Source organism: Saccostrea cucullata, unplaced genomic scaffold, assembly GCF_032062105.1.
Source record: "Saccostrea cucullata isolate Sc308-1 unplaced genomic scaffold, CSIRO_AGI_Scuc_v1 ctg26, whole genome shotgun sequence".
NCBI lineage: Eukaryota > Metazoa > Mollusca > Bivalvia > Ostreida > Ostreidae > Saccostrea > Saccostrea cuccullata.
Window position 1 is genome coordinate 101,597 of NW_026935606.1, and position 58,821 is coordinate 160,417.

The 58,821-nt window shown below is 32.9% G+C and overlaps 6 protein-coding genes across 7 annotated transcripts in view; 3 read left to right on the forward strand and 3 right to left on the reverse strand.

Annotated features, from left to right (window-relative positions):
• Positions 1–9,287: 9,287 nt before the first annotated feature.
• Positions 9,288–10,849, forward strand: LOC134243390 (uncharacterized). Its single transcript, XM_062725643.1, has 2 exons — positions 9,288–9,925; positions 10,319–10,849. The coding sequence occupies exons 1-2, from the start codon at positions 9,295–9,297 to the stop codon at positions 10,717–10,719; spliced, it is 1,032 nt and encodes a 343-aa protein (XP_062581627.1). The 5' UTR covers positions 9,288–9,294; the 3' UTR covers positions 10,720–10,849.
• Positions 10,850–19,576: 8,727 nt separating this feature from the next.
• On the forward strand, positions 19,577–20,998 carry LOC134243392 (heavy metal-binding protein HIP-like). Its single transcript, XM_062725644.1, has 2 exons — positions 19,577–20,036; positions 20,405–20,998. Exons 1-2 carry the CDS (start codon positions 19,601–19,603, stop codon positions 20,809–20,811), a joined length of 843 nt encoding a protein of 280 aa, XP_062581628.1. The 5' UTR covers positions 19,577–19,600; the 3' UTR covers positions 20,812–20,998.
• A 1,638-nt stretch (positions 20,999–22,636) lies between these two features.
• On the reverse strand, positions 22,637–29,554 carry LOC134243393 (uncharacterized). Its single transcript, XM_062725645.1, has 4 exons — positions 29,399–29,554; positions 27,032–27,164; positions 25,602–25,738; positions 22,637–24,253 (listed from the first exon to the last, which is right to left on the reverse strand). Exons 1-4 carry the CDS (start codon positions 29,454–29,456, stop codon positions 23,976–23,978), a joined length of 606 nt encoding a protein of 201 aa, XP_062581629.1. The 5' UTR covers positions 29,457–29,554; the 3' UTR covers positions 22,637–23,975.
• A 2,752-nt stretch (positions 29,555–32,306) lies between these two features.
• Positions 32,307–39,296, forward strand: LOC134243394 (small ribosomal subunit protein uS9m-like). Of its 2 annotated transcripts, XM_062725646.1 has the most exons (14): positions 32,307–32,437; positions 32,590–32,728; positions 33,283–33,386; positions 33,867–33,929; positions 34,094–34,124; positions 34,560–34,639; positions 34,978–35,069; positions 35,684–35,765; positions 36,131–36,262; positions 37,313–37,358; positions 37,625–37,730; positions 38,053–38,222; positions 38,657–38,735; positions 39,224–39,296. In XM_062725646.1, the coding sequence occupies exons 1-14, from the start codon at positions 32,315–32,317 to the stop codon at positions 39,234–39,236; spliced, it is 1,260 nt and encodes a 419-aa protein (XP_062581630.1). In that variant the 5' UTR covers positions 32,307–32,314; the 3' UTR covers positions 39,237–39,296. The 2 variants fall into 2 exon arrangements, with proteins under 2 accessions (XP_062581630.1, XP_062581632.1); XM_062725648.1 differs by lacking the exon at positions 39,224–39,296 and having other exon boundaries at positions 38,657–38,739.
• A 4,818-nt stretch (positions 39,297–44,114) lies between these two features.
• On the reverse strand, positions 44,115–50,802 carry LOC134243395 (probable U3 small nucleolar RNA-associated protein 11). Its single transcript, XM_062725649.1, has 8 exons — positions 50,656–50,802; positions 50,431–50,492; positions 49,756–49,858; positions 47,413–47,529; positions 46,928–47,021; positions 46,377–46,507; positions 45,553–45,663; positions 44,115–44,425 (listed from the first exon to the last, which is right to left on the reverse strand). Exons 1-8 carry the CDS (start codon positions 50,713–50,715, stop codon positions 44,339–44,341), a joined length of 765 nt encoding a protein of 254 aa, XP_062581633.1. The 5' UTR covers positions 50,716–50,802; the 3' UTR covers positions 44,115–44,338.
• A 4,105-nt stretch (positions 50,803–54,907) lies between these two features.
• The window catches only part of LOC134243408 (E3 ubiquitin-protein ligase TRIM56-like), a 5,375-nt gene continuing 1,461 nt past the window's right edge, over positions 54,908–58,821 (reverse strand). Inside the window, exon 2 of the mRNA XM_062725658.1 lies at positions 54,908–57,083. Within this exon, the coding sequence (XP_062581642.1) occupies positions 55,091–57,070 (1,980 nt within the window). The 5' untranslated portion in view covers positions 57,071–57,083 and the 3' untranslated portion in view covers positions 54,908–55,090. The remainder of the gene's footprint in view (positions 57,084–58,821) is intronic.

Here is a 58,821-nt window from a genome sequence, read left to right on the forward strand (position 1 = left end):
TCAGGAATACCACCAATGTAACAGAAGAAACCCTGTCGCTAAATGTCGACACACCCTTAACTCAACAGCTACGTCTTATACAGGATATCAGAAATACAAGCAACAATACAGAGGATTCAACGTCTCTTAAAAATGACACTGATTCTACACAGACGCTTTCTCTGAATAAAGAGACATCAAATATTAGCAACACAACACATGATTTGAATGCTCTAGAATTAGATAACTCATCTGCCCAGAATCTTCTCCAAAATCAAAAAACTAGAAATACAAGCAACGCTACAGAGGAAACAAGATCTCTCTATGGAGACAAATTTTCTATTCAGCAGTTTCTCCTAAATGAAACTACTGAGAACACAAGCAACGTTACGGAGCAGCCAAAGTATGAAGACACGGCTTCTACTCAGCTGCTGCCTCTGAACCAAGAGATGAGGAATATTAATAACACTACTGAGAAATTAAAGATTGTGAGAGAAGACATGTCAACAATTCAGAGGCTGCCTATGTATGAAGAAACGGGAGAAACAAGCAACACTACAGAAGATTCAAAATCATTGAATGTTAAAATGGCTACTCCCCAAGAGCTTATCATGAATCAAGAGACCAATGTTACACGTAACGCTACAGAGGATTCAAACACTTTAATTGCAGACACCCCCTCTATGGCCAAACCTGTAATGACAAAAGACACTAGGAATACCTTCAATGCCACAGGGGAATCCATTTCGCTTAAGATAGACACGCCCTTAAATCAGCAGGATGTTATACAGGATATTAGAAATACAAGCAACACAACTGACGATCCAAAGACTCCAAAAAATGGAACTGCAGCTATAAAGCAGTCTCTTCTTAATCAAGAGATGAAAAATACCAACAAAACTACAGATGATTTAAAGATTGTACAAGTCGATAACCGTTTAGTTCTGAATCTTAATCTGGATCAGGAAACAAAGAATTCCAGCAACGCAACAGATAAATCAGCATCTCAAAAAGTAGACACATTGTCTATCCAGCAGTTTCTTCTTGGTCAAATTGCAGGAAATACAAGCAATACAATGGAAGATTTAAATTCTCTTACTAATGACACTGCCTCTGTCCAGCAGCTGCCTGTGAATCAGGAGAAAAGAAATATTAATAACACTACCGAAAAATTAAAGTTTGTGAAAGTAGACATGCCATCCATTCAGAAGCAGCTGTCTCTGTATGGGGAAACGGGGAATAACAGCAGCACTACAGAAGATACTCCGTTGAAGCCCAAACCGATAATGAAAAATGAGATTGGGAATACCACAAACGTTACAGGAGCTATGCTTTCGTTTGAGGTCGACACACCCTTAACTGAACAGCTACCTTTTATACAGGATATCAGAAATACCAGCAAAAATACAGAGGATTCAACGTCTCTTAAAAATGACACTGCCTCTACACAGACGCTTTCTCTGAATAAGGAAACATCAAATATTAGCAACAAAACAGATTATTTGAATATTGTAGAACTAGATAACTCATCTGCCCAGAATCTTCTCAAAAATCAGAAAAATAGGAATACAAGCAACGCTACAGAGGAATCGAGATCTCCCTACGGAGAGAAATTTTCTATGCAGCAGTTTCTCCTAAATGAAACTACTGAAAACACAAGCAACGCTACGGAGCAGCCAAAGTCTCTTAATGAAGACACGGCTTCTATTCAGCACCTGCCTCTGAACCAAGAGATAAGGAATATTAATAACACTACAGAGAAATTAATTTTTGTGAGAGAAGACATGTCCTCGATTCAAAAGCTGCCTCTGTATGAAGAAACGGGCAAAACAAGCAACACTACAGAAGATTTAAAATCATTCCATGTTAACATGGCTACTACCCAGGAGCTTATTATGAATCAAGAGACCAGTGTTACACGTAACGCTACAGAGGTTTCAAACACGTTAATTGCAGACGACCCCTCTATGGCCGAACTTGTAATGACAAAAGACACTAGAAATACCTTCAATGCCACAGGGGAATCTATTTCGCTTCAGATAGACACGCCCTTAAATCAGCAGCATGTTATACAGGAGATTAGAAATACAAGCAACACAACTGACGATCCAAAGACTGCAGAAAATGGAACTGCAGTTATAAAGCAGTCTCTCCTTAATCAAGAGATGAAAAATACCAGCAAAACTACAGATGATTTAAAGATTGTACAAGTCGATAACCGTTTAGTTCTGAATCTTAATCTGGATCAGGAAACAAAGAATTCCAGCAACGCAACAGATGAATCAACATCTCAAAAAGTAGACACTTTGTCTACCCAGCAGTTTCTGCTTGGTCAAATTGCAGGAAATACAAGGAACACAACGGAAGATTTAAATTCTCTTACTAATGACACTGCCTCTGTCCAGCAACTCCCCCTGAATCAGGAGATAAGAAATATTAATAACACTACCGAAAAATTAAGTTTTATGAAAGTAGACCTGCCATCCATTCAGAAACAACTGTCTCTGTATAAGGAAACGGGGAATAACAGCAACACTACAGAAGATACTCCCTTTAATCTTTCTTTAATAAGGAAAAATGAGGTTGGGAATTCCACAAACGTTACAGGGGCTATGCTTTCGCTAAAGGTCGACACGCACTTAACTGAACAGCTACCTTTTATACAGGATATCAGAAATACAAGCAACAATACAGAGGATTCAATGACTCTTAAAAATGACACTGCTTCTGCACAGACGCTTTCTCAGAATAAAGAGACATCAAATATTAGCAACACAGCACATGATTTGAATGCTCTAGAACGAGATAACTCATCTGCCCAGAATCTTCTCAAAAATCAGAAAACTAGGAATACAAGCAACGCTACAGAGGAATCAAGGTCTCTCAACGGAGACAAATTTTCTATGCAGCAGTTTCTCCTAAATGAAACTACTGAGAACACAAGCAACGCTACGGAGCAGCCAAAGTCTCTTAATGAATACACGGCTTCTATTCAGCACCTGCCTCTGAACCAAGAGATAAGGAATATTGCTAACACTACTGAGAAATTAAAGTTTGTGAGAGAAGACATGTCCTCGATTCAAAAGCTGCCTCTGTATGAAGAAACGGGGGAAACAAGCAACACTACGGAAGATTTAAAATCATTGAATGTTAACATGGCTACTCCCCAGGAGCTTATTATGAATCAAGAGACCAATGTTTCTCGTAACGCTTCAGAGGTTTCAAATACGTTAATTGCAAATGACCCCTCTAAGGCCAAACCTGTAATGACAAAAGACACTATTAATACCTTCAATGCCACAGGGGAATCAATTTCGCTTAAAATAGACACGCCCTTAAATCAGCAGCTTGTTATACAGGATATTAGAAATACAAGCAACACAACTGATGATCCAAAGACTCCAAGAAATGGAACTGCCGCTAAAAAGCAGTCTCTCCTTAATCAAGAGATGAAAAATACCAACAAAACTACAGATGATTTAAAGATTGTACAAGTCGATAACCGTTTAGTTCTGAATCTTAATCTGGATCAGGAAACAAAGAATTCCAGCAACGCAACAGATGAATCAAAATCTCAAAATGTAGACACTTTGTCTACCCAGCAGTTTCTTCTGAATCAAATTGCTGGAAATACAAGCAACACAACAGAAGATTTAAATTCTCCTACTAGTGACACCGCCTCTGTCCAGCAACTCCCCCTGAATCAGGAGATAAGAAATATTAATAACACTACCGAAAAATTAAGTTTTGTGAAAGTAGACCTGCCATCCATTCAGAAACAGCTGTCTCTGTATGGGGAAACGGGGAATAACAGCAACACTACAGAAGATACTCCCTTTAATACCAAACCGATAAGGAAAAATGAGATTGGGAATTCCACAAACGTTACAGGAGCTATGCTTTCGCCAAAAGTCGACACGCCCTTAACTAAACAGCTACTTTTTATACAGGATATCAGAAATACAAGCAACAATACAGAGGATTCAATGTCTCTTAAAAATGACAGTGCTTCTACACAGACGCTTTCTCTGAATAAAGAGACATCAAATATTAGCAACACAACAGTTGATTTGAATGCTCTGGAATTAGATAACTCATCTGCCCATAATCTTCTCCAAAATCAGAAAACTAGGGATACAAGCAACGCTACAGAGGAATCAAGATCTCTATATGGAGACAAATTTTCTATGCAGCAGTTTCTCCTAAATGAAACTATTGAGAACACAAGCAACTCTACGGAGCAGCCAAAGTCTCTTAATGAAGACACGGCTTTTATTCAGCAGCTGCCTTTGAACCAAGAGATATGGAATATTAATAACACTACTGAGAAATTAAAGTTTGTGAGAGAAGACATGTCCTCGATTCAGAAGCTGCCTTTGTATGAAGAAACGGGGGAAACAAGCAACACTACAGAAGATCCAAAAGTATTGAATGTTAGCATGGCTACTCCCCAGGAGCTTATTATGAATCAAGAGACCAATGTTACCGGTAACGCTACAGAGGGTTCAAACACTTTAATTGCAGACACCCCCTCTATGGCCAAACCTGTAATGAAAAAAGACACTAGGAATGCCTTCAGTGCCACAGGGGAATCAATTTCGCTTAAGAAAGACAGGCCCTTAAATCAGCAGCATGTTATACAGAATATTAGAAATACAAGCAACACAACTGACGATCCAAAGACTTCAAAAAATGGAACTGCAGCTATAAAGCAGTCTCTCCTTAAACAAGAGATTAAAAATACCAGCAAAACTACAGATGATTTAAAGATTGTACAAGTCGATAACCGTTTGGTTCTGAATCTTACTCTGGATCAGGAAACAAAGAATTCCAGCAACGCAACAGATGAATCAACATCTCAAAAAGTAGACACTTTGTCTACCCAGCAGTTTCTTCTGGATCAAATTGCTGGAAATACAAGCAACACAACGGAAGATTTAAATTCTCTTACTAATGACACCGCCTCTGTCCAGCAACTCCCCCTGAATCAGGAGATAAGAAATATTAATAACACTACCGAAAAATTAAAGTTTGTGAAAGTAGACATGCCATCCATTCAGAAGCAGCTGTCTCTCTATGAGAAAATGGAGAATAACAGCAACATTACAGAAGATATTCCCTTTAAGCCCAAACCGATAAGGAAAAATGAGATTGGGAATACCACAAACGTTACAGGAGCTATGCTTTCGCCAAAAGTCGACACGCCCTTCACTAAACAACTACCTTTTATACAGGATATCAGAAATACAAGCAACAATACAGAGGATTCTATGTCTCTTAAAAATGACAGTGCTTCTTCACAGACGCTTTCTCCGAATAAAGAGACATCAAATATTAGCAACACAACAGATGATTTGAATGCTCTAGAATTAGATAACTCATCTGCCCATGATAAAATGCACATCCAACGGTCTCTTCTGAATCTTGAAACCAATAATGATACCAACATTACTGACAATTTAGAATCTTCTAAACTTAACATACCACCTATCCAACAGCTTCTAAATCAAGAGACTAAGAATTTTAGCAACGCCACAGAGGATTCGATGCTTTTAAATGTAGACACACATCTGGTCCAGCAGTTTATTCTTATTCCAGAGATTAGGAATTCAAGCAACCTTACAGTCGATTCAGCCTCTCTAAATGATAAGGCATCTTCTGTTTTGCAGCTTCTTTTAAATCAAGAGATAAGGAATACTAGCAATATTACAGAAGATTCTATCTTTACAAAGTTAGACACGCCATCCGAAGCGAGTCTTCCTCTTAATTCAAATACTTCGAATATCAGAAACGACACAGTAGATTCGACATATCCCATAATGGACACCCCTGCTATCCAGCAAAGTCTTCTAAATGAAGAGTCCGACAATAGTAGCAACACTAGAGAATATTCAACGTTTTCTAAAGTTGACATGCCTTTTACCCAACCGCTTCTTTTGAATCAAGAGATAAGAAATACAAGCACTGCCGCAAATAATTCGAATTCCCTACATATAAACACATCCTATATTGAGAAGTCTCCTCTTAAACAAAAGACAAGAAATATTAGCAACACTACCGAGGATTCAAATTCGCAAAATATTGACAAGCCCTCAATGCATCGTCTTCTTTTGAATATGGAGAATAATAATGCCAGCAATATTGAAAAGGCGTCAATGTCCCCTGTTCAGCAGACTTTTCTGAATCAAGAGATGAAAAATAGCAGTCTGAATGTAGATAATTTGAAGCCTTTAAATGAGGACGATGAATTTATTCAACGGCGTCCTCTGAATCCAGAGACCAGGTATACCAGCAATGTTGAAGAGCCTTTGGAGCCTTTGGATGTGGTCTCACCTTTTATTATGCATCTTCTTCTAAAACAAGAGAATTTAATTAGAATTGAACTTGAGAAGAAATCAAAGAATCTACAAGACGAATTGGCAGTGATGAAGAGAGAAACTGAAGATATGAAAAAAGAATTTTTAAACAATATGCGGGTCCAAACTGAAAAGCTATCTGACTTTAAATCTATTTTGAACAAGACCATTGCATCAATATATTCAAAAGATGGATCAAACCAAAGAAAAAGTGAAAGGACATGGCTTACAGGTAAGAATTACATTATCAATAATTTATTTTCAATTTCCTTCCTCAATAGAAATTCAATAGCTCTTAGGGTATGGCATTTTTAAGAGCCTTAGATGGATACTTGTATATTCTTAAACTGAAGTTTTAATTTAATATTTTGGTTCAGTATTTTAACTATGCATTGAAATTGCTTAAACAATATCTTCTTCAATGTCTTTTTTAGCATTTAGTTCGTACATATGTATTTGTCTGAAGAATGTACATAAAAATTGAAAAAAAAAATCTAATGAAGGACATGCTCAAATATATGAACTGTTTGTTCTATTCAGATTTGATTCAAGTCAGATGTTTTTACTGATAAGAGATGCTTTCAGAATATTCGTATTATTTGAATATAGGTAACTCTGAACGGATAGCATTTGAAGCACGGATTGCCTCTGTATTGGAATTCAAAGGCGGTCAGGGTTCTGTAGTACTTTTTGATCAAGTTCTCCTCAATCATGGCGCAGGTTATAACAGTACAACAGGCAAATTCACAGCACCAAAAAATGGGACATACATTTTTGAATGGCACATTTTTCCTGGTTACAATACGATAACGCATACAGCTTTAATTGTAAATTACAATGAAATATCAGGGAATTATTGCAATACAGAAAAGAATGCTGGTCAACAATTGTGCAGTAAAATGTCTGTTGTTCGGTTAACAGCCGGAGATATGGTATGGATAGGCTATCCTCGCCCTGGTGATAACCAATCAAAAGCTTATTTCTCCAGTTTTGGTGGTTTTAAAATTTAGTGAAGGCATTTATAATGAAAAACTTTATTAAAATTTCTTAAAAAATTTTATCGTGGAATTTGTCTGAAAGACACGAATCATTGATTCTAAAGAAATAAAAGAGTCTTTTCATCGAATGCTTTGCATAAATTTATTTGCAAGTATTAAAAATATTGATTAATCATTACAACATGTTGTATGCAAATTATTTTCATATTTCTTCATTCATAAATGAAAATTATCGCAACCTTTTAATAGAAGTGTTTTATCATTATTTTTTTCAATACTTTTGTTCCTCTTCTAAGCTACATCTCTAGTCTCAACATCAGTATCTGAACTGGACTATATGACAATAGCCATTTACACATAACCTTAAATAAATACACAACCCTTTTAAAACTACTTTATATAACTATATAGCTAGCTATAGTCTAAATGTACTATGTTAAAGTAATAACTTTAAAATGAAAAGAATAGTTACATGTTAATAAAGTGTTAACTTTGATACTTCGATTTTCTACAGTGATAAAATGAAAACTTTGATTTTCTGAAGTAATCACTATGAAAACTTTGATTATTTACTAGTATAGTAATAACTTTAACTGTATGAAAACCTTCATTTAATTTATTGATAATCTTGACGTTATGAAATAAAAAACATGAAAATTTTGATTTGCTAAAGTTATAAACCTCTGTTGAACAGCTGATATTCTATAATACAAGTAACAAGTAACAAACTATCATTGTTTTCAATCATTTTTGAAACAAATGTCCCTAACATATCCACAAATCATCAATTGCAAGAGTAGAGTAGACACATAAGGTACATGCACACTTTAATGAAAAAAATATAGAACAAAATTAAGTTCGTCTTCAAAATGCACAGGGACTTAAAACTATTTAGCCTACATATCTTTACATTATATTGGCGTCAGAAGCAGATTGAAAGTGTGTGTGTGTGTGTGTGGGGGGGGGGGGGGCTAGGCGAAAGAGAAAAACATTCAAACCTACAAAAAAACTTGACAAGCTAAAAAGGGAAATGTTACTATCCAAACACGAAAATTCTATTTCGTGCGGGTTGAAAGTGGTGTGAGGGGGGATAAACCTACTCCCCCATGTTCAATGCGTATATTATGTCTATCCAAACGTACGCATATGCATTATAAAGCATGTATAAAACATAAATAAATTAACTGTAAGTATGTAAATATCCCATTTCAATGAAAATTTCAGTGCAATATTCACTGAACCATCCATAAAAGTCCACTGTAAGAGTTAGTATAATAACTTGTTTCAAATAAAATAGCATTTATAAATGTCCGTTCGACATTAATGTATTTGTAGACTAGTATATGATCGGAAAAAATATGTTCAAAACCATTAAATATTGCCTTTGTGATTACATGTAAAACATATGAAATAAATTCTCTATGAACTCACAACTCCCAACAAATACAAATGATTTTAAAAGAAATTGCTCTTGATTAAAGGATTGTAAAAATTAATTTTAGTGCAATTATAGAGTCTTGATTTTCATAAAAACCCTGGCACCTGATCCCACCTATGATGTTTCATCTTATCTAATGATGTTTTTCATTTAAAAAATATGAGTCATTTTAAATTTGTAATTCGAAAATTTAGAGGAATTTAGAAGAAAATAAAAGTCACCGAAAATTTACAGATATGATCAATCACATGTTTAAAACGACGCAAAAAAGATTAATGAAAACAAATCTTTTAAAATTTAAATTAAAGAGCCCATTCCTTGCTAAAAACTTTTGTATCATTCACAAGCGCTTAAATATATTACAAAAACAAAAAGCAGATGCGTTGTAGAAAATCAAATACAAAAAAAAAATAAATTACGTAAAATAAACATTTGGTACATAGACTATGAAATAGCTTAAATTATGCAGATTAATCTCCTTTATATAGAGAAGTCACAGTTATAAATCAAATTTCCTGTTAATATGTCCCCTTCAAACGCTCTCATTCCTATAGCAATAGTGATATTTGTCCAGCATAATTATGCGCAATTTACAAAGAACTCAGCCCAGGATTCGATGTCTCCAAACGTGGACACGTCCTCCATACAACAGCTTGTTCTCAGTAACGTGACCAGGAGTATCAAAAATGATACAAGGGACTCGAAGTCTTCAACAATAGAAAGGCCCTTTGTCAAAAAAATTCTCTCGAATCAAGGAACCAGGATGACAAACAATGCTATAGAGGATTTAAATTATCTTCGAAGAGACACGCCCACAATCCAGTCACTTCTAAAGAATCAAGAGACCAGGAACAGGAACAATGCTACAGAGAATTCGAAGTCTGTAAATGAGAGTCCGTCTTCTATCCTCTATCTTCTGAATCAAGAGACTTTAAAAAGAATACAGCTAGAGAACAACCTACAGAGTGTTCAAAAGGATTTATCAGTTCTAAAGAAAGAGAACATTCGTATAAGACAGGAATTACTTAAAAGCATGAGGGACCACACAGAAAAGCTAACCGACTTTAAATTATATGTTAACGAAAGCATTGCATCAATTAAATCAAATGAACTACTGGACAAAAATTTTGCGAATGCAAGAGCAAACTTTACAGGTAAGAAGTACAAATTTTATAGCAACTTTAAATTAAAAAAAGAAATCATTTTTCATTGTTTGGTGCTGTGAACATTTTTTTTCAAAAAAGTTATTGACATTTTAAAAATCGTAGTATCAATTTAATTGACACATATTGTGAACATGCTTTGTTTGCAGCACAGTATGTTTAACAATAAAATAAGATCTTTGAGACGGACGTGCTTGCATATAATATATTAAAAAATGGGTTTTTATAAAGAATTACCTTAGAAAATAAAAAAAAGATATTGGGGCTCAAATATTTTTTTCACATTAACTGAGAAAGAGCATTCACATATCCTGTTTTGTTATGCCAAACAAAATAATAATAATTATAAAATGCTTTAAAATTATTTATTACATGTATTTACAGATGTCTCAGATCAGATAGCATTCGAGGCGCGGATCACATCTGTTTTAGAATTCAAAGGTAATCAGGGATCCGTGGTACTTTTTGATCAAGTCCTCCTTAATGACGGCAATGGATATAATAGTTCAACAGGCATATTCATAGCCCCGAGGGATGGGTTATATGTCTTTGGATGGCACATTTTACCTGGTTACCAGAGCATTTCACATACGGGTTTGATAGTAAATAATAATGAGATATCAGGAAATTATTGTAACACAAGGAGGAATACAGGTCAACAACTTTGCAGTAAAATGTCTGTGGTGAAGTTAGCTGTCGGAGATAAGGTGTGGATAGGCTATCCTCGCCCTGGAGATAATCGAGCAAAATCTTATTTCTCCAGTTTCTGTGGTTTTAAATTATGAAGAGTATGACAGATGTAGGCCCTCTGAAAATTTCATTGAAATTTCTTTTCATTTAATCTTGTTGTTAGGATGAATCAGGAACAAACATTTTTTTGATTGTCGGAAGTTTAACTTCCATTTAATTTTATCACTAATATATATATATATATATATATATATATATATATATATATATATATATGTTTATAATTTGACGAGTGTGCAAATTTGTAGTACAGGCTATTAATTAAACTAACTAATGCAATACATATTTATAAGGAAAGTTCTATGGAGGAATAACATTTTTAAAATAATTCAAACAAATATTCAAATATCTGGATGGTTAGTGAAGGTTTGATTTTTATTTACTAAACATACATTGTATCCAAATTTTGTAGCAATATTTCAACAATAAACTCATATAAAATGAATTTCGAATTTTTAAATATCATGATTTATTTTAAATTTATTTCGATTTTAAAATGACTAGAATCGGATCGCATTTCACTTCATAAATCAGTCATAGGTGGGTTCATGTGCTATTTGGAAGTACGCATTCCTGTCGACTGGCCTTATCCACCTAGTGCTTCTTGTCATGGTTGGGTAAATGGAAAAATCTGTAGGCAATTCATTGTGGAAATAATAATTTAATAGTTTGTATAAAAATGTCAATTACTTTTCGATATAATTAAATAAATGCTTTTATTTGCTGACGTGTTTATTGTATCAAGCATAGACTTTTCAAAATGTTAACTCAAATCTAGACTGTTGTTATCACAAGAATATCAATAATCTCGTTTAAAGTAATGATTTCGTAAGTTCAATGATCGTTACAATAACCTTGCCAGCAAATACAATCTATCATTAAGCCAAATACTGACTGACGATTTTCATACCAATTGTTAGACCATCATTTACACACTGAATTACTGACGTCTTTTTTCGATGTTTCCCGAACATGACTAGGAACACGGTGGTTGTGACCTTTCGGCAAAAGATGGTCACTCCTCCATGGCACCTGATCCCACCTCTGTTGATTTGAAGGCCCTGTTTGCTCTGCTCCTGATTACATGTATTTTGTTAAATAGACATTTTAGCTTGAAAAATGTTAATTTTCTCAATATATCGTGAAAATAAGGGTATTTTAAAGCTTATAATTATTATATCCATATCATATATAAAAGGGATTTTAAATTTATAATGTTTTTGTTACTAAATATACAAGTGTCAGCAATTCAAAAAAAAAAAAAACAGTAAAGAGAACAGAAAAAAAATGTTTGGAATGTTTTGCAAGAATGTTGAAATGTTTGTTGAATGTTTGTAAGAAATTGAATAAGCTAAAGTACATTTTCAAATTGCATTTTTAAAAAACTATTTCACATAGTTTAAGGTTAATAGGCTGTATACATTTACTTGGAATTAGGTAGGAAAATGAAACAGAGAAGCAGAAGTGAACGTTTTAGTTTCACTTTCGTAAATTACAAAAATTATACATGTACATATATTACCTTAGCCAGTAAAAAAGATAATTGATGTTAATGGATTGTTAAACTTTTAAAATAAGATTATTTGTTAAACCATTACTCGTAATGGTTATCATTGTTTCACGTGCTAAAATTGGACACACTTTTGTTCATTTTGTAGGTTCCTTTCATCCATTGTCTTTACACGAAATACAGACTTTAAGTTTTATCATTTTATTTTCCAACATTGAATTTTTCCAAAGTATTGAAAATAAAGTTCTACAAAATCGAATGTTTTTTTTTTAAAGAAGGAAGTCAGATTGTTCCTGTTTTGACTGAGTTGACATGGAGGAAAGTCGAGATTTTTTTTTTTTACAGATATTTCATCCTTTGATTTATTTGGCTTGGTATTTATTAGGGATGTCAACGAATAGTCGACTATTCGACTGTCAGTCGAATGTACCGACGATCGAATAATGAAACAACATTCGAATATTAAATAAATGCAAGAAAAGGGTGGTGATAATGAAATTTTCATCTCAAAATTGAAAAAGGGTCCTTCCCAAAACTATACAGCTGTATAGTGGATGTCCTCAGACGAATAAGAGCTCAAACACAGTCAAAGTATATAAATGATTTTTCTACATTGTACATATGGAAAATACAGTAATTACATACCGCGATAATTATTTCTCAATCACTGACTTTTTTGTTATTGTACCTAGTAAATTATGCGAGGCTATATACTGGACTATGAAAATTATTTAATTGACTTCTACCATTTATATTTATAAACTCTAGGAATTTCAAATGCTTGGGAACACACAATATTTGCATAGCCGTGAAGTTTTAAAGTACGATGATTATTAACACAATAATCTTACATAAAAGACATTTTGATATATAGCTTGGGCAATCATTAATGAACAAAGAGTATCTATCATTTTCATCGGAGGTGTGGATAGTCTGTATTACAATTCCCCATTTCCAATTTGTTTCAATTTTCCAATTTATTTTAATCAATAAGCTTTCTAAAACACTGTGCTATAAAAAAATGCTCCGAATAGTCGACTATTGTTCGAATAATGCAATCGAATGTTCGACTAAGGAAAATTAATATTTTGACATCCCTAGTATTTATTAATTAATTTATTCATAGATATCTATACTCTTATGGCGAAGATATATAAGTAACATATCTGCGTTATTTGTTTTTTTTTTCATTTGATCAATGGCTTGTGAACATTGGGAAATCGGTTATAAATGTAGAACATCACACATATATATCTCTCTACTGATTAATTACAGTTGCAATTCTCAAAATATTCACATTATTTTCAATAGTTCTTTGTTTTGTTTGAGTAATTTTAACAAATTGCATATAACAAACTAATCAATAGTATCTTCAATTCCATTTGATTTTGTGCATTGAATTTACAGATTAAATTGCTCCCTCTAATCTTATAAAGTATGATACACTATAAAATCACATATCTTCGTGCGGTCAGATTTTCGTGGTTTTAGGGGAAAAAATAGTTCGTAGGGATTTGATTTCTTGGATGTAGGATTCTTTAGTAGTTATGCCTATGAAAATTTACATTTCGTGGTGGGTATGAATTCGTGGGTCTCTTCATACCTCGAAAAACAACGAAAATTCAACCCCTACGAGTCATAGTGATTTCACAGTATTTAGTTTGACTTTCAAACGATATTGTCTTATTCAACTGAAGGATTTTTTTTCTTTTCAGTAAACTCAGGTGACCTATTGTTATCTGTTTTCTTCCGTGCAAGCCGTGCGGCTTGCATTAACATTTGTATATTTTCAGCTTATTCTCCGCAACCGCTCAACCAATTTCAACCAATTTTAGCATATAGCATGTATGGATAAAGGGAAACAAAAACTATGAATTCCATGGTCCCTGCCCCCCCCCCCGGAGGGGGGGCCTGAGGGATGAGGCCAAAATAACTAAAATTAATGCAATCTTTAAAAAAGATCTTCTTATGTACTCCTGGACATCTAGCAGTCAAACTGTTGGCATGATTGGAATCAGCATTGAGTCCTCCACCAAAACTGTGAAATTTATGGCCCCAAGTTTAGGGGTTCTTGTGCTAGGGTGGGAATTTAGATTATATAATGAAAATACATTATTTCTTTGAAAATCTTCTTCTCTGCTCCTGGATATGTCATAAACTAACCAAGTATCTAGTTATGTTGAATAAGGCTGCCTCTTCCAGAATTGTGAATTTCATGGCCCCAGGGTCAGGGGTTCTAGTATAAGGGTTGGGCCTATTGATTATATAGTAAAAATGCATAAATTATTTTAAAAACTTCTCCTCTGCTCCTGGGTATTAGACCAATGAACTATGGACATAGTTATGATGAACAAGAATGTCTCTTCCAAAACTGTGAATTTCATGGCCCCAAGGTCAGGGATCTTGTTTTAGGGCGGGGCTTAATTGATTATATAGTGAAAATACATTATTTATTTAAAATCTTCTCTTCCGCTCCTGGGTATAAAATAAACTAACCAAGTACATAGTTTTGTTAACCTTTACCAATCTTTCTTGATTATCAATGACATTTTAAAAATGTTTATGGTACGTGTTATCACTAAATAGAGTATTTTAATTTGTGAAATTTCTTAAAAGCTGGGTATTAAGTTTCCATTTACTTTGACCTCCTTTTTTTATATTCATTGAATACTAGTAGATTATTCTAATCGAAAGACGATACTAAATGCCTTGCCTGTTTAAACCCTTTCTGAGAATATCAAGCTCAAAATGATTTTTTAAAAAATCAAACCTTATTCTGGTTTTAAGTAAATTTCTACTATTCTAACCACACCAGTGAATTCTTTTTGCTTTGTATTCTCCTCCGTTTCTGAGCAGATCTTCTATTTTGATTTGTATTACATTTGATTTTTATTACCTGTTGAATTTGAACTGTCCTTTTTATATTTTTATAAATCATTTTCAAATATTCTGCAAGGTTAATATTATTTTCATGAATTCATAATTTAAAAATCCACGTTTTAATTTTCTTTTTTACACATTATACTTTTTATTCATTTTGTTCATTTAATTTTAAGAAGCTTGAGAACTTTGTCATTTATCCGATATAATTCAAAACCTATCGACCATTTAAAAGATACATGCACATTACTTTTTTGTTTGAAAAAAAAACATCTCTTGAAAAAAAAATGATGTTTAATTATTATCATTAAACTACAGTTATGTTTTCCCCTTATGTCTTTCTTTTTATTAAGCATTCAAGCCCGTTACATTTAATGAAGATGTACTTAATCTTTGATAAAAAATTTTAGAGAGATTTTATCGTTAAACAAATTTTTAGAAGATCTCTTTTGATTTTGCGATGCTGGGTGAGGTTTATTCCTGTTTTGGTGCCAATTTAGCGTTTCATTCTGTGGCTATCCGAGAACATTTTTTGCAGGATAGGCTGAGGTTCTAGTGACAATGTATGGGCTGAACTGGTTCAGGTCAAGGTCTATTACTCAAGCTTAAAAATCGTCTAAGTGGATTCAGCGAAAAAAATATTTCCCGGGGTATTTTCATGATTTTTGCAAAATAACTTGATTTTTCTCAAAATTAATTCTTTTGTGGCTTAAACAAGATTTTTTTAGATGTTTTAACGAGGTAGCAGCGAGGTCTCAGTTATATTCAAGTTACATCTGATTTCTTTTCATTAATATCATTCATCCCTCTGTAATATTTACATGATGTTAAAGATGGATATGGAAATAACGAACAGTATTCAATCTCAACGTCCATTAAACAAATATACAAAATAAGAGCAGAGCAAACACGGACCTCCGAAACATCAGAGGTGGGATCAGGTGCCATGGAGGAGTGAGCATCCCCTGCCGACCGGTCACACCCGCCGTGTGCTCGTTGTCATAATCAGGAAATAACGGAAAAAAATCCGTGGTCAATTCAGTGTATAAATAATGGACTAACAATTGGTATGAAAAACGTCAGTCAGCATTTCATTCAATGATAAATTGTATTTGCTGACAAGGTCATTGTATCGACCATAGAATTTACGAAATGATGACTTTAAACGAGACTGTTGATATTCTTGTTTCATCAACTTGCTTGTCAATAATTTACCTCGTTTAAGAAATTGTTCATACGTAGAGCATGCTCTAGCGTATCGAATCAACTGAGATATAAATACTCCGTATGCAGGTGATGACGGTATATTGCTGCATAAGTACGGGAAGTTGACGATAGAAAAGTTAAAGTCATCACGTTTATCATATAGCTTGGTTGTTAGATTACCATTTGTGTCTTTTTCAAGTAAAATATCCAAGTATGAAGCAGAAGTGTCGGACTCTGTGGTATCTTTTATCTCAAGCTCACCAGGATAAATCGTGTCGACGTAGGAATGGAAATTATCATTATTAATTGACAATACGTCGTCGATATATCTAAATGTCGAGTTGAAGGCCACAGCAAGTGTTTTTTTCTTTTCACGCAAAAGATTTTGCATAAATTCTGCTTCATATGAATATAAAAATAAGTCTGCTAATAACGGAGCGCAATTTGTACCCATGGGAATTCCAATAGATTGTTGGAATACCTGGTCTCCAAAAACCACATAGATATTGTCAATCAGAAACTCAAGCATCTTCTTGATGTCAACTTCAGAGTACTTATGTGTGCAATCAGAATCTGTTTTAACAAAATAATTTTTCAAATGACCAATGACGAGGTAAGTAAACTTACGAGTTCCATTTTTGTTGAAGAAGCAGCCGTCAATGATATCAAAAAGCCTGGATTTTAATTTGTCGTGCGGAATTGTTGTGTATAAAGTTGAAAAGTCGTAAGTTTTTATGCTGTTGATTTTTGTAAAGTCTTGTGATTTCAAATTGTCCAAAAGTTCTTTAGAATTTTTAAGTATCCACATCTGATTTACACCACTTCTTGAATATATAGTTGTACAGTACTCTTGAAGTTTTTCCTTCACTACTGTCAATATTTTAGTGAGAAGTAACGAAAGAGGCTTGGTTGAACATTTACTGGAACCTGCAATGTATCTTTGTTTGTAAGGATTCTTATGAAGTTTCGGAATCCAATATATATAAGGTAGTTCAAATTCATTTTGGCTCTGTGGAATATTAAAAGTATTCAAAACTGACAGGTGATTTTGAAGAATTTCTTCCTTAGAAAGAGTAGTATATGTATAAGTAGGATTACCACTTGTAGAATTAAATCCGAGTTCTTCTAAAATGCAATTTATATAATGAGCCTTACAAACGAAGACAATGTCGTTACCTGCTTTGTCGGCAGGAACCAGTACGTACTGATCGTGTAATCTATCTAATTCTTTTTTCACTTCTGGTTTATTGAACACAGAAGGATAGATGGTTTTCATTTTGCCCCTCAATCTTTTAATACGTGACTTTAACATGGATCTGATACATTTAATCCATTCTGACAAGGTGTCAATGTCTTCTTTTTCATATCTAGCCCATCGTCTGGCGTAATTTTCAACAGAATCCATAATATTTATGAAATTCCGACGCCAGTTGAAGGTTCGGGGTTTCCTATATTTAGGACCTTTTAAAATAAGTGATCTAAGGTCCTCATTACGAACTATATTTACGTCACCTGTAATAACGTGTCCAGCAGGATTATAGTTATAGGGCGAAGAAGAACATGAACACGAAAGGGGATTATTTTTCAGATAGTCGATATCCAGGCCATGTAAAGTATTTTTGTAATTAAAAACTTTGGAAGCAATGGTCGATGTATATTTGTAGGAAATACAAGGCGTAGTCTTTAACTTGAAATATGGTGGAATACAAGACTGGACCCTTTTGTGATTAAGAATATTACTAATATTTACCGCGTCAATTCCTTTATTGGCATATTGAAGTTTAAGGAAAAGACGGATTGTTTTAGCTGCATTTTCTTCCGTGAAACGTGCGGGTTTAAAAAGCCTATGATGTGCAATATCCATGATCACAGAACCGAGCCTATATTCAGGTGTCGAGGAATCTAAATTTGGATGTTCCTTGGTCTTTTCAAGAAGACTATTTAAAAGTTTCAAAGGGACAGAGTAAAGTTTGGTTCGAATATGATGTAGACCTAACTGTTGATTTACATAAGGTAGTAATGACTCAAAAGAGACGTCGTGTATTGCAGGTTTATTGTACGAACGATGTCCATGACTACGCTTACGTCTCTGAGTATTGTTAAAAAGTCCCATCACATTTACATTATTACACTGTGGGCTTGTAAGATTACCAACACTATCGACATTGTCATTACATCCATAGGGAAAGGCTGTCCCTAGTTTCCTAATCCAAACTTCTTCACGTTGTCTACGGAAAGGTGTACTCAAAGATGGACTATTTGTGTGGTGATAAATCTTTTCCAGAATTCTAACTTTCATTGATAAAATAGAATGATCAGGTGAATTAAAATGTTTATATAAAAGCTGCTGACCACCATGATTTATTTGAAATCGATGACCTGATATTCTTTTGTTAAGCGATCCCTTGGTTTCACCGACATAAATAAGTCCACACAGATTACATTCTATTCCATAGACAACATTAGAAGATTTGCAGTTCAGATTTTCCCAAGTTTTGGTATAGAAGCTCTGTCCAGTAAGATTACTGGTGAAAGAAGTGTCAGTTATCAAAATGTCACAGGTTTTACAGTTTCGCACAGAACATTTTGAAACCGTAGACATTGGATCGCAAAAGGAATCATCCAATATATTTGTAATAGAAACTTTACACTCTTTCAGTTTGGTATATGACGTATTGGTTTTATACCAAAACTGGGAATCTGAAGACTGCACATATGACATATGTTTAATATCCCTGAGGATAATCCGAGGGGCACCAAATGAACTCCTTGAGTCTGTGTCCCTTATAGACTCAAAGGAGTGACGCCTTTTTATACTGGGCGACGCGCCTGCCAGTATCATTTCGTTATTATTTGTACTCATGCATGAATAAGTACCGAATGATGTTAAAGATTTAACGTATGTTTAAAGTATAAAACAATATACTGTTATCAATATATTTTTCAAATTCAAATTTATCAACAATAACAATTCTAATGAAATATACCGGGTATATAAACTAAAAACAATATTGTCCTATAATTTTTAACTCAGATTTGACCACATTTTAGATTACTTAATTAATAAAACAACAGAAACATTTTTAGGGATACGAAAAAATGAAACCGGAAAAATAGAACAGTAAGAAAAGGGGAACAGAGAGAATTCATGTGTATTGGGCAATAATACTAGTAGTATTTATTTTTTAGGTCTTAGACATATTTAAGATTTCGACATTGTTTACTTGGAATTAGAGACGAAAACGAAACAGTGTTTAACGTTTGAGTTTCACTTTCGTATATTTCATAAAGGGTCACTTTCCATAAAAAGGGGTTAATGAATGCAGAATATTCTTATTTATAAAGAGAAGCAACGGCCGATGAAATCTCAAACTCGACACATAGTCGTTTCGAATATGTCCTCTTTAAAAGCACTTACTGTAATGTCATTGATGGTCTTTGTTTCCTGCAATAATGGGCAAAATAACAACAGAACCGTAACAGGGGTTTCTCCACCCTCTATCCAACAACTTCTTCTGAATCAAGAGACACTGATAAGAATTGAACTAGAGAAGAAACTAAGAAGTGTAGAAGAGGATATGGCAGTTTTAAAGAAAGACAATGAGGACATACGAAAGGAAATAGCTGAAACCATAAGGATCGGAGCTAAAGAGATCGCCGACCTTAAATTGAGTGTGAGCGAAAACACTGCATCAATGAACTCAATAAACGAATTAGTTGATACAAAATTTGCAAGTCTAATGGCAAATCAAACGGGTAAGAATACTAGTTTTCTGAGCATATTTAAGACAAAGTACAAAATGAAAATCAAATAATTATGAAATAAAGTTTTGATTTAAAATGATTAACAACAAATTGTTTTTTTTTTTCAAATTAAATGTTGAACGGAAAATATTTTCAGCGGTATGTTGAAAAATTAAAGTGCTTTTATAGTGTATCCTGTTGTCAGCAACTAGATGAATTAACTAAAAATTGCATAGGAAGAGTTTACATAAGCTTTGAAAATAAAAACCTTGGAAATTATAAACTATAAATCAAATGAATATTTGGTTTCAAAAAGGATAAGTAACCTAAATTGTACAATGTATACTAGTATATAAAAAACAACAATTTTATTCTTACAGACAATTCAAACCAAATTGCTTTCGAGGCACAAATTTCATCTGCACCGGGCATGGAATTCACAGGTTCTAGTGGTTCTGTAATAAGATTTGATCGCGTCAACCTTAATGTCGGTAATGCCTATGACAGTACTACGGGCAAGTTCACAGTGCCCACAGATGGACTCTACTTCTTCGGTTGGCATATACTACCTAGCTACCAGACGATCACTACCACGAGTTTAACGGTAAACAGAGTTCCAAAATCACTAAATCATTGCGATACAAAGAGAAGTCTTGGACAACAACCGTGCAGTAAAATGTCTGTTATCCGGTTGGCTATGGGGGATCAAGTTTGGATAAGCTATCCTAGTAGAGGAGACAACAAATCAAAAGCACCTTACTCCATCTTCTGTGGTTTCAAAATTTGAGAAGGATGGTTTTTGTAACTTTGTCTTCCAAATAACTTTCCTAGACTGCAAGAATGTAAGAATTTCGTATAATTGATTCTTTGGACTTTTTCATGTAACCTATATTATATGCTATAATTTCTAACAAAGTCGAGACATAAATGTTTATCTATATACCTGCCATTTATAATTAACAATTAGTGAAAAATATTAAGGATAATATTTCGGGGGTGGGGGTGATTAAATAAAAACTTGTCAAAATTTTGCCAATAGAAAAAAATATTTGGACAAAGAGTAACCGAAAAAAATGAAACCTCAGCTCTGTATGGCTTTCAGAATTGCCTATTCTAACAGAATAGTCTGATGCGTTAGGATCATGTGAAAAATGTAGATCAATTGACCAAGTGTCAGACTTGCAATATTGGTAGACTTTACTGTGGGCAGTCTTTTTAAAAATTCTGGTTCTTCTTCTAAAAATAAGTTGGTTGCGATAAGTAAATATAAATGCTTGATACTGACATTCATTTCTCTATATATTATTTACATTGTTAAGGAACAGTGTACAGCATCTTTACCTAAATTCCATCACACTACATTAATTTGGTTTAAAACCTATCAAATGTTTGTTTATTAATATCTGTTGATTGAATTATAATAGCTTCTATAGTGGCTTCTGTATTATGAGTAATGCATTATTAATGTTTTGTACTTACAAAAGATGCTCTTAATTAAATGTACTCAAAATAAAAACTACCACAAGGTGCAATTTAATGTGTTTCCCTTATTTATAGTAGCTCAGTAGGTAGAGTGGTTGCTCTCTGATCGAATAGTCATGTGTTGAATCATGACCGTAACTGACCTTAGTCGAAAAAATAAGTATTACTTGTTTCTTCGCCAATCGCTCGGCACTCTGAAGTTAAACTTATGGGTCCTTCGGATGAGACCTTAAAAAACGAGACCCAACAACACGGTAGACGTTGGTACATTAGAATCATGACTGCTCCATGGGGGAGGGTGATGGTGTGCCGAATAAAGAACTAAATTTGAGGCCCTTCACCTGTTTATGGTGACGTCTTTTTATATGGTTGGAAAAGCCACAAACGGGAAGTCTCTTATATGTATCGAGTCGGCATATGAATGGAAATAACTATCGGTATTTTCAATTGATAATACGTCGACCATACATCTATGTCGAGTTGATGCCACAGCAAGCGTTTTTACCTTCTCATGTGTAAGATTTTAAATGAATTTTGTTCATATGAAAAAAAAAATTAATACCCGTAAGAATTCCCACAGATTTTTGAAATACCTGGTCTCCAAAGACGCCATAAGTATTATCAACCAGAAACTCAAGCATCTATTTAAATTAGTATCAACTTTAGAGTACAGTCGGAAATGTTTTTAACAAAATGATTTTGCAAATAACCATTTTTATCGAAAAACGCAGTCAATGGTGTCAAAAACCTTGGACTTCAGCTAAAAAGTCCTAAGTTTTCATGTTATTGCTTTTGTTTAAAATTTTGATTGCGAAATTTCCAAAAGTACTTGGAATTTCTTAGCATCCACATCTGATTTACACCACTTTTTAAATACTAGTATATTGTTGCAGAGTACTCCCGAAGTTTCTCCTTCATTGCTATTAATATTTTAGTGAGGAGTAGAGAAAGAAGCTTTGAAGACTATTGACTGGAACTTTAATGCCACATGATTTTACCATTCTGATTTTTATATTGTACTCGTCTTTTGTTTTATATTGTACTTGTTGTAAAGCGCTGTAGGATAATTACATAATTAGATAAGGCGCTATATAAAAGTTGAATAATAATAAATAATAATAACTAAAGGAAATATTTATTAGTTTAATTTAAACAATATTTAATTACGAATATTAATAAAAGGATTGGACAGCAGGCACTGCTTAAACATGTATATAAGTCCTCTCCATACATATCATCTTATACTTAATCCATCTCGAAATGTAGGAATAAATGTGCATCTATCAAAATAAAAGATTTGTCTTAACAAAATAAATATTCTGACTTACAATGATATGCACGTATAAATGCTAATTTTCGATTGCTTACATAGAAGACTTACAAAACTAATAAATGAAATACATGTGCATTGAATCCGTGCCCTTCATATACATATATTGATAACGTCGTTGAGAATGCAAAAAGTGTCAGCATGGCATGACATAAGATTTGAACACAGTAATCACATGATAGAAGTGGTAAATATCATATCATTTTTATAATAAGGAACATTTGTGCTTTAACGGCACCCGTGTATCAGAGGGCAAGTCTTATCTACTCCTTGTACAATTGTAAGAGATCTAAGATGTTCCCCGAGTTGATCTAAATTAAATCAATTCAAATTTAAACTAAGGCCACACCAATTTAAATTCTTGTTCGTCGGACATTTGATGAAAAAAGGACGATCGGGCTAGCGGTTAAATAATAATATTATTACTTTATTGTAGGCAAAATTTTTAGGCGGGGCGTGAAAAAATCTGAGCGGAGAATTATATTTTTTTCTGATTTGCAGAGTAAGTAGATTTAAAGTACGATAAATAGAGCGGAAATGGGACAGAAACAGCATAGAATTCCCATTGTGCGGGGATCTTAAATTAATATTATTTGTATAGTTTTGTTTAAATACGAGCGCGCGGGTCCGACGAACAAAAATTTTTATTGGTGTGGCCTAAATTGGATAATTTTATTGATTTGACAACTTGAAAAGCCTTTTTTCTTCTCAAAAAATTTCTTTAACTCTGAGTATAATGTTATGTATCACTATGGTTATTATTTACTTCCTCAACCTATAATAATTCTAAGTTAACAGCCCAAGGGAGACGGATGAAAATGGATAGCATTTGCTTCACTGTCTGAAGCAAAAAATAAGAGACAAAATGTTTGTGAATATTATTGAAGTATGTATAAATTGATTGATATGAATGAATTTAAATAAAACAATATGATTGTCAGATGAAATGTATCATACATAATAAAGTATAGTGTTCTTAATAATTGTTTCAAGCATACATAAAAACATATTTACTATACCGGGTAGTTTTGAAATAACAATTTATTCACAATTAATATGTGTGTATTAATTAAAACATATGCAATATCCTTAAACTCAGTCTTAATATTTAAATCTTTATTTTAAAGATTAAATTAAATCTAAGCATCCACAACAGAATTAGCCGAAAATTCAATAGCATTTTCTATTGTCCTATTTTCCACTTCTGAATGCACACTACAGATACATGTACCAGATATAGTTTCCTGATACTGAGGGGGGTCTTTTACGTAGGAGGGGCACCTTGGTATTTCAAGTTCCACAACTGCACCATCGCTTCTTGTCCTATGATACTGGTCTTGGAGAGCGTAAGGGGGAGGTATATCTACTGCATTGGTCTGTACACCGGCCGAAACAGTTCTTACAGCTGAATTTTGTCCTAAAGAAAAACAAATGAAAAAAAATCAGGATTTCTAAATAATATGGTGCAAAGTATTAAGATGTGTTTAAGGACTGATGATGCAAACAAACTTGTGTCAAAAAATTTGAAAATAACAACTTGGGTCATGTTTAAACGAGTGAAATGAATAAGTTTCATCGCGTAGTTTTTAATTTTTTATTCTTAATTTCACAAAAATGAGATTTAAAGTGAAAAATATTTGTATAGATTTATAAGGATGGTTTTAGAAAGGCAGCCTTTTGAACATCACAGTAGGTTTACAATTTCTTTATATTCTAGAAATTTGTTATTTGCATCATTTGCAATGAAATTAAGGTTGTCCGATCCTCAGGTATATAAAATTAGCAGTTAAGTAGTCAAAGATACTCATGAAAGTATCTCTGAATCCACAAAGTTATGTAAATTTATCCACAGTATTTCTTTAAAGTTAAAGATTAAAGTTAATCATATTACATAGGAAAAATTGTCAAATCTCAGATATTTTTGCAGGAAAAGCGAATTGGAATATTAGCAATGCATTTTCTAGTTGCAAATTGATCAACAAATACAGTTTAGGTTAAAATACGATAGGTATCCAGGCATTCAGAGAAATTGTCATGATTTTTATACTTATTTGGTATTTTTTGTCTTCTATTTCCGCCATATATTCTCTAATACTTATTGTAAAAGGCTTTTGTATCATTGCAAGACACCACCAATCACTTCTTATTTAATATATTCCTAATAAGCATTGGTATCAAAGTCTGGATTTAAGAAAATCTTATTTCTCTAAAATTGTATTAACTTTTTCCTTTTATAGGGTACAAATGTCAACTTTATAAGACTTTTTCTAAGACTTTCAAAAACCATGAATCTTATAAAGATGAATAAAATGGAAATTGTTGCATGAAAAAATTTCATTTTCAAGCTTCATTTTGATGTATTTCAAATTAAATATTAATTTTTGGAGTTATCCTTCCTGGCTGAGGATCGGATATCCTTAAGCCAAAAAATATATACCGATCTAGGCATCCATTTTTTTTTTTTTTTTTTTGTATCATCTGTCCTTAAAATTTAACTTTCTCTTGATTTCAATACAACTGAGCTTTCTATACACAAAGGAGCTCTTTTTGGCAACATCTATTATCTAATCACGTATATGTGTATGTAATTCTTTTTGTGGTTAGAATTTCTTGCTTGAAGAGGTTATACATTATCGTATAAACTTTTGAAAGAATTTTTTTATTACTGAAAACAAAATATGAATAAATTAAGATTACATGTATTTAATACTATATAAAATCTATAATACAGTTAATAATTATAATTAAGAAACATATAAATATACCTGAGTTTGATTGGTTATTTTTATTTGAGAGTCGACTGCACATTTTCCCACAATTATTACAGAAAAACATAAGAAATACAATAGTTATAAGTGATCCTATCACAGCAACAAAGAAAACAGCGGCTGTTGTGGAGTGTCTGAAAAAAGAATAAATATAATAACAGATTTTTAATAACATTAATTAAATAAAAAAAAAGTGTCTCATTAATTATAGCAAAAAAAAAATTAATTTAAAAAAAACCAAGAGATTCCTCTTGAGACGTGTATTCCATATCATATTTATTACAGTATTTGTTTCACATTATAGCTTAATTATCTTAAATTGCTTAAATTCCTTTTCTACTTTGGTTTCAGGTATATTTGCCAATTAGAATTCAAGATCTTTTACGATAATAAATGTGAATTTTAAAATGGAAAAAGTTTTTTTTCCATGATTTTTTTCTTTCTGTATTTACTTTCTTCTACATGAATTAGGCAATTATAACTCTGTTTTAGTACAACACCTTTGATCTAAAACGAAAAAAAAAATAAGAAAGGGAACATTTTCCATAGATTCTGATAAATGAGATATCATTATCGTAATATAAGCGGTATATCCCATATTTACAATGTATGGGGGATAATGTCTCATTGTCAAAATCCGTGGGATTTATCCCATTTGAACACATTTGTTGGGAAAAAAGTCCTAATAGGAGAAAATATCCCATCTGACACTTTTTTCTCTCATTGTAGATAGGTGGGATAGTTGATAGGACTAAAAATCCCACCATTCTCTGATAGGGGTCTGACTTTTAAAATTTCATATTTTCTAAAATACTAGTAGACATGTTTGTGAGTTAAAGATGACACCATGTAATGATGCTAAGAAATCCCACCAACTGTTATAAACTTATTTGTACATCAAAATTAGAAATGGTAGCAAAAAGTCTGGACATTGTCGTGTCCAGAGTTAAATGTCACAATGTTATCTATTTTTTGTTTAGAAAGCTCAAATTGAAGACCACAGCCAGATTTTTCCTCGATTAAATTAAATTCTGTTTAATAAAAATGAGGGGGAACCACAGTTAATAAAGGGTATAGTATATCATACTGTTTAAAGACCAAAAACTGCATATATATTGACAGTGAGGACATACAGCATAATATAACATCAACTTCAAAGAACCTGTTTGAAAAATCAGATTGATTAAAACACTGAAGTAATTTCGTGGGTGAAAATTCACAAGAATGAAATATTTTTGTGTTCCATTATTGAAGAAGCCGTTTTCTGTCAAAAAAGCATAATCTTTACTTTCTTATGTGAGGTGTGATAATTTGTATAATGTGCATAAAATTTGTACAAACTGATACCATTCGTTTTGGAAAAGTAGTGTGTTTTTCTATAATTCCCCCAATTTAAATCTTTTGAACTTATTGAGAAGATAACTTACATGAACGATGTGTCAGATCCGCCTGACCCCGGGGACTGATTAGAGCAGCACTCGTGGTTTGTATTATTGGCTTTGCAGAACACATTGGCGCAGTCATTCTGAGTAGGAAATAAATCAGGATCGCCCAAAGTAACTATAAAGAAAAACAGAGACATTGCATGATGGAATATATACATGCAAATACAGCATGTATATATATCTACCTTATCAGCAGATTTTAAAGCAAGGAACCAAATTTGGTAGAATTATCGAGGGTACTAAGACCGCTTACATTTTTAAAAGTTTTGATTTTGTGAAAATTTTTATTTTAATCATTCTGTGGTCGTTTTCACAAAGAATCTTACGCTTAAGAAATTTCTTCCCCATTCCTCAAGGATATGTTTATTTTAGTGCAGGTGGAATATTCCATGTACGAGTGAATTGGTCTCTAGTGATGACGTATTACGCATCTTATGAACGATAACTCATTATATGAACGATAACTCATGGTCGACTTCTTTTACGCCATATCTTCTAGTCATATCCATTCCTCAACAGGTATTTTAAACAAAAAATTATTTTTCCATAATTACATTAGGTTACTGAGTAAACATTTTCAAGAAAAAAGTTAATATTTTTATACAATAAAAAATTACATATATATCAAATTTTCTTCTTAGTTATAAGATTCTTTATGAAAAGGACTACATTGCTCTTCAGTTTGTTTATCTATAATTTATACTAAAATTCATGTATAACCCAGTTCTTCTTGGACTATTAAAGTTGTTTAGATTTATCCACATATGCTCACTAGTAATTAAAAAATAAGAACATGAATATAAGAACGAAATCTGAAATATAAAACCTACAATGTAGCTCATCAAAACAAAAATCACTTATTGGAGGTCAAATCCCTGACAAGATTTAAACTTCAAATGCTAAAGTGCTTGTTATGGGCTACTTGACATGCGTTTGAAGTGTCAACCTGACAAAAATATAGAACTCAGGAATGGTTTATTGCTGCGGGCTATTTTGATATGATTTGAAAGTTGGGACAAACCATGAATATAATAAATATCTACTTCGCAAATCAATTGCGACTTCGAAAATACAGATTTAGTTTTCTCTATCTTTCCCTCCTTGTTCATGGTATTTCTGATGTATTGAAATACAAACAATTGGAGTCACCATCCAATAAGTTCGACTGATGTGAAAATTAATCTTATTTGAGGGTGCGTTTAGAAACCTATATGCTGTGTTATATATACATGTTATCTTTCAAAATATGTTTAAATAAGTTCAAATCTCAAATAATGGAGAACGGAATCTTTACTCTGAGAGAGAAAATGAGAATAGGATCAATGATTAATTTGACAGAGGGTCAAAAATTTTATATAAATGTATTTACATGTGTATTACTTTAGATTGTAAAATGAAAAGGTGTGTTTTCAACATTTTTGCAACACGTTACTGGGGAATGCATCGTGTTCAGTTGACTCTTGAAATACCCCCGGTATTGCAAGAATATGGTGTTCGAAGTAAAACTTTTGAATTTCATTCGGGTTGTTTATTTAGTATTTGTGTGTAAATTTAAAAAAATGGTTGAGAATCTAAGGAATTTTCTTCATATTATTGAATAAACTGACTATAATAGAAAATCTTGAGATTTAAGGCTGGACAAAGGTTTTAATTGTTAATCAAACCTCCTGAGAGTAAATATCACTACTACATGTAAATGTTTACTTCTGGAACATAGAAAATATTAATTCAGAGTTGCAAAAAATTAAAATTAATCCTCTTTCTGTTCCTTGGCGGTATCGGCTACTGCTTCATGAAGGAATGAAAACATCTTGCTGAATCATGTGAATTATAAAAAGAAATTCTACAACTCAACCAAAATGTGTTGTTAACTAACTTCCTCCATGCCATACTGAAACATTAAAAAATGAGACAGTCAACATGGTAAAAATTCTTCGAGGTTCGATAATGTGAATGTTTTGTGGGTTCAAAATTTTATATACATGTTTACACATTTCCAGTTTATGGTCACATTTACAAATATGGACATTACCATTAAAAATCCATTGATTATAGTATCCTTCGCAGTTTTATTTTCACTACACAATTTCTTTTTCTTTAGGCACATATCCTCCTAATCAAAACTGATTAATATTCCAAGAAAATATTAATTATTTTTTCCTCAAGACCTTCAAATGGCCAAAAGGTATAGTACCCGTGACTTCAGGAAATACCACCTTTAGAAGTCGATCAGTTTGATAAGAGATAATCAATTCCCATATACATCTTTCCTTGACCAAGACGTTTACTTTATTACTACATGTACATACTATGTATACATACATGTACCTAGCATTTCAATTAACTTACCATGAATAAGAAGAAAGTTGAGAATAAGAACTCCATATTTGTACATTGTTCTCCTCATTTTTGACACTGTTCCGGGTGGTTATTTTTAAGTTATGTTTGAAAACGTGAGAATTGTTATTGTGTTAACCGAATTTAAAAGTCTTAAAGCTTGCGACCTTCTATATCAATGAATATACGTGATAAAATTTTACCTGTGCCTGTTATTTAGGTACCCCCAACACAATAAATGAATGCATGACCTTAATTTGGGGTAAAGGAGAAGATATTCTTGTAAATACTTTTTATTTTATTATCATTATGACGAAGACGGTCGGGGTCAATGCACGGCTCGGTTTAAATTTGCGCAAGGGTTTGAGAATTCTCAGAGTGATGTGCATGTATTTTTAAAAGAAAAGTTTCTAGGTAAGTAAGCAAGTAAGTAAGTAAATTCTATTTAAAGTCGGCCTTTTATATAGTATAACAATAAACACGAGCTCTGTAGAGCTCTTAAGCCTACTATCACAGTTAAAAATATCACATAGAAAACATTTACAACATAAATTAACATGCAGAAACACATGTACATATATACACACACTAATGGAAAATAAAACAATTTAGTTTAGAGAAAAAAAAACAGAAACTTGAAAAGCAGAATGATTGCATTAAGAAGAACAAAAATAAAAGAAAAAGAATAAAGAAAAAATTAATAAATAAATAAACATCATAATAAAATCAAATTAGATTAAGCACATTTAATTTTAACACATATAATCACATTAAAAAGCACTAATTGTATTAATATTAGAAAAATAAACCGAATAAAATAGCTTAGAAACTTAAAAATTCAGAAAGATAAAGCTTAACCAAAATGAAAACAAAAATAAATTTAAGATCCTCATCAATACATATCCTACCTAGTGACTGAGTCAGTCCCTTCCAACATAGGCAAGATATATGCATTTTTTGTGAGGTTAGAAAAAAAAAGCAAGATATCATCAAGACGGAAAAAAAAAAAACTTGTCATATGAATATCATATCTGGAAAAAAAAACGATATATATAAACCTACAAATAATACTTATTTGTGAACATGGCATTAAACATGTTAAGAACAGAGCCCTGGAAATTCCAGAGATGGAATCAGGTGCATATAAGGAGTAATCATCTCCTGTCAGTCAAAGTACGACCAAATGAGGGGTTAAATGGGACATAAATGAAAACAGCATGGGGTTCGCCGAAATGTGTGCTCTTAATAACTTAGTCATCTGCGGAACTCTCTTTAAGCACCTTGAAATACACACGCTTACATGGGAGTCACCCAATGGAAGAGCTAGGAACCAAATTTACCATGAAATGGTGAATGGCAGATACAAGAAGTCTGCATATGATGTAAAGGTACTGGCTAAAGTAAAGATGGAGCAGCTCTGCAGAAACTTTAAGCAAAAGAAAAGTAAAAAGATGTATATTTATATCAACAAGCTGAAAGATCCAATAATAAGCAAAGGATTCCAACTTGAATTAAGAAATAAGTCTCAGCATCTCAGCAACTGGCTGATGACGAAAACACAATCAATGAAAATGGAAAGAAGCATATAATGAAACAGCAGAAAGGATCCTGCTGGGTCAAAAGAAAAGGAAACACAAATACTGGCTTCCTGCAGAAACATACAGAGCCATAGATGAAAGAAGAAAACTAAAGGAAGAAATAGGATGATCAAACTCGGAGAGAATAAAGGAAATTAAGAGAGAAGATTATAAGACCAAAGACAAAGAAGTGAAAAGAAGAGTAAGAGCTGATTAAAGGAAAAATCTGGAAGATATAGGTAACCAAGCAGAGAATGCAGAAAATACAAACCGTCTGAGCAAAGTTAACCAACTTACCAAGCAGTTTTGCGGGAAAAAAAAGAAACAGGACAAGTGGCATAAGGTCCAAGAATCATGTGAGCCAATCAATGAGGATGGAAAAATGTTGGAGAGATGGAAAGAGCATTTTGAAAAAGTCTTTAATGTCCCAACAGAAAAAAACCAGAATTACCCGAAGGATGCACCATTCAATAGAACAAAATTAATGAAATTAACACATCATCAATAAGAGAGGAGGAGTTTAAAAAGACAATCCAAACACTGAAGAATGGAAAGAAGGAGTCCTGACATAGATAACATCAATGCGGAGCTACTAAAGGAGAGCGTAGCATATTCAACATCAGAGCTAACAAATTTATTCAACAGAATCATCAGTGAGCAAGAAATACCAACAGACTGGAAGAGATCGCTCATTGTCAAAATACCTAAGAAAGGAGATCTGACAATATGTGACAGCTATAGAGGAATATCACAAAAATCAGTCCCATCTAAAGTATTTTGCAGAATAATCATGATAATGGACCGGAGGAACTGAAGCAGATATTGGGAGATGGCTAGGCTTAGCCCACAGACCTGTACATGTGGACAGGAACACCCCCCTCCCCCGATATTAAACCCCGGGGCTTATTGAACATTTATTTCACAAATTATATTTATTATACTTATTCATCATGTATACAATATGAAAACAATCGTCAAAACCCCAAAATAATCTCTCCACAAAAAAAAAAAAAAAAAAAAAAAAAATTGTGGAGCGATTATTTTGGGGTTTTGATGATTTTTTCATATTGTACACATGAAGAATATGTGTAATAAATATCTATAGTATCAATAAGGAACTCCATCGTCCTATATTAATAGTGATGTCTGGGTACGTGCTACTTATGCGATTTTTAGTTTTGTAAATAACATTCAGAAAAAAATATTTTTTAAAAAGTAAATTTTTAATCTTGTAATTAAAAGAGCCTACACATGTATGCTCAACTTTTTCTGAATAATCTAATTAATTGAAATACTGTTTTGGCTTTTCTACTAGATACCAAGATTGGATATATATATTAAGACTAAGTCTATGTACGAGCTGACAAGTACCTGTACGCCGAAGAAAATGGCCGCGTCCATGCAACCACTGTCAATCGCAGCTAGGTTTGCAGGGAGAAAATTAAGACACATGAATGGCCACAGAGTATCGACAGTAAGAGCATGATTTCCGTTTTATATGAATCTAGAATTATTTCGTCTTATTAAAAGAAAAAGTAACAATAACAAGACATGACCTTATTTCGAATTTCCTCATTCGTATAGGTGCATATATTTTTTTTTTAATGAGACTGTTTGATTTTACAGCCTACCGCACATAAATATTTCACAAGAACATTAAGCAATGACTCTGTCAGTGTTGACAGTTCAAGTACAAAGGTACAGAGACGTTCTGAGCAGATAAGTACAGCAATGAAAGCATTTCTCAGGAAGGCCAAAGAACATGGTGAGATTTTACACAAGCTTACATGCTGATTGATTTGTATATGATCAGTACAAAAAAATTGATAAATTGGAAATGCTGCTTTATAGCTGTTAATCAGCAATTTTACTGGAAAAAAAATAATGTAGTGAACAGTTGTCCAAAATACACGTATCTGACGTTTTTCGAAGCTTTTCTTACGATTTATAATGTTAAGTGCCATGAAAACATCAGAACCGGTGCCATCATGAAAACTGGAAATTCACTGCCTTCAATTGGAGGCAGCGTTCTTGAATTGATTTTAGATACTTGCAAACCAAATTATAAAATAGTGCAGAATATTTGTTGTACATATTTCTGAATAAATAGGTTAACTAAGGCTATTTTGTCTGAACATTTTTAAACATTCTGAAGCTACATGATTTATCAGTATTCATGCATAGGCCTGGGATGGCCAGTCTTAAAAGAATTATTATTATATTGAAAAAAACATGAACTAATATTACGATTGACAATTCGCAATGCAGCAGGTGCCTAGAATAAGATTCAAATGCATACATAGAACTTTTTTCTTATAGAGGTGAAGGTCAGTCAGTATACAGAGGAGTATGAACTTGGACGTAAACATTTAGCCAATATGATGGGGATACACCCAGATGAAATGACAAAAGAACACATAAATGTAAGTAACGTCTAAACATTAATTTTCATTTTTTCTATGGAAATTTTATATAATTATTTGGATTTTCTTAAGCATCTTACATGTACATGCATTGAGCTAGAAAGAACATGATATTGTTAAAATGATATCATCCTACGGAACTGTTTTAACTGTGGTGAGTGCTTGTCCCAATCCACAGCTAGATTATTCTAACTAGTGTTGAGCAATTCAGAAAAAAAATGCAATTTACGCATATAAACTAACTGTCTTGAAAAAAGTCTGACATATAAAACAAGCAAGAAATTTGTTGAAGTAAATAGTATATACATGTACATTAAATGCTAAAAGGTTATACATGTATTTTCTTCTAACTATGCAGTTTTCAATTGTATGTCTAGCCCCATTTATTAAATGACATTTTTAGGAAAAAAAACAAAAGTTTAAAACTATAGCATACCATTCATATTAAGTATTTTGAATGGATTTTCTCCAAATTTACAGGAGGCCATACAATACCTTCTCCCATCAGGGCTGTTTGATAAAGGATCTAGGCCCCAGTTTAAGGTAAGTCCATTTATAATGTGCCATTGTGGTACACTTAAAATTACAAGAGAACGTCTGTTTGGAAATCAATGGAATATATTTAAGAAAAACATCATTTTTGGAATTACCTTAAACATTTTTTTATATATATATTATTATGATTTCTTTTCTTTTCTTTTTGACAGCACCCACATGATTTTCTGCCAGTAAACCTAGGTTAGTAAGATTTAATTGGGAAGAGGAGAGATTCCCTTCTTTTTGAGACCCCTGGCCCCGGGATCATGAAACAGACTTAGACTTAAGTCAAAATTTCAATTATCTATAAAATCTTTAAAACTTGTTAAAGGAAACTCATGATTTGCATACAACAGCAGACTGATGATACAAAATCGGAAAGCATTTTCATTTTGGGCTGCTTGACCTCTAAAAAATATCAGCATCTAAGGCATTTTTCGACTTAAGCTTAAGATGCTTCATGATCCCGGGACCTGAAGTTTCAGACTTTTGCATATCATTTTATATTTAGATTGAGATTTTGCTCTGCAGTCAAAAGTTTTTGAAACAGTTTTCTAATTTCATATATGAAAGATTCACAATCAAACCATCAATGCCTTGAAATTGTTTTATTCTTGAAGTTTTTCTATCTTTCAGAATTCCCTTTTGAAGAATCAGGTCGCCCAAAGCATTACCAGTACTATACTCTAAAGCCCCACTATTATGAAATGATGTCTGTGAGTAGTCAGAAAAATGGTGTAAATTTTTTTTATGAAATTATACATGTATGTTTTTCAATGCAATGTGATTGTAAATTCAAATAAAATGAAAATGCTGGTAGATGTTTAACTAACTTTCAAATACATTTGATGAAAAAAATCATGATGCTGAATTTGGAAGTATTTCACTTATTGAAAAAAAAAAAATGAAAAATATGATGATTGCATGCGTAAATTTCTAATAAATAGTCCCAAGGCTAATGTAGAAATATTAAAAACAGGATATGTTTAATTTACAAATAGATTTATAATTGTATTGCTTTTGGATGAAACAGATTTGTTTTCTTTAACATCAGGAAGCTGCCTGGAGAACTGAGTGTTTGAAGGAAGAGGAAGTAAGGGTCGGCTTCACTGGTCAGCAGCCAGTAGAAGTAATGACACATTTAACGTAAGTCTCATACTATCAAATTGATAGATATATATATATAAAGTAGACATGCAATGCATACCAAGAGGTCTGTAAAAATGTCACTGCATAGAGACCTCGAGGTGATAAATTTCTTAAAATTATTATTATAATTTAAAAGAGATGTGGATATTGATTTTGAAGTCAACAGATCAAAAATTAGAAATATGTATATTGTACAATTATGTACAGAGAAAATTTCGCCCCTATTTCATTTTCACTCCATTCACCGTACTCTCAGTGAATTTAAGACAGGGCAAATTCAACGAACACATGCAGTATAACTGTAACTATTTAAACAGAACTGTGACTGGTCAAATTAAAAACGGGGCAAAGTTGTTTGCAGTTGTGAAGGTACTGTAATAAGGCCATGGTAAAACCTTTTTTTTCTTTTTCCATCAGCATTTCCTTTCAGATCTTCCTCCCTTTTCTTTTCTCTTTAAGCTGAGGCACAAGTTATCTAAATTAGCTTGTAATGCTACAAAGCACATCTTTCTCTTATTGTATGTGTAAATTCTGATATTTTATGATAGGAGTAACTTATTCTAAATTTTTAAAAATTAATTTTGTTGTTTTTTCCTTGTTTTCTTTTATAGCGAGGAATTTGAGTGGATGGATACCCAAGCTTTTATTGACATGTTCAAGTCGCAGTTCTCAGAAACTGTCACAGAGGCAGATGTGAGTCATATTTGATGCTGGACAACTGAAAATGTTATGATACAAAAGACAGTGTAATAATACAGTATACAATGTAATACTTCAGTACATGTATTACAATAGCAATGTAATGGTATACAATATTGTAAAGATCGATGCTCATTAAGTAGGAGTACAGAAAATCTTGAGACTGGCATATTTAAGTAGTTGATTTTATCAGATTAAAACATCTAGGTGGTAGATATATTTCTGTTTGAGAATGAAGAATTTTAATGAAAAAAAAACACCAAAACCAATTTTGAAGTACATGTAATTCTATTTTATAATGAAAAAATATTTTCAACTTTATTTAAATGTGAAAAATTTCAGATTTTTTTTTTATTTAGCACAAAAGATTCTTGGAAGTTATGAAAAAGCTGTCTTTAATGAGACTGAGAGAACAAGATGTGGAGTTCCTGAGGAATTATGGGAGACAGAAGATGACGGAATCCAAATCCTCAGATTCAGGACCAGACAAAGTAAGTAACATGAATAACATTGACAATCATCAACAATAAGGGGATTTACATGTCGATGAAAATATTAATGAAATACATGTACATTGTAGCACATGAGTTCGCGTACCTATCAATTTTTGCCGAAATTTTCGATAAATAAAAAAGATACGTAATACCTATAATAATAACACAAGGACTGCAACATTGTCCGCGACGTCATGATGTGACGTCACAGGCGGTCCACTTACCCAAAAGGAACAAAAGAAACAATCATACACAATTAACTAGAGATAACGATATTACATTTAGATACAAGTACAAGTACTTGTACTTCCCTGTTTTAAATTTTCTTGAATGTCTACTAGCTTGTCTCTGGTTTCTTTTCGCATATGACCTCGATCATCTAGATTCGCATTTCAGGCAGTTTTGTTCCTTTTTAAAATTCCTTTTTTTAAAATGGATAATTTATTTGCTTGACGTCTTTTCATGTCATGGCGTTGCGGACAACGGATATTTGAGCGAAGTTGTGGAGAAATGTCACCGCTGCTGCTGTAAAACATGCGTTTGAAATTATATGCATTAAGAGCCATAAAGTATGGTCCCTTCCAAAAACATTGGTTTGTGTTTTATAATTTTCGATTGAAGATTAATTGTGCGACAGCCTTGATATTAAGCGAGGGGTTCCCAGGTGACCTAAAATGCGTTGCACTCCTTGTGTTATTATTATACATATTACGTATTTATTTATTTAATGAAAATTTCGGTATAATTGATAGGTACGCGAACTCCTGTGATTGTAGTTAGATTGTACTGATTTATAATGGGATTGCCATTTGATATTTCAGTGTTTTATTTTAGTATAATAAATATTGCATAAAACAGCTGGCACAAGGATATAATATACATGTACATGCACTTATTATACCGGTAATTATATTTTAATTAAGGTTGGAGAAAAATTTTAAATTTTACACAGCCTTTAAGCATTCAAATTAAAATGCTCTAGCATACATTTAATTTTTAAATAAGACATTTAATTAAGTTGATTTAGCAATTTGTATTGTATTTCAGAAATACCTTACTGATGATAAGGGCAGAAAATACAAAACTATGCATGGTAAGTGATAAAAGAGCTCAGGGATAAAAACTCAAGTTTGTTATTAAAAACATGTACAACGCATGTATTTAACATTTAAAGTATCTTGATTCAATTTGAATTCTCTCAATTTCCTGATATCAAATGGTAGATTCGTAATGTGTTATGTGAGGAAACCAATATCTATTTTTAAAATGTAGTGGTTTTTGTTTTGAATTTAAAGCGAATCAGACATTGTTGACATCTGATTTTTGGTTTGAATGTTTCCTTTGATCTTCATTTTACAGGTTTTAGGAAAACTGCTAGGGCTAGAGTCACAGTGTATGGAGAAGGAACTGGAGTTATAGAAATAAATGGGAAGGGTTTAGATTATTTCGAGAGTTTATATGCAAGGTAAGAACTTTATAGGTTTTATCATATGCACATAAAATGGCCTGGGTTTAAATAGTGAACATTTTACATTATGAAAAGAAAGGATTTAAATTTACAAATCATGTTCAGCTTAAATCACAAATAAGTATTATTGTTTTCAATTTTTAACAATGATTTATAGACACATTTTAAAAAATCTGCAATATACCATGTATTATGTTTGCTTGATTCATTTTTAAAATGCTTTTCTGTCATTTTCTCTGAAGATAATGACAGAAAATTCCTATTTCTAGTATTTAAAACAGAGGACCAGTCTTTCATAAATATGCATTTCTGTTTTTAGGGAGCAGATTTTATTCCCTCTGGTGCTGACGGAGAGTCTAGACACGGTGGACGTAGAAGTAACAGTGGAGGGCGGGGGAGAGATGGGGCAGTCAGGGGCCATCAGACATGGCCTGTCTAATGCTCTCCTCCCCTTTGTCTCACAACAGATGGCCAACAAATTATCTTTAGGTATGTACCTTCAAATATGAAGCATGCAGAGCTGTTTACATCAGAGTTATTTATATTCTTTAGCATCAGAAATTATCATCTTATTGGCACCTACCACTTTATAGCCAAAAGACTATAATTTCCTAAAAAATTCAAGAAGTAACATCTCAATTTATATACTACACTGTATTGACTGTAAGTATTACAATGAAAATTTTTTAGATTATAAATTAATGAGAAATATTGAAAGCAGAATGTTTCAATTAAGTTCACTCTGCAAAAATAGTATGACTGTGTACAATTCACTGTTAAAGCAAGTCAGTCTGTATTTAATTATTATCCCTTAAATTTCTTGTATGTTATTCATTTTATTCTGGTTAGAAAATTAATTAGAAGGTAAACATGATAAAGTTTTAACATGCATATAAATGTAAGATGTCTTTTTTCCCTTACAGCTGGTCTCCTTGATAGAGACAGTCGTGTGAAAGAGAGGATGAAGCCAGGACAGAAGAAGGCCAGAAAGAAGTTCCAATGGTAGGGACAACCTTAATTATTAATCAATTAGCGGGGGAGGGGGTGGGGTTCTAATTGTAAGGAGAATGTTAGTGATTAATCACTTAATTAGCGGGGGAAGGGGGAAGTTCAAATGGTAGGGAGAACCATGATAATTACTTAATAATAAGTACATTGTACATACTTTTTTAAAGCCATCAATTCAAATAATACTATTGCTGTGAAATCACTTATTTTCGTTGGAAATCTATTTTTGTTGTTTTCAAAGTTCATGACCACCACAAAATGTAAAATTTAATATAGTATTACTTTTCAACACTTCTCCAACCAAGAAATCAATTCCCCACAATTTATCAATATTTTTTCTCAAACCTCAAAAATCTCCCCCCCCCCAACCATGAAAATATGTGATTTTACAATATTTTGCTATTTTTTAAACAGTTGTATAATCTGCCAACATACACACGTTTATGTCTTAATAATGAACATATTTTTTTTCTCTCTTTTAGGAATGCTCGGTAGTGATGAAAGGTCAAAGATAAGACTGTGTTACCATTTCCTTAATTAAAATGTCAAAATATTTTTCTTGTTGTTCTTTTTGACATTTTGGACTAAACATGCTAAACTAGAAATGAAGTTTTCTTTTTTATTTCACAACTTTCAATTGTTTAACAACCTGTATCACTTTACATCAAAACTTGTACAAGGAGATTTGATGAGTTTTTCATTTTGCTTTCTGTAAAACAAAATCAATCTGAAATCTATATGAAACCTGCATGTCATATGACAAAATTGAAACAGTTGCAAGTCAAACTTATTACTGTCTTCTAATGCATAGGGTACATTTAGTTTTGCATTCAGAATACTGTACATTTATATGCAGTGTATCATATAACACAAAATGAACAATTAGTCTACACGTTTTTCTACCTGGTGAATATACTTCAGAATGAACCTTTCTTCAGCTGTGTGTGTATGATTCCGCGACATATTGGCATCCACCTCTCCTACACATGGACCTTCGGTCATAAAACTATGGAACATTATGTAGTCCATGGATATTTTTACATGTCCAGTCACTGTGAACTTTCCTAAAACTTTCTCGGCATGTTTTAAAACCCAAAGCTTTTCGTTTTCTAATGTATAGTACTTGTTTTCATATTCCATTACACTGACTTCATGACTGTGCTTCCCGGAAGTGAATAATTCGACTAGTTTTCCCGCGATTGACTTCCCTTGGTAAGTGTCCTGTATGGTACTTGTCGTGTACATTGTCTCAGAAAGATCAAGTTTTATGCTTCTCTTTGTTGGTAAGCCATTCAGGGTAACAAAACTTTTCCACTTTCCTCCACTAATTTTATCAGTGGATATCAGGAAACTGTGAAGTCCATAAATGGGATAGTTAAGAAATGGTTTTGGAACAACTTTTCCAGAGATGATCACATTGCCAGAGAATCTTTCCAGTGTTTGTAATTTCCACAATTTCTCATTTTCTACTGAATAATATTTTCCTCTGTGCATAAACACATCCAAAGATACGTGCCAAGATTTGGTCAAATTTTCACACCATTTATCCATCATTTTTCCGTACAAACTTCCATCAAATGCTAGAAACAGACCAGTGTCGCCTGCAAAGCCTACATCCAAAGGCTTGAGACGAACGACTTTGTCTCGTCTCTCTATAGTTAGACTTTGTGTGTTTACTTTTTCTAAAGCACGTCTTGAATGGGATGATTTATACCCGTATTTGGTGTATACAGAATGTAGTAGAGAAGTTGGCGTATGTTCCTGAGATCGATAACTTCTATAGGGGATTCTTTGTTTTGAACTGTCGAAATTTTTAGATGAGAAACTATAATCCGGTACACAAGGTTCCGACTCCTTCTGCGACAAACTTGAGCATTTTGAAGCACTAGAAACATGAGAAATGCCAGGTTTATTAAATCTTGGATCTGTCTTTGGGTTGCTATAAGCTGTCGCCACTGAATGTTTAGAGTTTCTGTCCTTGCCGTGCTGGCCACGATCACTGCTTTCTTTCAAAGCAAACGAACAAAGTGATTCTGCAGATGAAATATCAGACAAAGATCGAACGTCAGGACGATCTGTTAATGATAATGAGCGCAATGAAAATGGAATCGAAAAGTGACTTGAATGTTTGTGCCATGTGCTGGTCACTTCGCGCCTTTTTGATGCCTCGTGCTTGACCCATAAAGTTCCACCAGCGGGTCCCCTTACTGTTATCGTTGGCAAAACACGGTCCTTTTTGGGATTTAAAGCAGACGTAATCGTGACAATAATTTCATCACACTCTCCAAATTGCTGCAGTTTCTTGAAGACCCAAAGTCTACGATTGTCTGCTGTTACCCAAACACCTTCCTTATTTACCACAGAAATGGACGGGATATCATATACTTCACATTTCCCTTGCAAGATGTCGTCAAGTGTTTCTCCAATGAATTTAAAGCGGTGGGGAGTACATTTTCCAAATCGGTTCGAAATCGAGTCCTGGCTAAAATATATATCAGATGGAGGCAATTTTACCTCTGCCATACTGCATAATCAAGCCTAATGTATGCGAGGCTAAATAAAATTAAGATCACTCCATGTGCAGTTATATTTTTAACGACAATAAGCAGACGACACACAAGGTTTTCAGAATGAGAGAATTATAATAATGATTACAGTTTAAACGTGCCTAACATTCACCGGAAGTCCGTGCTCAGTTATGTTTTATAAGAAAGCGCATTGAAGTGGTAATTTTTTTTCCGTTTTGGTATGCAAAGTGTGGTGTTTCTTAGCGCATGTCAATGTTACGTAATGACACACCCATTTCTTTACTATTAGAAACGAGAAAAAATATTAAGGTCGTAATGCTTTAGGACACGCCAATCTCTGCGACTTGCAACATTCTTTGATATTACCGGTATACATGTATATATATTTTCAGATATTGGAGGAAATTCAACCAGCTATTCTCAAGAAAATGTTGTTTTAAATTTTCTTTTGTCTATTTTTGTAAATTTAAATAAAAATTATGTAGATTTTATTTATAACTTTGTTGGTTGTTATCTCAATATTTTATAACATTAAATTTTAAATAGAAATTTAAATCACTAGGCTTTTAAAAATATAGAATGGAGGGTTTTAAAAAAATAAAATATTTTAAATATTTCAAAAAATAAAGTGAAATACTTTGAACCCTTATTTATCGGATATTGAGCCTATTATTAGAAACAAATGCATGCAACAAAAATCAATTATACTTCATAGGTGTAGAGATCCTCCTTAAACTGAAATGTGAGATTTCATAAGTGAGAAGAAAGAAAGAGAGCCCCAGTTTCTGTAAAACACGCACTGAAACGAATGTGTACCTAATTTTTGAACTGATCAATATCATATTTATTGGAGTTGCCACATAACGTATATCGATCGATCGAACACGTGCTTACTCGGTTGTTTATGGAACGGTCATAGAAATGGAAAATAGGAATATAGGAAAATGCCCTGAAAATTATAATAACAAATAATAAATACATAGCATAAAAGATATATTTTTCAAAATTATATAGTTTATACCATCTTTTACACATTGAATTCTGTATTTCATTGTTTTAATATTTTATTAATAATTCATATTTCACTCATATTTTTAAGATATGTGAAAACAAAAAAGAAAAAGCTTCACGTATGATTCGAACTTTCTCCATATCGCAGGGTTTGGTCCAAGACCGACCGCTTTTTTTTTTCTCTCTCTCTCTCTTTTTTTTTTTTTTTAAATGAACGGGTTTGTTGAAGCGTAATTTTTTTAAAAGAAATTTTCGCCCCCTTGCTATAGACAGCTTACCCAGATTCCATTTTTTGGACAATATAAATAGATATCACATTTAAATCTCACTTTTAAGCGTTATTTAAAATTGGCGCTCTTAGACACATACTTTTATATTCAAAATTCGTTTTTTATATTAAACCCATTTTCACTAAATATGCTTAACTGTCAACTTTGAAATAAAGATTATCAAATGATAAGTCGTTCAGTAAAATAAAATAATAAAAATGTTCTGAAGATGACATTACTGAGAACATGATTTTAGAAAAATATATCTTTTCTGTGAATTTTGAAAATTGAGAAACATTTTGTTTCAGACACGTGTACCACACAGATATACGCTTTTTCCAATTATAGATTGGCTATCATATTTATGGAATACGTGTTCGACAGCTGCATCATGTGCATGTAAGCGAATAAACAATGTGACTGTTAATTGCCTTTACTTTCTAAAGAAATAGGCGTGTCATTATATTGACAAAGATCTAAAGAGAGACCAAAATACCCTATTTAGACGGAGGATTTTACCACTTTGATGCGCGTCGTGGTAACTTCATAAACATGATAACTTCATAATTTTGTACATATTCGAATTTGTTGCAATACGTGTTTTACAGAAGCGTGGTCTCTAACATCACTCTTCTAACTTTTTAAAATCTGCAATTTATTCCTTACTCGTTTCTTGAAAAATTGGCATGTCATTATTTAACAATTGCCCTTTGATAAGAAACACCCAAACTTTCCATGAATGAAATAGTCAATGTGCTTTAATGTATACAACTTATTCTCAACCAACATGTACACCACATATCTTGAATTTAAATCACACTGACATAAGTTAGTAGGTGTGTTTAGTGTATACCGAAAAGTAAAAGGTTCAGAACACATTAGTAGGGATGGATAGGGGCTGTATGCACTTCTCAGGCAATTTATAATATTAATCAAGGTACTGAAAACACTTAGAAGCAGTTTAATTGAAATATAATGGTGTGTATTTATATTAAATGTACATGAAATAAGACAAGAAGCAATGAACTGAAATTTACAATATTTTTATTAAATGGCATAATAGCCAAAAGAACACAATAGCAATAAATAAATTAAGGAATAACTGTCTTGTTTTTCTTTTGCATGATAAAATCGATTGGTTGTGTTAAAATATTTAAATAAACTATTATTCAGTACAGTGTACTTTTTTACCGTTTTAAAAATTAAATTAGTACCCTTTTTTTTCTTTTACAAAATCAAATGGGCTTAGCAAAACCCTCTAGTTTTGAAAGATTCTTCAGTTTGTGTATTTTTTATTCAGTTTGAAATATCATTAATAATAAATGTATGTTTATATTACAATCATTGTAATTTTATCTCGGACAAAAATTGGAAATGTAAAAATAAATTAATAAATCCTTTTGAATTAACAATTATATGAAAAAGTACTAAAGAGAGTGCAAAATTGGTTTCGCACATGTACATGTATCTACCTGTTATGCTTTATGATAAGATATATAAAATTTTTGAATTTCCATTAAATTTGTTGTGGTAACTCCATTACTGCAACTTCATAATTATGACAACTGAATATTTCATTCATGACAATGTACAGAGACTTCTTTCTGCAAACTGAGATCACTAAAAAAATGTCTTTCTGTATCCCTTTAGTAGCAATTACATCGGGATCTCTTTCAATAGTTATCATAATTCAATTATGCCAGTTATCTACTTGGCTATCAACACTGATTGTTATAACAATTTCAGCAATAGTCAATCATAAACAATGTCACAATCTATTTTTAGCCAATTATCGTTTTCTTTTGTGGCGCCATCTGTAGACAGGAGCTGAGGTTTTTGTCTCCCCTTGTAATTTTGTACGCTTTTCTTTCTTATCCTAAAAAAACAAACAAACAAATATAAACTTTTATACAATTGCTATGGGTTTTACAATGAATGTATTCTTGTTAGTTCATTAAAAGTTTAGTGGACTAAAAGACATTTACTCAATTCACACAGAGAAATATAAACCATTTCATTTAATATATGTCTCTGATTCATACCATTTCAACTTTTCAGATTTTAAGATTTTTCTAATCAATTCATTGTAAAATTTTGACCCCCAGGCCTCTATTGTAGCTCCACCCTAACCAATGCATGGTACTATGTCTTAAACATTCAGCTTCTACATTATGCCAGCTAGCTTTCATATGTCTAAGCTTTTCTAGTGGTGCATGAGAAGATGGATGTATTTCATCCTAAAAGTTTTATCCCCCTACTACGGGCCCATATGATACACCAGGGTATTATCTGAGCTATTTACATGTACTATCTACACAATCTCAGAAAGTTTCAATTTAAGTTTTATCTTTTCTGGTCCAGCTGTTCCTGAGAAAGAAGGTTTTTAAATAACCCCAGCTTTTTTTTTTTTTGACTTTTCTTCAATACCTCCCATTGGAAGGGGGCTTTGCTATTCATTTGAGGAATTTAGGATCTCATTTACCCAAGGATAATTTGTGCCAACTTGATAAGGCCAAGTGGTTCTTGAGAAGAAGACAAAAAAAGAAAAAAGTTCTTAAACAGGTTAAAATAAAAGCCAGCTTAATTAAGGGCATCTCCCCAAGTCAAGAGTTTCTGATCAGCTCCGCGTTTATGTGGAGCAGAGTGGATCAGAAACTCTTGACTTGGGAAGATGGCTTAAGGGAAGAGAAGACAACAGACATTTAATGAATCTGTGTTTCAGGACAACCGAATATCAAAAAATACACTTCATAATTTATGGAAAACTCTGGACTTGCAATTTTTTCAGTGGACTGGTTGAATTTATATCCCATCAATATGGCTTGTGAAACAAAAAGTAAGTTTTAAAGCACTGTTGCAAGAATTTGTTTGAAAATAATTCTTTATAAATAAAAGTAAGCTAATGTTTGCAGTAAAAGACGTGGTACATTTAATTACAATGATATAAATTAATTATTAAATTGCAAGTAAGGAAATTAATTAAAAAATATTTTGTAGGTTCACCATTAAATGTTTCTTCATTTCCATCTTCTGTTGTATTACATGGAGTTCCTTTTCCCTCTCTATTCGTTTGACCAGCTCTTGATATCTCTGTTGTTTTTGCTTTGATACTGCCTAAAACAGCAACAAGTAAAAAACAAACAATATCAATACAGCACGTAAATAAATAGGACTTGTAAACAAACAATACAAGTAAATAAACTTACACATCTCATATCCATTCACTTTATGACTATTGATATTAAATTTCTTTAGATGTACCTAGATATATATGAACTTAATATTAAAGCTCCAACTGAATTTTCAGTAATCATAATTTTCCTTTATACCTTTTTTTGTTCTTCTGACTTGTTATTTGATTATATAATTTTTTTTATAAATTTTATAAATAAGTCTGATACAGTGTGACCCCCATCCTCTTCATCCAGCTATTCCCTGACCTTAAGATTCTCCCCATTTAAGCATTCCCCCAGCCCTCCTCCCCCTTCCCCCACACCTCATCATCCAGCCAGTCACTGACCTTTACATCCTCCTCATTTAAGTTCCCCCGGCTCTCTCCCCACCCCCTTCCCCACCCCTTATCCTCCAGCCATGCAGTCACTGACTTTCAAATCCTCCTCATTTAAGTTCCTCCGCCCTCCTCCCCTTCCCCCACCCCTTATCATCCAGCCAGATACTGACCTTTACATCCTCCTCATTTAAGTTCCCCCAGCCCCTGGCCCCCTTCCCCCATTGTTTTTATCCTCCAGCCATTCACTAAACCTTCAAATCCTCCTCATTTAATTTCCCCCTCCCCTCCTCTCCCTCTCATCCAGCCAGTCACTAACCTTTAGATCCTCCTCATTTAAGTTCCCCCGTATTTCCATGTTCTTTAGACTGTCCAGTGTTGGTCGGTTATGCCTCCTGTTGACCAGAGAAGGGTGAGTACCAAAGTAATTGGCTGCATCAAATTCTTTGACTGGACAAATGGAAATAAAAAGTGAAGAAGTCATTTCAAATGCTTTTAAGTTTCAGAAAAAAATAAAGTGTTTTACATTTACATACCAAAATGTACATTCCTAATTTTATCTTGAAATTGCTTATTCATCTGAACATGGATATTTATTTATAAGTACATTTACATTAGTCTTTTTATTTTTTCAAGGGTAAATGTGTTATTGATTATATAGTTGATCTTGTCAAGTTAATTCAGAAACTGTAAATGGGGCATAATGCATTTATAACTTGATGTTATTACTTTACAAGATATGATATCTTGCTGATTCATTATCCTGCAATTTAAATTTGAACAACTTTTAGTTATTAGTAAGTTCCCGGAAGAATGTTAACCCTATAATTAATTTTCAATCAGATATGTTAAATATTATATCAGTAATACCTTCTTTGTCTGTATCCACAAAAACCGTGTGTTTATTTTTAGGTGCTGTGTCATTGTCCATCAGATGAAGATTGGACTTCAAGCGTTCAATTTTCTGGCAACAGGAAATATCATAAAATATAAAATTTTCTTGCATGGTCCCAATTTATAGCAAATGCAAATGCTAATCTAATAATCTGCAAAATGTTGAAATGTACAGTAACTTTACTATAAGTATTTAAAACAGCACACTTGTGTAACAGAGACTATTCTTGTACATAGTGAGGCCACATTCCTACAGGTATTAACACAAGCTACTGGGTTAACCCTTTAATTCAGTTGGTAGAGAGTTGGATTTTAAATCTGAGGGTTGTAGATTCGAGCCACATTGTGGACATTCCCCCTCCCGCTAATCGGTCATACTCGTAACAAGCCTTGAAGACCAGTTTTGAGAGGTTACTTTAAATCTATGTACATGTACAGCTGTAGCATTAAGACAGATTTACATTCAGTTCTGATGTCCTCTTCATGGTAACATATCTCTGATCCTGTGAGAACATTAACTTCAGTTCAGCCTCTGTGTGGACTGGTTCTGTCTCCCCTTTCTCCTGGTGTACACCATCCTTGTATAAAAGATAACGAAATGATTATTTTACACTTACTGGTTAACAGATAAATATTTACATCCACTGAATATTTTCTCCTTTATTTCTTAAGAAAACCCATTGCGTTAATCACTGCATGAACTACATTAGGCATGTCGCCTGTACAGATTTCTTGATCAGTGGCTGTTCCATCAATGAAACGTATAAAGACATTCGCATCATTAATACAATAATTAATCTTTTTAACCCTACGTTAAATGGACAAGAGATATAAATATAAACAAATAAAATGCTTTCTTTGTTTGTTATTACTGGAATTAACGGTCGCAGCTATTGCAGAAAAAAATTACATAACCCGCTTACGCGGGTTATGTGCGGGTTATGTTTTTTTTCTGCAACAGCTGCTTCCATTAATTCCAGTAATAACAAACAAAGAAAGCATTTTATTGTTTAAAAAAAGGAGTATGTAAAGCAATCATGAATGGAATTTGTTAACAATCACTACACATGTTGGTGCTTTTGAAAAAATTCTACAAGATATTCAGGGATGTAGAATTTAGGAATGTTCAGAAATGTTTAGTTTAATTGCTGATAAGGTATACAATAAACATAATTAATTCAAAATATATGTATGACATTAATTATATTCAGAAGCAACAAGATCATATGTTCCTATATTGCAGTGATTGGGATAAGCATGCGCCCTGCACCATAGTCGCATAAAATTTTAAAATGTCACATTAATATTAAAAACCCTGAGCCATTGTGGTGCATATGTAATCATGCACTACATATTTTTTAACTTTGAGCTTTCCCCTACACACTTGTAATCTTTTCCACAACAATCGCTGTCATTTTACGCTTGAAAAAATAGTATTTAATGTCGTTCAGTCGAAGCGTTATTATGACTTTGTTTTCTCCAGTATAGTTACGTGTTTTCTGATTGGCTAATATGGTTAGGTCAACTGGTGTCAGGAATGCAGCATGCCGCGTAAGAAAATACCTTGTCCCAATAAAAGACAGACTTTGCTTCATTTAAAACAATCTAACAAACAGAATCCTAATAAATCGGTGGAAAATGACTCGAAAGAAGTAAAAAATGCTGACAGAACCGATGTAGATGGACCTGACGGTAGGACTGATAATGTAGTCTCAATGGAAAAACCAAAACGAAAATTTAACATGAATTGGAGGGAAGCAGTATAGATCTAAACCAGGCTTTAAATCATTTTATGGATGTCAAACATAAAGAATTGAAATGGTACTAGTAAATTGTAAGTTTGTAACCATTATAACAAGGAAATGTCCCATTAAAAAATCGGTTTGGCGCATTGAAAATGAAAATTTTTAATGTCACATTGACACTGACTAGGAGTGTGCCATTGTCACATTTACTCCCTAGCTTATCCCAATCACTGATATTGACCCTTTTATTTACAATATCTTTATTTATATCATTTGATTATTCATGTTTGCTTTAGCTGCTCCTGATTTGTATTGCTTAATGGACTTTCAGGCTTAAATATTGTTTGTTAGGCCATCCTTAAAAAATTGTTTTTTTGCGGTAACGCGACCGACTCACCAAAATTCACCCGACTGGATTTTTTTTATCAGTTCAAAAAAATCTTTTTTTTTTTTTTGACGTATCCATTTTCCATTTTTATCCGATTGATATTTCTCTACGTCTCCATTGCACCTACGCCGTTTTTATCCGATTGATATTTTTTTACGCCTCGGTTACACAGACGCTTTATCTTTCCCCCATGTACTATTAAAACGTCTTCGTGATCTACAAATTTAGAGATGGCGTCCGAGAAGGTTGCGGTAAATATTGACTCTATAGTTCTGTCAGTTACAGTAAATTTTAAAGGAAAATCATCTTAATTCCTAGGCAAAAAAAATATTTTGTGTCAGTTCCACCTTACAGATACATGGTACGATGTGTATGAGATCGCCACAGAACCGGTGGCGGATGAAATTCCACGTGGGATAGACGTGAGCAAATAAAAGATTGAATTCATTTAGAATGCTTTAATTTTCTTGTTTGATTACTAAGGTGAAATCTAAGACATAGTTAATACCTCTAAATAATCGAAATTTATTTCTGACATTTTGTCTCCAAAAAAAAAAATAAAGCCTACCTACCTACTCACACCTAAAATGATGAGGCGCGTTACCGCAAAAAATAAATTTTTTAAGGATGGCCTTATCTCCATATGTTTCATGCCTATAGTATTAACTTACCACTTTTTGTGTTTTGACCATGTTAAAATAAAATTCATCTGGATTACGATTTAATGCCTTTCTTTTCAGAACTTTTAGAGTATTCTGTTTTCTTTGAAAGTCCCTGAAAACAAAACAAACAAAAATAATCACTTAATCAGCATGATTGTCAATTAGAGCAAACACTTTTACAACATTCAAAGAATACAATAAAACCACCCTTATTCAATAATTTTGGAAACCCATCAATCAATAAGATGAAAACAGGTGAAAATATTTACATTTTCAATGTTATAATTTGTCCAAGATAAAATTGAAAATAGAAAAAAAATTATTTCTGCATGTACATAAATCTACTGATTCATCAATATACGCACAGCTAAATAAATTATGTGCAGAGCAGGACAAATTTAGACAGAAGTGGGGCTTGTAGCACGTGAATTTGCAGAATCAAGAACATGTGAATATAACGAATAATTGTAAGATTTTTTTGTTTCTTGAAGATGATCAATCAGTTGACTTGTGTGAGAATTTTTTGCATACACCCCTTTGGTGTTTATGCAAATTCCCACATGCCACCCTATTGATCATCAAATATTGAAACCCCAAAAATAGACAGTTATTCCTTAAACAGCTGTTAAATGACAAATTTATACTTGATGATAAATATACATTACAAATGGAGAAAGAATTTACTCTGCTCTTTCTTTGTAATCTTTTTTCTTCTCCAGAAATCCAAGATGGGCTCTGCTGGAAGGCTGCATTAAAAAAATGAATAATTTTAAAAATGTCTGATTAACCAACCAAATTATTTTCTTTATTTCATTTTACAGCGCAAAACATGATAATTTGATTTTAAAAAATTAAAATACTCTATCACTTAAATGCGATGAGTTATATTTCAAACTTTAATTCTCTTACCTGACTCCTCTCCTTGTATGATCGGGCACCTGATTTACCTGCTTTTCGTAACGATGCCATGATCGGAATTTCTTTTGTCCAAACAGTCTCTGTGTTGACTTCACGTGTATTTCACGAGGAAATTCGAACTGGAGACAGGAAGTCAATAGTGATCTTCAATCGTACGTAGAATAATTCGCGTTTTCGATATGGTGGTGGCAAAAACAGCATTTCAGTGTACATATGTAATGTATTAACTATACTATGGTAGGCACAGTAATTTCTCAATGGGTAAAAATTTAGGTCTACATCAAGGTGTAGCGTTTTTAATGATTATATACCTCAGAAGAAGTAATAAGAAAAAAAGTTACTAAAACGTTAATTTTAATATTGCATATGAACACTAGTACATGTAACTTCAAACAAATAAAAATATTTAAATTTCCTCTTTAACAAACCAAACTTATTTTCCTTTATCAAATTTTGAAGAAAGTTGCGCGTCTCAAAGAAAAACATGCAAAATGGTCCAGTACTTCTGCTTCTGTCATGTGATGCCCACAATCAACTATAGCTGATTATTATGGGTGTGGTGCGCATGGAGTTACCAAAAATAAAAATTTAAAAAGTCAAAAGGTTAAAACAGTAGTTATAATTCATGGCATATAGGTGGTCACCTGAGACCTAAAGGTCTCTGAAAGTGTTTTGTGCCGTGACTATCTCTAGTGGTACACCGTAGGTGGTTCCACTCTTTGATGGTACGAGGGAAATGAATTTTCTATGGTCACTTTTACAAGATGGTAATTGATAGGCTTCTTGGTGAGTATGTCGTGTGATAGACGTAGTGGTGGAATAAGTCGATCACGCTAAGGTAACAGCAACTTCATCATGAACAATTTTATAAAATACACTGTAGGATGAATCTGGAGATTCGCCTAGTAGACGTTCTTCTAGTGTCTGCCATTGTAGATGTTGAATCATGCTGTCCTCACTTGATCTGTGACCATGTCTGTTGCGTAACGTGCAGTACGTCGTTGGACCATTTCCAGGTTATGTTTGGATGTTTGGATGGAGGGGTACCAGACAGTTGCTGCAGTACTCCAACTAGGGTCTACATGTAACTTGTGACTTGTATGCACTCTCCTTTATGGATGTTGAGCTGATGTTTAAGTTTCGGCGGAGAAGATTCCCCTTTAAATTTTGCAAGCCAAATCTATTATGCATGGATGGAAATCAGACAATTTTTTGTAGTGTTAATCATACCGGAACAAGTTGTATGACCAGTTACTAAAAAGCTCTTATGCAACTAAATTTCAAGTAATATTTTACATTTTTTAGTCATAGTTGGAGAAGAAATAAATATAACTCTCATCATTATAAATATTTCATTTTGAAATAAAAGAACATCGGTTAGTGCTTCCTAAATGAAGACATCCATGTTGTTTTAGTGCAAAAGTGTAATAAAAGTGGCATTGTTCCATATTTTTGAAAAAATGTCAATTTTCTGCAGCATTGAAATTACACTTACAACCAAAATGGAGATAATTTTACATCTTGAAACAACTTAGAGAACTTAAAAATATATGATATTATAAAATGAAAAGGTATACAGCATACAAACAAGATGTGTTTGTGAAACACTGATGCCCCCGTATGGCAACATAGCGAAGGTTAAGCTTCTCAAATGCAGATCAAATATGTAAATATGTGTTGGTACCAAAAGTAAGGCCTGATTTCACAAGAAATGCGAAATATAAAACGCTAGCTACACCTGTTCCAGGGTTATGACCAACGTTAACATTTTATAAGATAGAACAAACTTCAAGAAAGCTAATGGCAACATAGCAAAGGTTAAGCTTTCTCAAATGCAGATCAAATATGTAAATATGTGTTGGCACCAAAAGTAAGGCCTTTTCACAAGAAATGCGAAATATAAAACTCGAGCTACACCTTTTCCAGGGTTATGACCAACGTTAACATTTTATAAGATAGAACAAACTCCGGGTCAAGGTCAAAGGGTCAAGGTTGTTGGTTTCTAAAGAAAGGCCTTGTCTCAAAGATTACGTTTTGGAAGAATGAAAGCGCTGGCCCTTACCGTTCAAAAGTTATGGCCAAGGTTAAAGTTTGTAAAAAGTAGGTCAAACTCTAAGGTCAAGGTCAAAGAGTCAAGATTCTTGATATCCAAAGAAAGGTCTTGTCAAAAGGATTACACATGTGAAACACGAACGCTCTAGCCCTACTGTTCAAAAGTTATGGTCAAGGTTAAATTTTGTAAAAAGTAGATCAAACTCCAAGGTCAAGGTCAAATGGTCAAGATTTTTGATATCAAATGAAAGGTCTTGTCACAAGGATTAAATTTGTGAAGTATGAATTCCCTAGTTTTAACCCTTCAAAAATCATGGTCAAGGTTGTATTTTTAAAGTAGGTCAAACTCCAAGGTCAAAGGGTCAAGTTTCTTGGTATCCAAGAAGGTCTTTTCACAAGGATTACATATTTGAAGTATGAAAGCCCTAGTACTTATTGTTCAAAAGTTATAGCCAAGGTTAAAGTTTTTTCATGGGTACGGAAATCTCCAAGGTCAAGGTCAAAAGGTTGAAATTGTTGGTATCCAATGACAGGTTTTTCCACAAAAATACATACGTCAAGTATAAATGTCCTGGTATCTATTGTTCAAAAGATATGGCCAAAGTAAAAGTTCAAAATTTTTGTGTTAAAGAAGGTCAAACTCCAAGGTCAAGGTCAAAAGGTCTAATTTGGCGGTACTCAAAGAAAGGTCTTGTCACAAGGAATACACATGTGAAATATGAATGTCATAGATCCATAAAATCAAAAGTTGTAGGCAAGGTTAAAGTTTTTGCGGACAAACAGACAAACGTGTCATAGCTCCACTAAATCAAAAGTTATAGGCAAGGTTAAAGTTTTTGTGGACAAACAGACAGACAGACAGACAGACGGATGGACACGACAAAAACTATATATCCCGAAACTTCGTTTACGGGGGCATACTAATGCATAAAAAGCATGTTTTTTCATTACCCATTACAAATTAAACAGAGTATGGTTTAGATATAATAATATATTCATTCGCTGTGTTTTTCTACTAAGCCAACTGTGAAATTGATTTGAAAATCATTTTCATGTATACTCACGCATAGAAATATACAAGGAGAAACGTGCATTAACGTGATGTCACAATAAGGCTACAGCGACGTTAGTAAAAGTATAACAATATAGGGCAGCGAAAAATTAAAATATTGAGTATATTTTCGGTGCTTCCAAATATGTAAAAAGTAAATATAAGGAATGTTTTTAAGTTTAGTGTGAATTATTGGTGTGAGAATCACACAGACTTGCACGTAGGCATATTTTTCATGAAGCGCTAACGCGCTTCATGAAATATGCCTACATGACAAGTCTGTGTGATTCACACACCAATAACTCACACAAAACTTAAAAAACATTCCTTAAATGAAAATGCTCTGCTTTGGATGCAAATTCAACATTTCAAGGTTTGGCGAGTCTTTAGTTTCAAATTTCTGAATTTTGTAGAGGTATGGGAACCAGTTTGTCTGTTTAAGAGGAAATTACTTTTATCATAGCATCGATATATAGAACTTTACAAAGGCATTTAGATGAAAACCGAAAGGAACTCTCTCCCATTTTCAAAATTGTTTTAACTGTTAAACAAAACTGTTGACATTTTAGAAAATATATACAGTGTACAAAGCAATATTCAAAAAATCTCAAATACAGTATCAATGGAAATTGTTTCATATAACGATTTACTTTCCAATGGAATTCAAAAACTTAGTATGCAAAGACGCACATTATACCATTACATTTAACACAATACAAAAATATACAACACACACATCTTACTCAATACATGTATGTGGTATCAGTACATCAGTTTATATCAAATGTATCAGTGTGGATCTTTTATCTATAAGTAAAGTCCATTATCAAATGATACATAATCTAAGTATGAATTGAATAAACAAGATGACTAGACTGAATTTAAATTTTGAAAGAACTCTCAAAATAAAAATCAAATGAACTTTACAGCCAAATAAAACAGGAAATCAACGATTCACGACTACATGTAACTAATCAAACCCTAACATAAATTCTATTTATTGTGAGGCCAAACAAAAAAAAAGTTTCATATTTGCCTTCTCCCGACCAACTTTCTTAAAAATATGGTTTGACTTATTTTTTTATTCCAGGACGCAATTATTATATAATTTTCTTCCCCCCCCCATAAATCTGATTTTCTGAAAAGAAGATTTTTATCCCCAGTTGAAAGAAGGCAAAATAACATTAAAGATGGCCTGATATACAGTGTCAAATTATAAAACAGAATGTGATTAAAAAATATGCAAATCTCTTACTTTAATTAAGTAATGTCTAATGTGTTCTTAATTTTATAATCTGTTTGAAAGAAATAACTCACACACTACTACATAAATACTATATCATACAATAAAACCTTTTTCTCAGTTGCAATGAGTAATTTATCGTTCAAAACAGAGATGCTTCTAGGCCTGTCCTCTACAAGCAACTTTTCCTTATAATTTCCCTTGGTGTCGAAAACGACAATAGAAGCGTTTTCATAATCAGCGATAAATATATTGTAGTATTTATCAAAAGATATTGATCCTGGATGGCAATTCAAAGTTTCGATCAATTCACCCTTCATACTTAACAAATAAACACATCGGTTATTGGAGTCCGAAACCGCATACATTCCATTTGGCAGACAACAAGCATAACGTAAAAAACATGTATTTGGAGAAATTTCTGTCAAAGGTAATTTAGTCAAAATATCATTCTTTTGGTAATAAATTACTGATTTTGCTGTCCAAATCAATTGATTCAAACTTGGAAGGGATGCAAACAAAGCTGATATACCAGATAATGTTTTTTGCACATCAAAATTTCGGTTAAAAGATGTCATTTGACTGTCGATTGATAAACAAGATATTCCATCTTTCCAAACGGAAACAGCTAGTGGATGGTATCCTGACACAGATTTCAATATTTCAGCAGATGAAATGGAAACCATTTTGATCTTTGCATTAGCTTTATCCACAGCAACAAGGTGGTTTTCATCAACCCATGCAATTCCACTATAAATTGGTGTGAACATATCATTACTTTCTCTTAATTCAAATCTTCTGATCATGTTTAATTTGTATTTTCTTTGCCTGAATTCCATATTTTCCTTAGTGATTTGAAAGTCTTCTTCTGATGTCTGTACTGCTTTCGAACAATAAGTTACAAAATCAGACAGATTTGTATTTTCATCGGTATCCTTTTGATTGGATGTTTCACGGGTGGCACTTTTTTCAGAGGTTGATGGTGATTGAGCTTTGTTTACCAGCAATTCAATTTGTGGTTCTGTTATTTGAAGCGTTAAATGTGGCATATTTTTCAGCAGGTAATCATCTGAGGTTTCAACCTTTGAAAGTTTTTTAAATCTTTCGTTGATGTCATCCAGCAAATGTATTACTTCGCAGTCTTTTCCCTTTTGCATCATTTCAAAATAAATTAAAGATTCTTCAATATTTTTACACCCACGAGATATTTTTTCATATCCACATCTAAGAGAAAGCCGACTTGGTACCATAACCTGATTGAGCTTCATTAGGACTCTGTTTTTCCCTTTATCTATTTTGCTCACAGCTTCTGAACATTTTTTGCTGATGTTAGAGTGCATTTGGGCTTCCATTGATTCAATTTTACCTTGATCTGATTTTATCAACTCTCTCTTTCTTTTCAAGTCTGACAATCTTACTGTCAATTCGTTCTGTAAAGGTTTTATCATATTTTCGCTTTCTTTTCTTACTACCGATAAAAGTTTAATTTTATGACCCGAGTGGTCCAATACTGAGCAATCACGGCATGTCACCGTTTTGCATGGGACACAAAAGTATCTAAGCTCCTCCTCTATATGCAGAGGACATTTTTCTGAACACTGTAGGGATCTTATTGCATCATTATGCTGTCCTGTCCGTATCTCAATCAAAGACACTACTTTATGGTCCCTAGTTACGGTGGTAAAGGTGTGCCTCGATGTTGAACACTCTTCACAAAGAAATTCAGAACACGTGAGACATTGAGAGACAGCTAACCTGATTTCCCCTGAAAACTTGCAAAAATTACAGACCTGATCTCTGCAATCCGTTTGTGTTTGGAGCAGATGAATCATGTTTTCCAGGTAGGTATTGGATTTCACATCATCTGGATTTTTTTCAAAAGTTTCAAAGCAAACTGCACATTTTGAGGGTTTATCAATACAATTTTGTCCAATGTATTTTAATATACATGTCTTGCAAAATGTATGTAGGCAAGGCAGTGTCTTTGGGTCTTTGTAAAACTTTGAACAAAGAGAACATTTAAGGTGTTCAGCGTTCGGGAACTTTTTTGACGAATCCATTTTGATGTATAATCTGAAAAAGGAATTTCCTTAGGTTAAGCTTCTAACCTGCAGAGTAACAAGGGATGTCAAATGCTAAAATATAAATTTATATTATGAAAAATTATACAGAAAAATTTATGCTAACTTGATGTTCATTAATTTATAACAACATTGCTCCTAGCATGATTTTTCAACATTTTAACCTAAATTTATACGTAGAATAACCTATATAGGTAGAATAACCAGTCATTATTTTCATCAAATCATATGCATAGAAACATATCTTATAAATTTACTCGCTACATTGATCAATTCTTGTGTTTGTATGTGCAAGAGGGGGTGTACGTCTGTGTCTTATAAGCCATTTAACTGGTTACGAATCGGTTTGTGGTTACATTGTCCACTCAACCTACATGGTCAATGTTCTAAATGTTCTTTGTTAATTGTTGTTATACCATCGTTTGAAAAGTGATAGGGTATAATATAAGACCGCGGAACATTAACTGGCAAGATTGGAAATATGCAGTGACGTCATTTCTATCTGTTAAAATCGACACATTCATTGATAGCCAACGAAATGGGCGGATACAATGCGACGCGGACGTCCAAGAAAACATTGGATTGAAATTCTAGTTTGAAATTCATTTTCAATCCACCTGAACTGTTTTCAAAAGCAAAGTGTGAATGTATTATCCAAAAGACAAATAATTTAATTCCCAAATACATGTTGGTTGAAACTTATATTGATATGAATTTTATAACCTATAATATAATCTTAAGAATACTGGTAAAAGTCATAGAAGACATATTTTTTTCAGGAGACGGCCATTTGAATTAAAAGGGGGGGGGGGGATCAAAAATTGTCGAGTCAGATCATGCTTTGCACCAATAAATTTTTAGGATGACAAGATCTTTTTTAGTTTTGTCTTCAATGAAAAATGTTGGACAATTTCCTTACCAGGTATTTATTTCCAAGATCGTTAATATTATATTCATATGGGAGACACATACATAAATTATTGCTAACAGTTCCAAATATTTGTCTTCATATCATTCTTTAATAATGCTTGTAGAAAATTCTGATTTATATAATTATTAATTTCAAACTGAAAATTGGGTATATAGTAATGTTATGTCCGTCCGTCCGCATCGTTGTCCTTCCGTCCAATTTCATTGTCTTTCATTAAATGTTCTGATTGTAACAGATAGAAATGACAGAAATTGCATATTTCCAAAAAAATCTTTAAATAAATAAATGAACTCGCCAAAACGTCAAAAACCTATTCGCTGGGGGGGGGGGGGGGGGGGGGTGGTACATCTATTACCTCAAATCTTCATACTACTGAATCAATATTAATGAGACTGTTATAGAATCCTTGATACATAGTGCCATTGTGACCTCCTATTTTACTATTTGTATCCAAACATATTTTGAGTTTCCCACAGCAAAACATTGACACTTCCATTCTTTCTATAATAAATTGAAGGGTATATCCATCTCTTATCCACAACTCTGAATAAAATTTAATGATACTTCACATGTTTTTATTACATACTGTCATTGTGCATCTCATATACTACTTTTTGATCTGACACTTATTTCGGGTCTCTCAGAGCAAAACATGGACGGTGCCATTTAAATCACATTAGAGGCTGGGGAATTATCTAGTTAGCTCACAGTACCTCTACTAGTTTAATTTGTGTTATTTATACTTTTCAAATTTCCAAAATGTAAATCTAGGTACAGACACAAATTAAAAAGTCATTTA

What these genes read in the sequence shown, in the direction of transcription:
- LOC134243392 (XM_062725644.1), top strand. Translation starts at nt 19,601, where the DNA reads ATGCAGAATATTCTTATTTATAAAGAGAAGCAACGGCCGATGAAATCT. An exon ending in TCTAATGGCAAATCAAACGG is followed by an intron (nt 20,037 to 20,404) that starts GTAAGAATACTA and finishes TTATTCTTACAG; the next exon opens with ACAATTCAAACCAAATTGCT.
- LOC134243394 (XM_062725646.1), top strand. Translation starts at nt 32,315, where the DNA reads ATGTACGAGCTGACAAGTACCTGTACGCCGAAGAAAATGGCCGCGTCC. An exon ending in TTTTCTGCCAGTAAACCTAG is followed by an intron (nt 34,125 to 34,559) that starts GTTAGTAAGATT and finishes TCTATCTTTCAG; the next exon opens with AATTCCCTTTTGAAGAATCA. An exon ending in CAGATTCAGGACCAGACAAA is followed by an intron (nt 36,263 to 37,312) that starts GTAAGTAACATG and finishes ATTGTATTTCAG; the next exon opens with AAATACCTTACTGATGATAA.
- LOC134243390 (XM_062725643.1), top strand. Translation starts at nt 9,295, where the DNA reads ATGTCCCCTTCAAACGCTCTCATTCCTATAGCAATAGTGATATTTGTC. An exon ending in TGCAAGAGCAAACTTTACAG is followed by an intron (nt 9,926 to 10,318) that starts GTAAGAAGTACA and finishes ATGTATTTACAG; the next exon opens with ATGTCTCAGATCAGATAGCA.
- LOC134243395 (XM_062725649.1), bottom strand. Translation starts at nt 50,715, where the DNA reads ATGGCATCGTTACGAAAAGCAGGTAAATCAGGTGCCCGATCATACAAG. An exon ending in TGGTCAAAACACAAAAAGTG is followed by an intron (nt 47,530 to 49,755) that starts GTAAGTTAATAC and finishes CTTTTATACAAG; the next exon opens with GATGGTGTACACCAGGAGAA. An exon ending in AGAGGACATCAGAACTGAAT is followed by an intron (nt 47,022 to 47,412) that starts GTAAATCTGTCT and finishes TCCTGTTGCCAG; the next exon opens with AAAATTGAACGCTTGAAGTC.
- LOC134243393 (XM_062725645.1), bottom strand. Translation starts at nt 29,456, where the DNA reads ATGAGGAGAACAATGTACAAATATGGAGTTCTTATTCTCAACTTTCTT. An exon ending in GGATCTGACACATCGTTCAT is followed by an intron (nt 25,739 to 27,031) that starts GTAAGTTATCTT and finishes TTCTTTTTTCAG; the next exon opens with ACACTCCACAACAGCCGCTG. An exon ending in AAATAACCAATCAAACTCAG is followed by an intron (nt 24,254 to 25,601) that starts GTATATTTATAT and finishes GTTTTTCTTTAG; the next exon opens with GACAAAATTCAGCTGTAAGA.